Genomic DNA, 56,102 nt, shown 5'->3' on the forward strand with positions numbered 1-56,102 from the left:
ACTTAGAGCAGACTGACTCCTGTGGTGAGAGTAGCAGGAGGCCTGAAATTCATTAAGGGCTAACCTTGTGGTGAGAGAGATTTGATTCATCGTAACACTTGTAACACATAGCTCGGAGATGAGCAGCTCAGAGTCGAGCAGGGGTATTCACCACAAGTGCGAGCGTCCGCTGAATCCGACTAAGTTATACGTATCCGGATGAGTCGAGTCGAGTCGTAGTGTATTGAATGAAGAGTCATAACATGTCTGGTTGCTATGTGGATATGAGATGATGAAAATATATTTGATTGCATGATGAATATGTTGTTGGCTCTAGCTTACCCGTTTCGTTGCATGGTTGTGTTGTATGTGGCTGTTTTCCTTGCGATGATCATCAACTTGGTTGATGGGAGCAGATGGGCGAGGCTCATGGTCAACAAGCGAATGGTGATTTCGCTGCTTAGCCATCTGGGCTGGAGTTTTCCTTGTGTTTTATTTAGGGCTATGGCCCATGTATCTCTTTCTGTATTTCTACGCTATACTCTATGTTGTATTCGTATTCAGCTTTCCTTTGGCTTCGTGGTGTGCCTGAGTTTTGTCGGGGTGGTGTTAAAGACCCCAGGACTACGCTACTGTACTTATATTGTGTGACGTCTTCCTTTAATTTCGCTTAATAATTAAATGGGACGTTACAATTTTGACATGAGATAACATTTGAGATAATGTTGTATATTACAAACTTTAATCTTATCTCTAAGCATTTAAATCTTTACATAGAAATCTACAACAAAATCAATTTTTGACGTGATTTCAAGATCTGCGATCAAAGTAGTACTTTGGATCTTCAATGTGGTTGTTGGAGCAACTAATGTCCATCTAGAACTACTATAAAAGGTGAGCTCCACTACAACTTCCATCATTCTAGAATTACATCATCCATTCACCACCACACCACTTCATCTCTTGGGTGGTCTTCCACTTGGAAGACTAATCCTTCTTGATTGATTCTCTTGTAATTTTATGTTCAATTTTGAGGTTGTGTGCAATAAATGCTTTGCTTTTTTTCTTCTAATTCTAATAAAGCCTATTTTATCTATTATTTAAGTTCTAATTCTTGTTTTTAGGATTCTTGTTAGTTTGTTTAATTTTTTAAAATCTTTATATGTAAGTAAAAAAGTAAATCTTATTTGTATACACTTGAAACAAGTGAAGTGTTAATAGCTTGTCATTTGTACATGCTTAGAGCAAGTGAGAAAGTAGATGGATTCATCTATGTTTGATTATTTAATTCAAACTTGTGATATGTTTGCTTAATCAAAAGATAAAATAATATATTATTACATTAATATATACAAATGTATATATTAATGTAATAAACTTGAAATGAATGAGAGTCTTAACGAGTTATTGAAGCTTATTTAGTTAATTTGAGGTCTCTAGTTATAAACTAAATGAATGATAATCATTTGATAGCTAATTAAGAATTCAACAATGAAAAAGCTAAATAATCAACCTGACATTTTGTATTTATTTTTATTCTTTATTGTTTTAAACTCCATTAGTTGATTCAATATGTGCAACAATGCATTAAAGGTTCGACATTTAATTGATATTGTGACATTTATTTGATATCATTGATGCCAATTATCATTCATGTGATAACGAAAAATGATACATAAATATTTTAAATATGAGCACAATCTCATTTTATTCAAACATTTTGATCATGAACTAAAGAACACTTACAAATAATGAAAATTTCAAAGGATTAAATATGATTTTAATTCTATGACTTTCAGTTATAATTGTAATTAGTCCAATTTTGAAAGTTTGACCCAATTTAGTCCTCAAACTTTAGAAATTCGTGAATTTAGTTATTTTAACCAATTTTTGTAATTTATTTAACGTTCCAAACGTGTTTCATGATAATATTTGAATTGTTTATACCATTTGACACATTTCTGTTCAATGTTAGTTGAAAAATGTATTTGAAACATCAAGTATATTTAACAAAAATTAATTAAAATAATTAAATCCACGTATTTCTAAAAGATTGAAAACTAAATTGGTTCAAAATTTTAAAGATAGACTAATTCCAATTTTCACTTAAAGTTAACGAATCAAAAACATATTTAATCTTTTAAATTTTCATTATTTCCACGTATTTTTGAGTTCATGATCAAAATGCTTGAATAGAATGAGATTATTTAAAAAACATATTTTACCCTATTTTTAACACAAATATAGTAAATCGAAATAAAAACAAAGACACCACTTACGATGACTCAAGATGAATGAAAAAAAAAATCACCACTTTTTCTCAAAATAAGATTTACAAGAGCTAAGACCGTATTCTTGTAGACCAAATTCTCAAGAAAAAATTTTCACAATTCTCCAGAAGAATTTCTAATCCATTCATTGTTGTGAAACAAAGACACTGAGACTCCCTTTTTGTTGGCTAATGCACGTCCAAGAGTGCTAAACTTGAAAAAACCTAGAATTTTCATACATTTGTCTCCTATTTTGAACTCCAAATGAATAAAAATTAAAATTCATCACCAAGTTGGATTTTCCGTTTCTAATTCTTTTATTAAGTCCTAATCCATTTGCCATATTTTCCTCTAGTGTATTTGATCCTTACCTTCCCTTCCCTTGAGCAGGGTACTTAAAGGGTCTTGTCCTATTTAATACAAATTACAACAAAAAACTATTCTAAAATTACAATGAAGCAACCCTAGTCTGTATTACAACCAAATAAAGTTTTTGTAAACAACATCAGGCTTAAAAATTACAAAAATAACAAACACCTATAATTTTATTACAAACACAGAAATTTATTCTCTAATAAACATAAACTAATCTTTTGAAAAAGATTCTCCATTTCCATGCATTCGTCAATATGGAACCTTGGTATGCAATGACTTCATGATAAAAGAATTAAATTTATGTGTAAGCAAGCACACTTAACAACTACAGAAAGCATTGAAGCCAAATCATGTATATCGGTGTTGTTATGTATTTCAGCTGTGATCACATCGCAACTGTAATTGGATGCAGTTGCAGCATTGTAACAGGGGATACGCCTACGATGTAACAGATAGTGTAATAAAATTTGGATTTGCAAGTGTTGCTGCTAAGCATAGCTCTTACTTTCTTCACTTGGTATAGAGCCTATAATAAGCATCATTTGATTTCTTAATTCAGCAACAAAAAACATACACTGGTGGAAGTGTAACGAAATTACAATTCCTTGTTGCTAAATGAACATAGTTTGCTGGTTTGGGGAAAGAACAAGGTTGCTTTTCACATTCATTGAATCACTAATGCCTGACCAAAATAATTCCCATTGAGACTACCATTTTCTCACTGTTGTACATGTAAATTGACTCTATCTGTACGGTTGAGATGGTCTTAGGCTTATATGAGAAGTAAAAAAACATTTCACATCAGCATGTACAGAGAAAAACAATTGTGTATGTTGAAACAATGCCATGTCCTTCACTTCGTGAAGATTAGGAAAAGAAAACTCAAAAGAACTACAAAAGAGATAGGCGATCTACAACAAACTCAAAAACAATTTACATAGGCAAAAGGGCATTACTCACATAATTTTATGAAAGATACTATGGATGGATCAAAGATGAAAGATCAAAACTCAAAAACAAGTTTCTCACAGGGCAGTGGCTAATGCTATAAGATCAATCCGTCCTTCACAATTTGCTCCAACCAAGATGCAATATCTGACATAGGTGGTCGTTCACTTGGATTCTTTCTCACTGCAAGTTCTGCTATATCAGCAAGCTTAAGCAAAGGTTCAACATTTCTTGGAAGAGCCACGTACCTATCAATTGTAGCAGCAGCCTTCCCTTGTTTGATCAAAGGCACTGCCCACTCAACCATGTTGGGTGGAGTGTAATCCCTGTCATAAGCCTTTCTTCCACTCAGAATCTCTAACATCACAATCCCAAAATCGTAAACATCGCTTTCTAAGTCTCCATTCAGATCTTTGTCACTCGAAGCAAGAAGTCCAAAGTCCGAAATCCTTGCCCCCCACTCCGAATCCAAAAGAATGTTCGAACTTTTTAGATCCTTATGCACAATTGGAGGCACAAGTTCCTTGTGAAGATACTCAAGCCCCTTCGCAGCTTGCATCGCTATCTTCAACCTCAGGCTCCAATTAAGCGGAGAAAGACCGCCATGGAGGTGATCATAAAGCGTTCCATGAGGCATATACTCGTAAACAAGCAACCTCTCCCCCATCTCCGCGCAGTACCCCAACAGATTAACGATATTACAATGGCGAATTTTGCAGAGAATTTCTAGTTCCATTTCAAAATTACGATTATTGGTGTGGATTATGGTAGCAGCATTTGCTCTTTTAACAGCAACCACTCTCCCATCTCCCAACATGGCTTTGTACACAAACCCATAACTTCCTCTCCCAAGTTCATTAAACTCCTTAAACCCATTGGTAGCATCCTTCAGTTCAGAAAGCCTGAAAACCTGAGGCGCCCCGGGACAAGAATTAACAGAAGGTGTTGATTGAAGAGCAACATTGACATGGTCATCCTCTTGCTCTGGTTTCCCCATGCCTGACTTGGATTGTTTCTTTGTCCTCTTTCTGACCGAAAAAAGACACCCACAAAGCAAAATTGTCAAAACCCCCAACACGGAGCACCCAACTATAACCATCCATTTACGCAAATGATGCCAGTGCCAGTGCATATGCAGACCCGTTGGGGAGTGAAGTCCACAGACACTAAAACAAGAGCTGTTCTGACAAAGAGAACACGAAGTGCAGACCCTATCAGCATTTTTAGTACATGAACTTGACAAGAAGAACCCTTTAGAACAATTTGAGCCACAAGGCGAACAAATCCTCAAATCTTCTCTAACACAGAGGCTAGTCAAAGCTAGCTCGTTAAGCATACTCGCATTAAAAGCAAACTCACCGACCCCACAAGAACTAGCCCTGCACAGTCCAGGGCTCGAAAGCTCCAAAGGAGGATCAAAATCGGGTTTCAAAGCATTCACCATCCAACAATCCAGAAGAAGATCATCTTCCCTGATCCCACACGTGGTGAAATCCGAAGAAGCAATTGCCATGAAACCGTTCCCTCGAGGAATCACCGAAGAGTTCAAATCACCCCAACACTCCACTTCATGGTTATCCATTCTAATGCCGCAGAAATGGTTAGCCCCAGCAGTAAGAGACACCAGCCGAATCGAATCCAATGGAGGATCCGAATACGAACCCGGGTCGCCCCAGCATTTTAACTCGCCGGAAACGTTGAAAACACCACACACGGCCCTCCGACCCGCCGCTAAAACCGCGAAACTGTCGGAAACATTGGAAACTATTATCCCTCCAGAGTTAGGTCCCCAACATATGAGTCCACCGTCTCTGACCTCACCACAGGTGAACCCTTCCCCGGAAACAACCCTCTTCACCTCCAGATTCATCACGGCTTGGTTGAAATACAAATCACTCTGTTTCGCTGTCAACGTTTTGTTTGCGGTCGTCGTGATTTCCCAGCAATCCACGGAGCCCGAATCGTGATCGGCGTAGTAGGATCCTCGAACGGCGCAAACGTGACTCTTGCCAGCCGCGATGTGGGAATAAGCCGTGTTCCGGTACGCCGGCGGCACGAGGACGAGATCTGCGCTGGGTTTAGTCACAGCACCCCAGCAGAAGGCTTGCGAGGTGTTCGCTAAAATGCCGCATAGAAAGCCTTCCCCGCCGGAGAGTGCTGACATGGAAGGAACGGCGTTTGTAACGGAGGACAGAGACGGTGACGTGGCGTTGTTCCCCCAGCAAATGACGTCTTGCTTCCCGCTAGCATCAATGGCGCAGAAAACCTCATCTTTTGCGAATGAAGCAGATATTGGCCCCATGGCGCCGAACCCATGTGCAGTGGCACAGAAGAACAAGAAAATGAGAGAAAGGGTAGGGAGATTTTGCATGGTTGGGTTGGGTTGGGAAGAGTGTCATGGACTCTGCGATGAGTTGTTGTTGTTGTTGTTGTTTGAGATCATGACGATAAAGATGGTGATGCAGTTTGTGTTTGCTATTCTTGGTGAAGTAAGAACCTTGAGAGTGAGAGTGTGATGGGCGATGACGATGAAACAACGTGGGTGTCGCCATTTTTACAGCTCCCATTGTTTAGTTACTTTCATCTTTCTTCCACTGTTTTTTATTGCTCCTTTTTTTTTCCATCAAATTAAAAACCATTTTTTTATTCTCATATTAATGACAACGTTACAAGAACAAGAATTAGCCCACCACTAAAGCAATGCATCTGAAGTTTAAAATTAAAGGCCTTCTTAAAAGGTATGTTTGACTTTAAGTAAAATTGTGTAAACTTCACAGTTGACTTAGATTTATTTTCTTTATTTTTAATTAAGAATTACTTTTAATAAATGTTTCTACATGTTGACTATTTCGGATAAATAGATTGAATTAGATTTTATTGTGTGTGGGTGAAATCCAGCCTAACATAATTTTAGCGGTGAAAGTTGGTCAGAATCTGTGCATCAACTCGGTCTACTACGGGTTTGAGTTGGGTTAAAATTTTTTTACAAATTTCAATACAGGTCAATTTTTGACTCGGTTCATCCGGATTGAACTCGTGATGGGCCGGGTTGGCCCACTAACCCGCATGGTGACACACATTATGTTGGACTTTGCAAGGTTGGGTTGTTTTTTTAACCAAACACATTGGTGGGTTGGCGGATAGAGACCTAGCTTCAACTAATAAAAGTATAATTATTAGAAAAAGTATAATTAGTTTGCTGAAAAAAGTATTGCATTCAATAAAAGATTGGGTAAATCACAAGAATGCTTTGATCTTAGATAGTAATTTGTATTTTTATTTATTTATTTTGGTTTGTATTAGAGTTTAACATCATTTTGGATTATATTGAGATTATATTCAAGTTTATTTAAATTTTAATCTGAAATATAATTTCTGACTTAAGAAAAAAATTATATTTTTTTAATTAAGTGGGCTAGTGAGCCAACCCATTTAACCCACCAACCCATAGTGGACCGGACCGGATTCAAATTTTTTCGGCTTGCTAATAAGTGAGCCGAGTTGGATTGGTCCACTAAGTGACCACACCGTGGTGGACCGGGTTGAACCGGGCCGGGTGACCCCATTTTGACAGCTCTGCATAATTTAACAGAATTTCCTATTTAGCTGAGTTGGTTAAATTCTTAAATAGTAATATTAACATTACCTTAATTACTGCCAAATCTATCTTATTATTCCATTAATTAAAGAATTGAGTAAAACTATTATATAACAAATAAACCAGTCCAATTATCTCAACATGCTAAACAGTATCTTTTAACTATCACTATTGGTTTATAAAATTACTACACTTTAAACTTAAATTAGAAGAACTTTAAAAATACATAGACAGAGAGAGCATAAATAAAGAATCAAAGTTTATTATTATAGTTAAAAAATAAATAATGTAGTAATTATGGAGAATCATGTTGGTGGTTTGTGTTTACAAACATGAACTTCCTAAGAAAAGGTTAATGATAAAATATAGATTTTGTCCCAATGAGGTGGGTTTGGGTGGGTCTACAATCTAAAAGAGATTTTATTTGTAGGCACAAGATGGGTCACTGTGTGTGCCCACTTGGAATCAACAAAAACAAAACAGTCACCTTCCAAATTCATCACTACTCATCTACAAAGAAATTCAACATTTAATACCTCCTAATCAAATCCCTTTATATTATTTTTTCTTTTAATGTTGTTGTTGTCGTCATAATAAGCATAAAAAGACACATTTTTTATGCTAATTATGAATATAACCAATTTTTGTTATTCATTTTCTTATTTTTTAAGTAAACTTTCTATATTCAAAATTAACATAAAATATGAATTTTCAATATCAATTTTAGAATCTATCACAAAAAATAAAATTTTTTAAATTGACTAATATTAGAATCGACTTAAAAAATATATATATTAACCTACTATACATTGGTGTATTCTATTTATATCGGTGTACTATACTTACATTTATGTTTAAAATATAATCATCACATTGGAGATAATAGTAAGTTGTTGTTACGTAACTCAACTCAATTATATCCCCAAATTTTTACGTAATTCTGCACTTCAATGCGTTTGGGACAATCAACATAAAACATAAAAGATGATACCAATAACTTCACTAACGGCGTATAATCAAGTTTCAAGTGCTACTTTTTTTATGTCTTTCAATAAAATACTCAAAAGTAGGTTTTTTCTTCATTTAATTATGTTTTAGATTTTATCTTATTTTTGCTGAAAATATGTTTCAGTAGAAAAGGTACTTGTGATTAATAGCATTGGAAAGCAAAATTATTATAATAATAACAACAAACAAATAAATAAATAAAGGATGGGAGATTCTTAATGCTTTTCGAAACCTGCGTGTAAAGTTGAAACAGTGGCATCGTGCAAACTCATCTCATTTGGTTTTAGCGAATTGTGATCAGATGAAAAGCACCGTGCATCATATCATAGCCTTCTCAATTGGGTTTCTTTCTGTCACTCTTTTCTTCTTTCTCATGTGAATTTCTAAAGTATTTTGTCTTCTACGAAATTAGTTGGATAAACCATTATTTAATTAAATTTGTCTCATCCTAGAACTTTATACGAATGTGAACACCAATGTAAAAATTACCATGTTCGAAGTAGTAACTGTATATCAGAAGTATAACTTTTTTTTTCCTGTGTTGAAAGTATGTGGCTGATATATATATATATATATATATATATATATATATATATATATATATATATATATATATATATATATATATATTCTCTTTATACCTAGGAAGTGTAATCTCTCTCTTACTAAGTACACCAATTTTAATATAAGATTCATCAAATCACCAGAAAACCTTCCTAAGAAACAAATTTATGTATCAGAATACTTATATCATGTTTATATATATATCACCATGTTGGAGAGAAAAGAAATACATTGCACACACTTGAACTGAGAATATATACAAACACTGATATAATAAAAAGATAAATCAGTAAGATTATGTCTGCATATTTATCTTTAAATTGATGCAATATGAATCTTATAAAGAAGAGAGAGTTGTATAAACAGATCTAGAGGAAGAGATTTTGGGGGTGGTGGTGCAGCTGTAAGAATGACCTAGAACTTCTAAACCGCTGATTGGATCACGTGGATGACCAATCTGAGCTGTATAGTGTCCTTTGATTGTTGCTTGAAGAATAAAAAAATCATATAAAAACGAAGAAAATAATAATAGCATGAGGTCAAATAGACATGTTTTAACTTGAAACTTGGATGGTCCCTTGGTGGCTGTGGGGTACACCCACCCTCCCCAATTGGGGTGCTGGTCTGCTACAACTGCAACTGCATGTGCACTATGCCATTCACTTTCTGTGCTCCATCTTCATCTTGGTCAAACCCAAATAAGAAGGGTCCCTGTCCCTTGTGTACCCACAAACCACTCCAATTGGTTCCAATGCTTCATATTTTTTGTGGGCCCCTACCAAGATCTTCGACAGCAGCCAGCCAGCATTGTACCAACCTCATTTTTTCTATGCATGATTAATACTTATTTATGTTTCTCACTCAATTACCAGATTTTAAAGATTCATGCGTTGTAAAATTGTTTTATGTCATGACAAGACCTGCAGCAACTTGATATATTTGTTTGTTTTGATCTCAACTTCTGATGTTTTTTTCCACTTAATCCTAAGGTTTTGTTTACATAAAGTTCACAAAATGTGATGGAGATGGTGATGGGATAAGGATATATCAGATATGAGACGCATCATCCCATCTTTTTGTTCTTTGTCTCTATCTTTTGCCCTAGCTGAAATGAGATCATCATGCATGCACTGTCACCGACTTGCTTGTCATTCATGTCATGCAATGAGTCACCCTTCAACTACTACCATTTTTTTAAGTCCCAAAAGCTTAAGCTAGTTGGTCTCAGAGGTTCATTATATAATACAATACACTTTGAAGGTAGATAAGAGAAATACAGAGATTATTCAGCAGCAAAAAAACTGTAATGAATATGTAATGATGGTATAATTAATGTAGTGTAATTGGTTGAGTTGGTAAGGAGAAAGGAGGGTCCATTTTTGGTATATGTTAGTTTTGTGGGAAATGATGAAGGATTGGAAAGTTAGAAAGTAAAGTAGCACATGTGTTGTCTATGGGGTAAGGGGCTAAATTGAAGTTATTACCTTAGATTTTTTCTCTCAGTTTTTCTCTTTCACATTATCTGTCATTCTATTGTTTTTTTAGGAGTGTGGCAGTGAGAGTAAGCAAGTGTTGGGGACATGTAGGGCAGGATTCAACTGCAAAAGAGAGTGTCTCATTACAAAGAAAACCACATTTCCTTCATTGAAACCTTCAGGAGGACAATTCCGTAGGTCAAAGTACTAATAACACTTTACAAATTCATTTATTTTTCTTTCCCTTTTCCACACACTGCAATTTCAGTACTTAAAACAAAAAGTTTACTGCATTTTGAGAATGAATTCTTTAACGTAATATTAGAGTTGTACGATTAATATTTAGAAATATTCATAAACATGATTTTTTTTTTATAGAAAAAGGATAAATTTACACTATCATACTAAAGAGTTCACCAAATCTATAATATGTCACAAAAAAAAATATATATATATATATATATAATATTAATTTCAAGTCGATGTATCCAAGAAAATATAATGTTAAATTCCATGAAAATTACTATATAATGGAGATCCTCTTATACAATTGGCATACTTTCTTCATTCTATGAAAAAATTATATGTGTTATCTACAAATAAATTATACTATGAAAAAGTTATATTGTTATCTATGATAACAATATAGAGAATATATTAAATGATATTCAAATTGTCTCTAAATCTCATTTCGTGTTACACTTGCTCTAACATTTTGTACTAAACCGTACTTTGTCATCGATTTCATTTACCTTTAAAGTTCTTTTTCTATCACCTACTCTTTTTTAGCCAATGTTTGAACCACAACTTCCTTGCTTCTTTTTGAATCGCAACTCCACATGGAGCTTCTTGGTTAGCTAACACAAGTTTTTTTTTCCTATTGTGTTGGGGTTTCTTTTTGCATTTGGGTTTCATTTTCCTATTGTGATTTAATACTCTTGAAATTGCTTCAATTTACAATTGCATAAGGAGCTGCAAAAATGGAGTAGCGGAAATGTAAGTTTCTCCCCAATTTTTTGCATCTTAATGCTTTTAAACAGTTTTCATTTTGATGCTACAAATATGGAGTAGCGGAAATGTAAGTTTCTCCCCAATTTTTTGCATCTTAATGCTTTTAAACAGTTTTCATTTTGATGCTACAAATATGCTTTTGGTCTGTGTTGGTAAGTTTTTTGTGATTGTGGAATATGGAGTGTGTGTGTGTGCGCGCGCTTCAATGGGAATGTGTAGTTTGTGATGCAATGTGTGTGTGCGTGTCAGGGGGAGTGTTGACAATGAAGAGGTTTTAATGGATTAGGAGATGCAATGAAACAATGGAAAATGAGGCAGGGAAGAAAAGGAAGGATGTGATGAAAGATCAAAGGAAAAAGAAAAAAGGTATATGGGATTTCTCTGAATATTTAACTTTGATTTTTCGCGTTAGGAACGTCAATAGCAAGTCCTTCAGTTTATCCCTTGCTTACCATACATATAACAAACAAGTATTAATTAATTTTTCTTTTGAGCAACACAAGGAACATATATGCCAACAAAAATAGTATATGAAACTTATTTTGCAACACATCCAGTTGAAGAATCTTATGTCAGGCCCTTCTGATCCTCCTAGTAATGGAGATGATGTAGTAGACTATTCTAGTGATGGTAGTCCACATGAACATTAGTTAGGTTTAATTATATGATGACTTTAAAGCTTGCATATGTATTTATAATTAATATCATTTTGGTTTTATGCGGGTCCATTGGTCATATAACATCAGAGTACGTCTCTTTTGCGTCTGGCATACCTTGGGCCTCAATCTCTTACGTTCAGCATCTAGCATTAGACTGTCTTGTTGTAGCACAATCATTAGGGTTCTTTCTTTCCTTCATAGGCACCCAACGTATTAGCTGTTAGAGTTTCTTCAAAGGGTTGCCTTTCTTCTTTAGGGTTTCCCGTTAGATTCAGATCAACAATCCGTCTAAGGCATTGCTCACGTTCCCTATCTAGATGTACATGAAAGGCCTTTTCAGAGGGGTTTCCCTTCTTCTTTAGGGTTTCACCTTTTATAAAAGGTAGGCCACTCTTTGTAACCATTAAATTTGATATTAATGCATGAGTGATTCGCTTTATCATTTTCCTTTATTATTAGAGTTCAACCTATGACTAAGGTTTCACCTAAGGTTGTGATTAGTGAGAGTTTTTGAGTTCCATTAATGGAACTTGGATTACGTACTCGTTCTTCGTTGCGAGTGTCGGATCTTCATCTTCTGCTGCATGGATTTACGACTTGAGGCTCAGCGTGGAGATTTCATTTGTCAAGAGTTCGACTATGAAGTCTTCGTCCATCATTACTTCTAATCCTAACAATCTCGTGGAAGTCATTCCTACTCAAGGATATGCAAATGTGATTTTAGGGAATGGACAAGGTTTGCTTATACAGTTCTCTAGTTTTTCTACCTTTTCCTCATGTACTAATCCACATATCAATTTCTATCTAAAAATATTTACATGTTCCCTCTATAAATAAAGACCTTGTAAGTGTTAACAAATATGCACATGATAACCATGTTTATTTTGAATTTCACTCATTTATTTATTTTTTCAAGTCATAGGTTAATCGTTCTATTCTACTCACAGGATACCTTGTTCCAGATGGTTTATACCAATTTCTTTATCTTTTGCTGCATACACCATCTAGATTTTGTCACTTTCATCTATCATAACACTCATTCGTTGTCCATTCCAGTACGTTCCAGTACTCTCCAGTCACCATCATCATCCTCTACATCGACTGACTTTATTCTATACTATCTTTAGCACCATAGACTAGGACATCCTTCTGCTACTATTCTACAAAATGTTCTTAAACACTATAATATATCTTTGGTTAATGAAAAGCCAGTTGACTTTTATTAGCATGTTGTATGGAAAAATCTCATCAACTTAACTTTCAACCTTAACTACTCACGCTCATCCTTTCCAACTAATTTTTTGTGATCTTTGGGGACCATCCCATTTTCAATTGTTCCTGGGATACAATTATTTAATTTCATTTGTTGGTGTTTACAATAGATATACCTGGATTCATTTTCTCAAGCATGTTAGTCAAAAATTATTTTTCCATCTACTGGGTCATATATTATATCACCTCAACCTATACAATGTCTTGACATTCCCTCCATTGCATTATTGACTATTCACCTAATAAAAAAGTTACCTCATCTTCCTTCCACAAATGAACCTTATGCTCCTATTGTTCCTTCCACTTCTCAGTCAAGTTGTAACATACTAGGCGGATATTACTAATTTAAATAAAAGTATGTAATAATTCAAATAACTTGTCATTTAAATCTTTTTCCCAAAACGCGAGAGATTTAAAACTTTATTTAACACGCTAAAATAAAATTCGTAATCCGCAATTAACACGTTACAAGTTTCAAGTTCCACAATCATAATAAATTGAATAAAAAACATGAAGAACAATCTTTAAAGAAATTCTCAAACTAGCCCATTCTTCGACTCTATGCATCCACAACATCACCTAAAATATCATTTGCTCCCCTGTAACAAGTTATACGATCATCACCAAACACAAACAAATAGAGTGAGCTCAAATAATTAACATGAATAAAACATCATAATCATCGCCAAACACATGTTGCCACGACGAGCCTACCACTCTGGTCCAACCTCTATAAGCATGCCACTCGTAGACCAACATGCGTGGAAATATCAAGTGGAGCTAACCAATACAAACCACCATTTGTATTCTCACACAGGACTCCCAACATCATCGGCCTACCACTCGTAAGTGACAATAAAGTGGAGCTAGCCAATACGAGTCACCCACCCGTATACTCCTACAAGATTTCCCACATCACCAGCCTACCACCTGTGAGCCCCACATGTTTATAATCCATTATGAGCCATCACTCGTCAATGGGCTTCAGCATGTCTCATACCCAAAGTCATCATCCAAAGTCGTGTAAACCACGCAAAACATCTACATAACATCCCTTGTCCCTACGCTATCGCCTGGTGCAGCTTAAGTACCGCTAGGTGATATGTCACTGCAGGCCACCTAGTGGGTACCAATCGTCGTTAGGCGCCATGCGTTACAGAGGCCAATGTTTTTGAAAGCTATTGTCTAGCGGTCCAATCCTCACTACTAGACGCCACGTGCTTCAAGGGCCTCCTTGTTCTGTAGTTATCGCCTGACGGTCCAAGCAGTACCGCCAGGCGCTAGAGAAGTAAAGTGGATTCTTTACTAGTTTAACAATGCAAAACCAATTTTTAACACATCAAAGCAGCACATGCGCAATTACAAAATTCCAAGTCGAATACTTTCTCAATGTAACAGGCCTCAACATTGCATCATCGCATCTCATATTCATCATTCGCATATAAGTAAACATATCTTCCTAAATGAACACCAACCAACACTTAAAGTGAACAAAAAAAAATAAGATATGCTAATAGGGTTATAACATAGCAACCAATTTAGGCATATATTTACTCCAACTCCAGAACTTTTAACAAAGTACCTACACATGTCCCGGTTTTTAGCTCAATCTGCATACCACATTCCACACATTAGGCTCACAACAGAAACAACAAGTCCATTTTTCATCACCAATATGCATTCAAGGAAATTCCAACAATAACCCAATTCACACCTTACCTAGTCAGCCCCTAAAAGACTATTGGTCAACGGTTGTCGCCTGGCGGCAACCTGAGTATCGTCAAGCGGTGCATCCAATTCTGGAAAAATCCCAAATTTTTTCTACACTTGTGTGAACCCTAAAACCCCAATCTTCTTCATTCATGTTCATGCAATTTCACTGGAAAATTATGCAATGGTGGTTCTAGCTTTCATATAGGTTCAATTAAATCAAACAACACATCATTACCACAATTTATAACATAAAATCATGCTCTCCAATCATTCTCGAGTCCCAAATTTAACCCCATGCCTATTCACTCAACAATTCATCCAAATTCAGTCATCATAGAATCATACCACCCAATTAATATATCCAAACATTTACCAACAGTACAGAAACCCCAATGAGCCCCTAAAAACAAAACAAAGAAAATGGACCAAGTCCACGCGCGACGCCAGACAAACGTTCATCGCCGCTAGGCAGTTCTTAGCAAAAACCCAAAAACTAGGTTTATTCATCATGCATCGCTTGGCAAACCTTCAATGTCACCTGGCAAACCTTCAATGTCGTCAAGCAGTTTCTGGAAAAATTCCAAAAACGCAAAAAAATCCAAAATTTTGTAGAGAAAAAGAAACACTCATTCATTCCATACATCACGTAATTACTTGAAATAAAATAAAAATCACATTGTAGCTCCCCTAACCTGGATTTTCTTCCTCCAAAAGCCCTTTTAAGATTTCACTTGCCTAAGGTTTTGGTCTACTCTTAACCTCTAGCAATGACAACCTTCTTCCTATTTTCACTCTCCTTATAGGTCCAAAATGGTGCTTTGGAAACTTTCTCTCTCTCTCTCTCTCTCTCTCTCTCTCTCTCTCTCTCTCTCTCTCCCCTTCTCTCTCTCAACCACTTGAGCTAGTACTGTTCCTTGTCATAACTCTTCACATTAATTTTATTTTTGTGAACTTTTTATTTTATTTTTACATGGCAACACCCTTCTTTCCCAACCTCCACCCTCTTTGGCTATTTCTACCCCTCCCTTACCCTTCCTAGTTGCTCCTCCCCTCACCCCACCTTTCATGGTCACTCATCCCCTCCCCTTACCCTCACCCCCGTCCACCTCTCCCCCACCCTCCTTAGGGTCATGAAACAGGTGCAGTATAACAGTGTCCACCTACTTAATCCTCAATTTTACCTTACTTTTGTAAATAAATACATTTTGGGTTACATTGATCTAAATATACCACTAATCCTAATTTTTGTGTCTATTTATAGATTGGAAGCTTTGTTCCAAAAATCCAGACAAATGAGTGACCCAGAATAGCAAAGAGAAGAGCCAGGCGCAAGAGGTGGCGATGAGAGGTTTTTGCCAGGCGCCAGTTTTCGCTGATGTGTCAAGTTGGCCCTTTTTCTTCTGTTTTCGTGAAGGGAAACTCGTCTTGGACGTTTTGGAGCTCGAGTGATGCGTTTTGGAGCACTTGGAGGTTTTCTAGGGCTAGTGGGAACTACCCTTTCTTCCTCTTTATATTTCTTCCCTCTTCCACTTCCATTTTTATAAGCTTGGGCTCTCCATGACAATGGAGAGCTAAACCCATTTTTGTTGGAGTTAGATGTAGCCACTGAACTTTCATGTATTTGTGGATGATTTGAATATATATATATATATATATATATATATATATATATATATATATATATATATATATATATATATATATATATATATATATATATATACTTCTTCCATTGCTAGTATCCTTGTTTATTTACTTAAAGCTTACTTTGTTTTAACCATTCATTGCATGATATTTGGGTCATTAGGTATTGGAAAATATCTCTTGAAACCTAGAATTGGAACAAGATACCTAATGGAACTTATATCTAGGAATGGAACTTGACCCATTAGTTGTCTTGAACCCTAATTTGTAAAGCGGGTTTGCTTATTTAACAATTCAAGGAATTGGCTCTTAATAAGGAAACCTAGGCTCATTCAACTAAGGGATTAGGGTTTGAGTATACTTGTGGATTGACATTAGTAATTAATGGAGAAGAGTTTTATTGTTTTATATACATGAGAGTGAAGTAGGTGAAGTCTAACCCCAACAATATTAGTCCATTGGATTTCTAGTCTTTTCCATCTTCGAGAGTTTTCAAATATCCAAGTTCACATTTTACTTGTTTATGTAATATTTACTTTCTTACACACAAAAACCCAAATTATGGATTTATTCTTTAGTTTAAATTAGTCACTAATTACGCAATTATTTAGTATACACGAGTCTCTTGGGAAACGATATCCCGGTCTTACCGGTTACTACTTGTGCGACTTGGTAGACTTGCCAAAGTCTTAACAATAATTATAACATGTCTGCCACAAAACTCATCATTTTGTTGCATAGTTTTTGCTTGATCTAATGTTTAGGGTGGAACCAACAACAAAATGGTGAGCATTTGAAACTTAGCCAACACTCTGCCATTGTAGATTTGATCGAAGCCTTCGACCTTGTGGTTATACTTATTCTATGTGTACTCTCTCTTGTTCTGTCACTAAGGATGTCGACCCCAAACCCCCATTCATAAACTTAATTCGTACTTCTAAAATTGTGACCAGACCTTGAACTTGTGGACGAGTCCCTCACCTTCAAAGGCAAAGGCCTTTGCAAGTTCATCAAAACTGGCTTTATTGACTTATGTGTATACGATCGGTTTTAATCACATTTGGGTTAAAATAGACAAAATATACATGTAAAAACGGTTTGTAATGGTCGGTTTCAAACATTAAATTAAAAATTCATGAATAACCAAATTGATTGATATTTATATTATAATAGTATAATTTCTAAATATGAAAGCTTAATAGAGAAATTTAAGAAGAAGAAAGAGAGGTTTCTAGATGGAAAATAAAATGAGAAGATATGTAGTGAGTCACACAATAAGAAGAAACTAACTATTGAGTTTCCTTCTTCAAGTGCCTTTGGATACTACTTATCATAGATTTGCAGGTGTTCATTTTCAAAATAGGGGAAGACCAAGAGAACAAGGTGAAAACAAAGGTATAAACTTTTTATTGAAAACTCACTTCTGAATCTTACATTCAAATAAAGAGATAGAATAAACTTAAATAGGAAAATAGAAAAACCTTAAATGAAAGGGTTATTGTGTTTAACACAGTAATCGTATATGACTAGAGCTCAACATTTACCCTTATCCAAGCATTTTCTAATCGCTCAACCAGTGTTTTATGAGCTTAGGGAAAGGTAGGAATGTGTTTATTTGTCACATGGTCCAACTTAATGTATGGCTTTTTCAACCCCTACGAGATGGAGACGTTCTTTGTCAACCTACCTCCAACCGAATAACCCGTCCATAATTAATCGAAATCAGAATAAACTAAAACGAATTAACCTGAAACATCTCATGGTTGGATATGGATTTTAAATTTATGAATTTAGATTGTATTGGTTCGATTAAGTTAACCTCGAACCCTACCTAAACTAACCCTTGCTCACCCCTAGTTTGCGCCTTTCTCGAAGAACACTTCATTGGTTGTGTCACATGCAAAAAGGGAAATTATGTTGAGGTAGGTACCTCTTGTCTTCTCTTTTAATTCTATTCTTTTTCGATTTAATTAACAAAACACAAGTAACTAAGGTGAAGTCATATCTACTCCCAACGACATTGTGGATGCTCCTTGTGTTTTTCCTCCACATTGTGGAGTTTGCAAGATACAAACTTGTTTCTTAGTCTCTCTTTTTCCTGCATCTAGAAATTGTAATCGCTTAATATTTCTCCCAATTAAAGCAATACTCCTCCAAAGGAGGGGGGTAGTAACCAGAAAGTGTGAGGGAGGAATATAAATGGTGAAAGATGGTGGGGAAGGGAAAGAGAAGGCCACACGTGACAACACCATTTGCCACCTAAAAAAGACTAACGTCGTTAAGTAATTATTGTTAAAGCATTAAGTCAAGTAGTTATGTCTGTTATGTTAGTTTTACTGGTTTATTCTGTTATTAAATCAGTAGCACCTACTATTTCTCTGTATAAATACTCTTCCTTTCACATATCAATACAGTATGCTTTCACAGTATTCATTATTAGTCTTTCTTCTAGATTTTAACAGTTTCTAACAGGTGGTATCCAGAGCCAGGTTCGTCTAGGATCGGCTTGAGTTTGTGTGTTTCAGAGATCACATTTCTAGGTGCATTCGAGTGAAAAGTGTGTCTGCATCTTGGCTTCTTAGTGCGTGGAAGGCAGAGAGTGATTGAAACAGAAGAAGGCTTTTTGCAGCAGAAGTGTTTGTGATAATTGTTGTGAAAGGAAGCTGTGAGTAGAATCAGGGAAAGAAAAGAATATTGTGAAAGAAAGTCGTTCTTGGATCAAGAAATAATGGCTGGGAGTGACAGTCATATTCCGTCAATGAGCCTACCCGTTCTTACAGAGAAGAATTGGGACCGTTGGAGCACACAAATGAAAGTGTTGTTTCGATATCAAGAAGTGAGTGACGTGATAGAGAATGGGAGTTCTGCTGGAGCGGGAACCACAGATGCATTGAAAGCAGCTACCAAGAAGAAAGATAATAAAGCTTTGTTCTTGCTTCATCAATGCGTAGATGATGCATTTCGAGAAGATTCAAAACACAAATACAGCCAAAGAAGCGTGGGATATACTAACTCGCTGTCATGTAGGTTGTGAAAAAATAAAATAAAAAGTGTGGCTTCAGACGTTGAGGAAGCAGTACGAAATGCTGCAAATGTAAGAAAGTGATCGAATTTGTGAGTATTTCACCAAAATACTCACAATTACGAATCAAATGAAGAGTTGTGGAGAAACCATCACGGAGTTGATGATTGTAGAGAAGATCATGCACTCCTTGCCGAGGAAATTTGACTATATTGCAGTGGCAATAGAGGAATCGCATGACTTGGCAGCAATGAAAGTTGAAGAATTGCAAAGTTCCCTTGAAGCGCATGAAATGAGGTTGGTCAACAGAAGTCCGATCAAGAATTCTGAGCAAGCGTTGAAAGCACACCATCTCAAGTATGATGAAGAAAGAAACAAGGCAGATGGAAAGGAAAACGAACACAAAATACGTAGAAGAATCGTAGAGATGAGCACGATTCTGATCAACCCGATGCCTCTGAGAAAAAAGGTGGATCATGGAAATGCCACAAGAAGAAAGGGTATGATAAAAGAAATATTGAATGCTTCAATTGCCACAAGAAAGGACATTATGCCAATGAGTGTTATGCTGACAGATGAAAACAAAAAAAACATCAAGATAAGGAAGTGCATGTGGTGTAAGAAGAATCTGATTCAGATCCACTAACTCTAATGGTTACAAATTTTGCAGAAGAAACACACACAAAGTCATGGTTTCTTGATGCGAGATGTTCGAATCACATGACAGGTCACAAAGAATGGCTCGTAAACTTTGATTCATCAAAGAAGAGTAAGGTGAAATTTGCTGATGATAGCACATTAAGAGTGGAGGGAGTGAGTGACGTTGTGATCGTGAGGCAAAATGGCTCAAAAGACATAATCTCCAACGTGTTATTTGTTCCAGAGATGAAATGCAATTTGCTCAGCACAGGACAGTTGATTCAGAAGGGTTTTACTGCGGTTATGGGAAATGATCAGATTGAGGTGTTTGATGCTGATAAAAGACTCATTCTGAAAAGCAAACTTGCCAAGAATAGAACATTCCAAGTTAATTTTACGGCTGCTGAAGTCCAATGTATGTCTACAACAGAAACAAAAGATGAAGACTGGCTGTGGCATTCAAGGTATGGTCACTTGAATTTTAAAAGCTTGCATCAACTTGGATCAAAATGTATGGTCTCTAGAATTCCCATTATTGCAGTGCCAAGAAAGATTTGGGAAGTCTGTGTAGCAGGGAAACAAACTAGAAATTCTTTTCAGTCACAATTAAGCACAAGATCAAAAGATGTCCTAGAAGTGGTGCACTCAGATGTATGTGGGCCTTTTAAAAGCCTTTCGTTGGCTGGAAACAGGTATTTCATTACTTTTGTTGATGAGTTCAGTCGAATGATTTGGCTGTATGTGATAAAACTAAAGGGTGAAGTGTTTGAGATATTTCAAATCTTTAAAGCCTCTGTCGAAAGAGAAAGTGGAAAGCGTATGAAAATCCTACGAACAAATGATGAGGGTGAATTTACCTCCAATGATTTCGAAAACTACTGTCAGAAGAATGGAATCCAACACGAAGTAACCGCTCCCTATATACCCCAACACAATGGTCTTGCCGAACGAAGAAACAGGATAATCCTTAATATGGCCAGAAGCTTGATTAAAGAGAAAGATTTGCCACAGAGATTTTGGGGTGAAGCGGTGGCAACCTCTGTGTACATTTTGAACAGGTGTCCCACAAGGAGATTAGAAGGGAAAGTTCCACTAGAGATATGGACTGGAGAAAAGCCAGTTGTTGGGCATTTGAAAGTGTTCGGTTCACTTGTCTTTATACATGTTCCTGATCGGAAAAGGACAAAGCTGCAAGATAAAAGCAAAGCAATGATCTTTGTTGTATATCATCCAACTGGGGCCTATAAACTCTATGATCCGATCAATGAGAAAATGTTGTTAAGTAGGGATGTTCTTGTGCTGGAACATGAGAGTTGGGACTGGAAGTAGATGAAGACCAGTCTGAGGAGAAACATACCAAAAATTGTTGGTGATGATGCTACAGAGGAAGCAATTGATAAAAGCATAGAAGGGCCTTCATTCCAAAGGTCGCAGAGACAAAGATCGATGCCCATCAGGTTTGGTGATTATGAAGTGCACTCTGATAGTCAAATTAATAATGAAGGGGATGTGATTCATTTTGCATTAATGGCTGTAGCGGAACCTATTAACGAAGTGGAAGCATTGCAGCATACAGTCTGGAAAGATGTAATGATCGAAGAACTCAAATCTATTGAAAAAAACAAGACCTGGAATTTGGTTGATCTTCCATCAGGAAAACACCAAATTGGAGTGAAATGGGTGTTCAAGAAGAAGTTGAATCCAGATGCGTCAGTTTCCAAACATAAGGCAAGACTTGTGGCGAAAGGGTTTCTCCAGAAGCAAGGGTTGGACTACTCTTAAGTATTTGCCCCTGTTGCTCGAACTAAGACCATACGTCTCGTGGTGGCAATGGCTTGTGCTAGGAATTGGTCATTATTCCAACTAGATGTGAAGTCAGCGTTCCTTCATGGCCCGTTGGAAGAAGAGGTCTATGTTCAACAACCTCCTGGGTTTATTGTGAAAGGAAGAGAGCAGCAAGTCTACAGGTTAAGGAAGGCGTTGTACGGGCTAAAGCAAGCCCCAAAAGCTTGGAATAGAAGAATCGACTCTTTCTTGCACAAACTAAGTTTCACAAAGTGTACTGTTGAGCATGGAGTATATGTAAGGGAGAGTGAACATGAAGGTCTACTCATCGTATGCCTATACGTTAATGATCTTTTGGTAACTGGATCAAATTTGAAAGAAATTGAAGTTTTCAAGAAGGTAATGGAGGCAGAGTTTGAAATGACTGACTTGGGAAAACTAAGTTATTTCCTTGGTATGGAATTTACCTATACCCCTGCTGGGTTAATAATGCATCAGAAAAAGTATGTTAGAGAATTACTAAAGAGGTTCAACATGGGCTCTTGCAATTTTGTAACCAGTCTGATTGATGTCAATATTAAATTGACAAAAGATGAAGAAGGTGAGGTAGTTGATGAAACACTTTTTAAGCAAATTGTTGGTTCGTTGAGATACGTATGCAATAGTAGGCTAGACTTATGCTTTGGAGTTGGACTTATTAGTAGGTTCATGAGCAGTCCGAGAAAAGTTCATCTGTTAGCAGCCAAAAGATTGTTACAATATCTTGCGGGAACAGCTGATCATGGAATTTTGTTTCCATTTGGAAGGAAGAAATCAGAATTAGAACTGATTGGGTTTGTTGATTCTGATTATGGTGGTGATCTGATAGAGAGGAAAAGTACTTCTGGATACTTGTTCCTAATAAATAATGCTCCCATTGCTTGGTGCTCGAAAAAACAACCAGTCATTGCACTATCCAGTTGTGAAGCCGAGTATATCTCTGGGAGTTATGCAGCATGCCAGGCAGTATGGTTGGAGGAATTGTTGAAAGAAATAAAGATCGGAGTGAAGACGCCACTGCAGCTAAAAATAGACAATGTTTCTGCTATTAATCTAGCCAAAAATCCAGTAAGCCATGGTAGAAGCAAACACATAGAAGTGAGGTTCCATTTCCTTAGAGATTTGGTGAACAAAGAAAGAATTGAAGTGGTATACTGCAATACAGAACTGCAGCTGGCAGATATACTGACCAAGGCCCTAAAGAATGAAAGATTTGAAGACTTGAGAAGACAAATTGGAGTTGTATCTCTTAAGTACTTGACTTAAGGGAGAGTGTTAAAGCATTAAGTCAAGTAGTTATGTCCGTTATGTTAGTTTTACTGGTTTATTCTGTTATTAAATCAGTAGCACCTACCATTTCTCTGTATAAATACTCTTCCTTTCACATATCATACAATATGCTTTCACAGTATTCATTATTAGTCTTTCTTCTAGATTTTAACGGTTTCTAACAATTATAACTATATCTATTCATTTATAAAATATAAGAACCAAATATTATCGAAGTTTTGAAAAAAAAAAAAAACAAAACCATGTTATAATCTAAAGACTAAAAATATAACCCTTAAAGAAAATAACTATGAAAACGAGATAAAATATTCTTACTTTGATTTCAATTAAAAAATATATATAATCCAATAGTTTAAAAAACAATTTTATACTTCATAGATGTACTTAAAGATAGATGACTCGATAATATTTGAGTGTCAAAACTTAGTACATGTTTGAGGACATCTCCATCACTGTGAAACCATGGACCACGTTGTAACAAATGATAATTAAAAACGAGAATAAAAGGTTTATTAAAATTTGTTAATATACGTATATTTATATATTGGTTCCCATAATTTTTGAAGTGTAATTAAAACTGTTTTACGTAGATGAGAAGGTAACCACAGGGGACCAACAACATAGAGAAGAAAGGAACCTCAGAAGATTACGTAAGTTGGTATAAGTAGAAAAACCATTAAATTCTTCAACCAAATAATTGTGAAGAAATGCATGATGAGTATGTGTTATTTTCTTTCAATTTCCACATTGCATGTAAGATTGTAATGAGATTAACTTCTTTTCGTGTTAGGAACTTTCTTCCACCATTTCTCATCATTACTTATTACGTTGATAGAAGAAAGATAAGAACAGAATATAATAGCATCATCACATCTCTGAAAAGTGAATCACAAAGACACGTAAGTTCAAAAATATTGGAGATATCAAATTCATTTTGAAATTATTAATGTTTTCAAATTTATGTTTCTTTATTTTCTCTTTCTTTGGTTCAAACTTGATTGGTTTTACTAAAACTGAAATATTACTAAGATGGATTACTCTTCGGTTAATATAAGTTAATATTTATATGGTTAAATCATTCCAAAGGTTTCTATTTTTGTAGCTAAATCTCAAGTAGGTCTCCTCATTTTCATTTGACTCAATTGAATTTCTATTTTTGAAAATTCATTGCAATCAATTCCTTTCCGTTAGTTGTATACTAACGATGTTAATTATGTGTCACGTGTCAGCACGTGGTTTTTTTTATTTTTTCTATTTTTTTTTAATTTTTAATTTTTTTTTATAATTTTTTTAAAAAATCAAAATTGCAAATGTGATGTGGTAGTGACAGTATCACGTGTCACTATTGGATGTGAAAAGTCTTAATGTAGTTCCTCTATTTGTTATTTTGTCTCAATTTGGTCCCAAATTTTTTAAAATTGGATCAATTTCATCCCTGTATCAAATTTAATTTTTATATAAATTTTACAATGATATTTTTATTATAGTTGATATTTTTAACAAAATTGAGTTTATTTAAATGTATATTTTGCACTGATATTTATTTAAATATTATTTCAAATATTTATATATCAATAATTTATAGACAAATGTTAGAATTGCTTTAAAAATAAAAACTTTATAAATTCAAATATAAAATTTTAAATATAAATTCTAACATTTGTCTATAAATTATTGATATATAAATATTTGAAACAATAGTTAAATAAAGTTCAATGCAAAATATACATTTAAATAAACTTAATTTTGTTAAAAATATCAATTATAATAAAAATACCATTGTAAAATTTATATAAAAATTAAATTTGATATAGTGATGAAATTGATTTAGTTTTAAAAAAATTGGGACCAAATTGAGAAAAAATAACAAATACAGGGACTACATTGAGACTTTTCACATCCAATAGTGACACGTGGCACTGTCACTGCCACATCACATTGTCTTTGCCACATGACACAATGTCAGATTGATACGTGACAATTTTAATTTTTTAAAAAAAAAATTATAAAAAAACACGTGTTGACACATGGCACATAATTAACATTGTTACTTTACAACTAACGGAAAGGAACTGATTGCAACAAATTTTAAAAGATAGGAACTCAATTGAGTCAAATGAAAATAGCGGGACCTACTTAAGATTTTGCTATAAAAATGGGGACATCTAAAATGATTTAACCTATTTTTATCGATATTGATAGAAATTAATGTTGATTATACTGCTATTTTATTGACTATGTCAATTAGATTACTAATAAATGCTATTTTTTATTAATAGTTTGTTATGACTTTTTTCTAATATTGAATATTTTTAATAAACATTAATTACAACCTTTTTTTTTTTACTTATGTTAATTGAGAAATTTTTTTAAATTGATATTTATGAAAAAAATAACACAAAGAACTTATCAACCATAAAAATTATAAAAGTATCTTTAATCAGTATAAATAGTTATGATCCAAATTAAATTAGCATTATTCAAGTTTTTGTAAATCTTACTTAAAAAAAAAAGTTGAAAATTAATAAAATAGTCACTATTATAAACTAGTGTAAACACAGGCGCTATCGCGCCTGTGTGTACGCATTTTTTGAATTATATTAAGAATTGATGATATTGTAATGTTATTAATTTAATAAACAAAATAAAAGTATATTTATAAAAATAAAATAAAATGTACGAAGAAAATAAGAGAAAAATAACTATTGATGAATAGTAAGAGAAAAAAAGAAAAAAGAGATAAGTAAATAATTTTATAAAAACTTATAAAAATAACCGTTAATTTTTAAAAATTTAATAAATAATTAAATTATAAAGGGTAAAGTTGGAATTATGAAATGTGGACACAAAAGAGGGAATCCCCTTTATATATAGTTATAGATAAAATATTATAATTAGTTATTAAATTGGACATTAATTAATTAAAAACCAATTTAGAAACTAAGCCATTTTAGTAGTCAAAACTTAAGTAACTAACTTTTAGGGACCATTTTCCTTTAGTAACTAAAACTATGGTAACTAATTTTAAAGACAAATTTAGTGATAAATTATATTTTTTTATTCATAATAGTGACTATTTGAGTAATCAATAATTTTTCTTTATGAATTGGTATCAAAATTGACTTTTCGTCACTAAAATTGATTACTAATGAAACATTTTCTTGTAGAACTATTAACAATTATTTACTATTTAAATAAAACTAAAAATTAATCCCTTTTATAAAGTAATAACATGAAAAGAAAAAATTATAATATTCTTTTTTAGTTCATCTCTCAAACAATAAAATAAAAGGTATGAAAAGAAAGAGATTTAGGATAAATTCTTTAAAAAACACTAAGTTCCATTATAACGTGAAAACTAATAAATTCCAAAGTTAAGTTTCCACCGATATGAAATTTATTTTCTAACATTTGGCTCTCGGGAACCTTCTCTTACATTATTTATAGTTTATATTATGTGGTTGAGGTCCTCAATTATCTAGTTTTCATATTTGTTTTTCTTTTCTGGTTGCCTATATTTTTGTGATATTTGGTTTAACTTTTCTCTGACACACTATAGTTTATAGTGTTTTTTCTTTTATGTTAATGTAGTGCATGTGACACTTTGGAAGGATATGATATCTTAATAACTGCAACAAGACTCTAATTTGAGAAGAAAAGTCGAAAAAAAAAATATATTAGAGGAAGAAGATGTTGGATGTATGGTGTATCTATTATCTTAAGATTTTAATAAGATTAAATTGTAGATAGAAGAGCTATCTATGTAAGAAGAACCACTTTTCGCAAAACTTGGTTCACATGGACCACAAATAAGAGGAGTATTTTTTTGGTTTTTTAACTTTTGTATGCTTTGAATCCTTCTTCGGACTTCTTTTGTAAAAGGTTCGAAACATTTCAAGTGTTTTTACTTTATAATTTTTTTTTTAAATCATTTCGGAAATTCCCATTTTTGTAGCGAAATATCAAGTAAGTCCTCTCATTTTTATTTGACTCAATTGAGTCCTTATTTCTGAAAATTCGTTGCAATCGGTTTTTTTTCGTTAGTTGTCCAGTAACGGTGCTAATTATGTGTTATGTGTCAGTAAGTGATTTTTTGATTTTTTGATTTTTTGTTTTTTTTAATTTTTTAATTTTTATTTTTTTTTTATAATTTTTTTAAAAAATAAAATAAAATTGCCACGTGTCAATCTGACATTGTGCCACGTGACAAAGACGGTGTGATGTGGTAGTGACAATGCCACGTGTCACTATTGAATGTCAAAAGTCTCAATGTAGTCTATTTTGTCTCAATTTGGTCCCAATTTTTTAAAAACTGAATTAATTTCATCCCTATATCAAATTTAATTTTTATATAAATTTACAATGGTACTTTTATTATAATTGATATTTTTTCAAAAATTAAGTTTATTTAAATGTATATTTTGCATTGAACTTTATTTAAATATTGTTTCAAATATTTATATATCAATAATTTATAGACAAATGTTAGAATTGTTATAATTTTTTTTGAAAAATTTTATATTTCAATTTATAAAGTTTTTATTTTTAAAGCCACTCTAACATTTATCTATAAATTATGGATATATAAATATTTAAAATAAAATTTAAATAAATATCAGTGCAAAATATACATTTAAATAAATTTAATTTTGTTAAAAATATCAACTATAATAAAAATACCATTGTAAAATTTATATAAAATTTAAATTTGATACAGGATGAAATTGATTCAGTTTTAACAAAATTAGGACCAAATTGAGACAAAATAACAAATATAGAGACTACATTGAGACTTTTCACATCCAATAGTGACACGTGGCACTGTCACTACCACATCACACCGTCTCTGCCAATCTCTGCCACGTGACACAATGTCAGATTGACACGTGGCAATTTAAATTTTTTTTAAAAAAAATTATAAAAAAATTAAAAAAATTAAAACAAAATCAAAAAAACCATGTGCTGACACGTGGCACATAATTAGCACAGTTAATGGACAACTATCGGAAAGGAACCGATGGCAACGAATTTTCAAAAATAGGGACTCTATTGAGTCAAATAAAAATGGGAGATACTTGAGATTTTGCTACAAAAATGGGGACCTTGGCAATAATTTAATCTTTTTTTTTCGATAAAAAAAAAGTAATATTAAAATTATTTCTATATATTTTTAATCACTTAAAAAATCATGTATGAAATGTGAAAATAGTGGAAGTTATTTTTAACCCGAGAAAATATTTTGAATTTATGAGTAATATTGAATAAATATAATATAAAAATTTAACAATAATTTTTTATTATTTTAAAATCATATAAATATATAATTAATAAAAATACTTAAAAACTTAAAAATTAAAATTAGTTATTGCTAATATTTAGTTTAAACTTTTTAGTATTACTAAATGTATTATAAGATATAATTGTGATTAATAATAATAATTAATAATTATTTTAACATTATGTTAACGTAAAAATATAAAATTAATAGTAATAATTAATTATAAATTAAAAATAATTTAAATATAAAACATTAATATTAAATTTAAATTTAATAACTTAAATTGTTAATAAAAATTAGTAAGTTTAGTATTATTGTATATTAAAATAGTAACTAAATATTAATTGGAAGAAAAAAAACATTGACTGATATTATTAATTTAATTTTATTATGGTTAGCAATCTCAGTATTAACTAGAAAAAAGTATTTAAAAAATATCAAAAACTATATTACAATGATAAAACCATTATTTTAGTGGATACAATATCTCATAGTAATTTATACGCTGAAAATTAAATTAAACTATTTTTTTATTTTTCATATCTATTCTTTTAAATTTTAATTTCAATTTCAAAAAATTAATTTTATTTTATAACTATTTCAAGAAAAATCTTCTTGACTCGATTATATCAAATGACGATCCTGTTATCTTTGTTAGTATATTTTACTTTTCTAATTGAATGTTATTTTCGATATTTTGAACATTTTATAATAAAATATCACATTGTTAAAATAGTTTCTGTAACATTACAAATTTATTTACCATAAATATAAAATATTTCTTATATATTCTAAAATATTTATTTGTTACTATGCTTAATTATTATTTAATTTATACAAGCTTAAAATAATTTCCTTATTATAAGTTTAACTATAAAAAATAAATAGGTATCTCGTGTATTACACAACGTAAAACACTAGTTGATATTATCGTTTTATTATTTTCTTTTCGGAACTGGGCCAACAATCGTATTCAGATTTTTCTTCCTGCACCATATTATTACTAATTGCACCTCGTATTAATACAAAATGACTAAAATACTGTCCTCCATGCACATATGAAATCTTTGGTTGGAAGAAGAGGGAGAGAGAGAGAGAGAGAGAGAGAGAGAGAGAGAGAGAGAGAGAGCTCGTTCTAAAAAATTTATTCCATAAACTAACATAAAAAGCTTATAGTAACAAATATCCTCTAACCCACTTCCAAAAAATAAATACTATTCATATACTGAATTCCTACACAATATATTTATCCCAACCCCAACAATGTCAATATCCATTGATGTCATACCAGCCAAAATATTTTCCGCACACCTTATAGCCAAAATGTTAGGTATCCATTGCCAAAATAAGTGGTTCTGGATCATAACTTCATTGAAATTAGAAACCAAATCTTTGACTCTTATACTGTCAATGTTGTAAATATAATTTCCTGCACTAACTCAACCCATCGGTGTCAAATTGCTTTCCTTTAAATACACATTTTCTCCAAATGCTTCCTATAATAACACAGCATTAAACTTGCCAACTCTCATACAAATGATAAAAGGGCATTCGTAGTTAATGTGCCTTCGGTTCTTTTGCCAATACTGTAGTTACCTGTAGGAAATTTTTTTTTCTTGAGATTATGCTTCATTGAGAGTACGACTAGAAGCCCTCCAAATGAAATCAACTGTGTTAGGAATGTTTTCAATTCTCAAAATGCACCCATATTTTAAATGAACAACTATTGTTGTATAGTGTTCAAATGTATCATACATTTAGCAAAGCAATCTTTACCAATTCACATATCTTCAAAAATCTTGTTTTTATCATCTCCTACATCTCACACCATATTCTAAAATTACCTGGAAGTTCTATCTTTCTCACACCTTCCTCATCATACTTATTAAACTCTAACACATCAACCCATGAAAATAACATATATCCATTAACAATTCATGCAACATTAAAAGTATAAATACCATTAATTCTTAATCTAGCATGATTCCTATTGCAACACCACCCATGCAATTTTATGGTTCCTCTACAATTCCCACAAAAAATTCTCAATGTATCTTAATGATTTCATTGTTAATCCATCCATTAAGGCATATTGTAGAAAGACGAGAAAAATAATGGAAAAGAAGCAAAAACTAATTTGATTAAACACACCCTTCCGACAAACAACTAGTGTTTCCTTAAAGCCAGCTTCTAAGAAAACTTTTCAACAAGGGAACCCATTTACTTCTTTTCCTTGAATTTGCTCCAATAAAAACCTCCAAGTACAAAAGGGGATTTCAAGCATCCTACGGTTCAGAAAGTTTGCATATAATTGTCATCTACTTCAAGCCACACACCACTAAACTGAATATACCCTTAAAAAAATTCAGAGTCGCAATGTCAATTCAAAACATCTTCAAAATCCATTTAGTGACCATCATATTTCAAACCGTCTCTTCCATAAAAACAGAATCATGTGCGTATTGTAGAAGATTACCTTCAACCTTGTATTTTCCAACTAAATATCCCAAAAACATCTTGACAATAGTTCGTCTCATCATTCATCTACCACTGTAAAGAGAAATGCAGTTTATGGATCGATCTCCTTTGTAGCATAAATTCGGCAGTAGGACTGCTATTGACAACAAAAGTCACATAACTAGAAACAATCATCCTCTTATCCATTAATGTACCTTTTGCAAAAGCCCAACCTTTGATAGACGTCCCATTGTATTGCTTGTACAGCATTTGAATATTGGAATTTTGCCATACAATTTGACCCAACATTCATAAACAGGGGAGGAACCAGTTAAAACGGCAACACAAATATACACGTCATTTAATCCTGAACTGTTTATTTTAACAAATTTCAAGTTATTTCTTTGAACACAGCGCAGCAAGGTACTAAGCATTATAACCAAAACAAGAATCTTATCCTCACCACAATAGCTAGAGTAAAAAATAACCTCAGGATAATAATAATCATAATTTAGGGGTCCTCCGCACCAATGTATATCAAAGGGTCCTAATTTTTCACACTTGTAACGTACGTACGAAGCATGGCGACAACATCATCCGAAATTTTTGCAGCCTCCGTTTTCAGGTTCTGAATTTTTGCTTCAGTTTCTTGCTCAAGCCGCTTGACATTAGCTCCAGAATCACCAGTACTCTGTATTATTAAATGTAATGTAAGACATCACAAATTAGAATACTGTAATGGACCAGTATAACATAATCAAATATAATCGTATAGACTTACGTCTGAAACTTTCTTTTGAAACTCACGCTCCAGTTGAGCTCGGTATTCTGCAATCTCTTTTTCAGCCTCTTCCTTGGCTTGTTTCAACCTGGCCAATTTTTCTAAGAGTAGACATGCAAAGGCCAGCATTGATAAGGTTACAAAAAAAAAAAAAAAACTTGTGATAAAATACATAATTAAGAATAATACGAAAAAACTACAGTTGTGGCTGAAAGTTGGCTGTTTGGCACTATCATGTCATAGCAGAAGTTTTCAAAGAGAATTTGTTCTAGAATACAATTAGAATGCCTTAACAATGTAAATGTGGTTTGCACAATCATCCAATCAAAGATTATTAGCATGGTAAGTTCATTAATATTTTAGAACTTCATTACAATGAAGTCTAGGTGTAAATATTTTCATGTTGTCATCCAATTACATACAACCGCTATATAACTTTGCTACTTTCACTATAACTACTTCAGAATTACACTTAGGATTATTTCAGATTAATTGACCGTTTAAAAATATTTATCTTGACCAAGCATGAAAATTAAACTAATTATTTTAAAAGTAAAATTTAGCGTGATTTCTAATTAGTATAAAAATCTTTATTCTGACCAAGCATGAATTATTTTAAAAGTAAAACCTAAAGTGATTTCTAATTAGTTAACCAAGTAAAAGTCAATATATAATAAAAATCTTTGTTTTATCACATGTATGAAGAGGCAAATAAACTCATTCCCATCAATAAACCAAGAATACATCCTTCCGGGTAAAAGAGAAAAGGCATGTATAAAATGAATAGAGAATAAAACAGGTCTCTCTAGACACATATAATTGAGTCAGACATAATTTCTTTAAGGAAAACACGTAACCAGGGCAAAAATTAGACGAAATCAGGGCAAAAAATGGGAAGATATGAAAGATAAGGAAGATAGGAAATACCAGCTTTTGCAGCATTCACAATCCGTTGTGCCTCTTGTTCTGCAGCCAACAACTGTTGAATTCCGCCTTGACCCCTGTTGGATGCCATTCTGTGATGAACACAGTCAGAAACTATTTACAAATGGTGAATTGGTTAAATTGAACCTACAAGAAAGCAAACACCAAGCAACTCTCCTCCGGCAACAGATGTTAATAATTAGGCAAAAAAACCCGCCTTCACTCTACCTAGGAATTCGGAAAAGTGCAAGGAGTGCAACAGCAACAAAGTATAACTGATTCTACCATCAAACTTGAAATTTTGAACTAAAGAAATTACATAACCAACCAAATACTCTCCTCCCTCCAAACAAAGGGTAACAAAAATCATTAGACGAATTAATTATAGCATCATCATACAGACGGAAGCATGCAACTATACATAGATCGTAGTTAGCTTGATTTGCAAAGACCAAAACACTTGCAAACTACGTCTGCAACCACAAACATTAGGTTTTTTAGGTGTCAAGTTTTTTAAATTGCAGTTTCAAGGATTCAATTTTAAACTGTAGTCATGGCTAAGATTCGGGCGCAATTCACGATCTTGCAAAAAAATGCAACCAAATACCGAGCAGTGAACTTAAAAATGAAATTAACGGCAAGCAGGAATCATCGAATTACAGAATCACAAATTTTACACAGTTAAATTGGATCTGACTTCTCTGGAGTGAAAAATTCAATTTCAACACAAACGTGAAAATACATAGAGGCATAGATGTGTTGGAATATCAATTAATCAACTATTCATTTTTCTTATTTAGTCAGTAAGATTAATTACTTCGCCCGAAAAACTTCTCCAAATCGATATTATTATTGTTAGTTGTTTTTACATCAAAAACCTAGAAAAGCTAAGCAGAAATTCGGTTGATACAATAATTTAAGAAGCAAAGATCCAAATCTAGTTAAGGTGCAGTATTTAATTTATATTTTTGCATAACGAAGAGATAAGGAAGAGAAAAGAGGCAGAAGAAACGGCGTGGAATTGGAGAGGGAAAGCAATGGAATCGCGTAGATCTGAAAGAGAAGAAGAGAGGAGCGTACCTGTGAATGAAAGGTGTTTGTTAATAGATTCAGAAGAAGTAGGAGAGACGGAGAGATCGCCAGAAATTTCTGTGTGGTGTCAAACAAAAACTGTCCTGGCTATTGCCAACTGTTCTGCTTCTTAACCCAATGATCTCTGCACGCCTATTTTTCCTACTACTCATTTTTTTTTTTACTTTTACTTCACTCAGTCATTTATATAAATATATATATATATATATATATATATATATATATATATATATATATATATATAGAATATTCTTTGGGCACACAAATTATTCCTTTACTTAACCTTTCGAACAAAAATTTTCCCGAGATCAGTGTGCCAATATAATTTACCAAAATAAATAAATTTACTATTTAAATTGAGAACTCAGTTTTTATTTGCAACTTGAAATAATACTATTGATATTGAAATTTCGGATTTTGATCTTTGAAAAGTGTGATTCTAGTGAAGTTTTCCAATTTCTCTGATAAAAATTATTGAAAAGAAAAATATTATAAGAAAAAAATACCAGAACTCTACTCTTTCAAAAAGTAATCAAAAGATAAATATTATGGAAAACTACCAGAATACAACTTTTTAAAAATTAAATTCTAATGAATTTTCCAGCACTGACTAAACTATTTCAAATTCCAATTTCAGCTTGTTAGGGATTAAACTCTCTACTTAAACAATTAACGGTTTATCTATACCAGGGAATTTATTTTATGGTATCATATTTATTTTCTAATTTTATTTTTAAATTAAATTTGTTTAAATTAAAATAGTATCATACTTAATTTTTTTTTGTGGTGTGTCTTTTTGGACTATTGACACTATTACTATATGTATGAGAGTCTCTCCATGAAATAAGAGAAGAGAATTATCCAACATCTCTTATCTTTGTTTTTCTGTTTGAGGAAGCCTAACTTGTAATATAGTAGACATTGCATTTGGTGCTTTTGTTGAGAGACCATGCTTGCATCAAAAAGCAATGAAAAATGAACTTCATTCTTCAACTATTTGAAAGTCAAAAAGGTTTCAAATAAACAATAAATATTTGTATGATCAATTTTGAAGCTCAAGTAATGATCCATAATGAATTTGAAGATTTTGTAGTGAATGACTCTACCTATCAACCTTTTATCAAAGGATAATGATATACTCACACATTTTTTGACCTCATTTTTACCTGTCTACATGGCATCCCTTATTTTATTTTTTTAAAAGTGTTAATGTGATTTGAGGCTGATTGCAAACTTAGTTTGTGTGGTGTGCACGCGTGTGAAAGATAGAGAACATTTTCAAAAAATTAACTGACGTCCTGTCGTAAAAGAAGAACAGTTTGCATAAACGTTTTCCCTCATTCTTCTTCTTCCACGAAGGTTCTTCTTCCACAAAGTTTCTTCTTCCACAAAGTTTCTTCATCCGCAAAGGTTGTTGTCGTTGATATTTGGTGTGGGTAGCAATCGGAGCAGAGAGCGGAGTTGCGAGAGTGGATTGGGTTGTTGGACGTTGTTGGTTCGCCGAAAATTGGTGGCTACCATTGAGCACATTGGTTGGTCGTAGTCTTCGTCGCCTTGTTCTTGGTTCATTGAAGGCCATTCATTCACACAACGAATTGTTGCCCGGTAGATTTTCGTCAGAAACCCATGTTTGAAGGTTGTTAGTCCTAAAATGCTTAGTCGTTGAAGGTAGTTAAAGGTAAGCTTTTTATTCCATAGTTGAACGAGTTTTCTGCATTTGAATTGATTTTTTTTATTTTTGACAGTAATGTGCGGATGAATGGCCCTGAAATTGGAGTTGAAGTTGTGTTGATTGTCATCTAATAGGGCTTTCATAATAGAATCAGGAAATTTTTTTCACTTCGTTGCTAGTACGTTCTTCATTTACGGTTAAACATGGTGTGTTTCGTTGTTGTTTAGGCATAAGTATTTGTGGTCTTTGTTTTACATTTGGGATTGTATTTAATTAGTGAGGTTTTATAATGGAGTATTTTGTCATTCCTTAATTTGTGAAGTGATTTTTTTCTTGAATGGAGTTCGTTGTGATTCCTTATTGTATTATTATTATATTTTTATAGGTTGTTGATGAAGCATGGATGAAAGAGTAGAAAAGAGAAAGTCGTAGAAGAGGAACGAGTGAGTGTGTTGAATTGATGTTTTGCATGCAAAATTTCAAATTCTGATATGAATAGTTAATAATGTAGTGTCTTTTCTTGTTTTCATTGAAAAGTACGATTAATTAATTTTGTGGACACAAAATATATTGTTCAAATGAATAATTTGTTGACGGATGCACATCGTTCATGGATTGGAGTGACACCTTTCAAATGGTGTTTGGAGTTTGAGAGATCTTTATATATATGTACTCCTTTAATACAGCAAATGGTTCGTCGATGGAATTCATGTGAACAATGTTTTCGTATCTAGCAGCGTCTTGTCCCCTTTGGTGTAGTTGATGTATGTATGAGCTTGGGTTTGAGTGTAGTTGGTGAGGAGGTTGAGTTTGATGCTTATGGTTGTGGTTGTGTTGGTTCCCTTTTTTGTGGTGAAAGTATAACAATCAAAGGTATTATTAAACTGATTAGTTGTACAATAGGCCTTGAGCAAGATGATGTTGATAGTGTTTGTCGATTGTATATATTGCTGTGTTTTGTTGTCCTGTACTTTCCAAGAAATTCAAAATGTGTGTATAAACATGTCATTTAGGATATTAGACAATCTGATACTTTGATGAACTATAATTGAAGTGGGGCAGTTCACACATTTTTGGTTAATGGACTAAGTTGTGAACATTTGGTGGATTGCAAGCAAAAAAATCAACAGAACATAACCTTACCTGGATGTGTTGTGGTCCTACAAGTAATATGTTTTTATGTATTGTTTATTTATGAGGTTTAGTAATTGTTGTTGTGTTTAGATTTCATTCATTTATGTGTTATGTTGTAGATTTGGGCGTTTGAGCGACTTGGATTAGGCGGGCTCAATATGGAAATTGTTTTCCCAAGAATTTTGCGATGACCAAGTTTGAAGTTGAGGACAACTAGCATTGAAAGGCTATTGATTAAACCAAAGGTAATGAATTTTGTCATTTAAAATTATTTATTTGGTTATATTCATTATTTTGACATCATTGATTATGTTGTTATTGTTTTTTTAAACTCTTTTGTAGATTATTTGGGATTGGGCATTAACGGTTGAATGTAGATCAAATCCAATTATTCAGGCTGCACTGAATATTGACGGTGAAGCAATCAATGAAGATGATGACAGTAGTGTTGAATCTAATTTTGAAGATGCTTGCATGAAGAAAGTGAAAATGAATGAAATGGAATTAAGTGCCATGAAGAAAGAGCTGAAAATGGTGCAGGATGAAGTATTATTACGTGGTAAATGGTCGTCCCAAGAAGAGCCTAATGTTGGAGATGATAAGGCTGATATTTTTGAAGGAAGTTGACAAAAGTCTTCTTGTTTTGATGATGCGACAAAAGTTAGTGGAGATAAAGTTCATGATCATGTTGACAACAGTAAGGTTTCTAAAGGCTATGGACAGAAGAGTGTTAAAAAGGCAAAAGTTAAACGAGAATATACTTCATTTAAAGTAGTAACTGTTAACCTTGATGGATATCGTTACGAGAGTACTGAGTTTGTTCCAACACCAGTAACAAGTGAACCCATTAAAGCAGCAACAAGTGAACCCATTCCAACAACAAGAAATGAACCCATTCAAGTTTATTGTAATTCATTGGGTGTGGATGCGATGAAGTTGTACATGACATTGAGTCGTGTTGATTGTCCTTATCGGTATGCCATTTCTTTTACTGTTATAAGCTTCATTTACTTGATTTAAATTATTAATAGTCATTAATTTAATTTTGTAGTGTTGTTTGTAATATAAATGGTCAAATATTGATGACCCACGACTGTATGAGTTTTCGACCAATGGGTCACATATGCAACATGGTAAAAATCTAAATTATGTGTTGATGTTAGTAATTAAGTTATAATGTACAATAATTTAATTGTAGACTATTGTGTTGTTGTAGGCTGTATTGTTTGCAACAAATATTATGATGCATAATGAAAGGAAGTTGCATCAACGGCTGCACAGAATCATAATGAATCCCATGTACACGGTATTATTATCATATTTAGTTGAACTTGATAATTTGATAAAAATTCTTTGAAATTGACAAAGTGCTTTGTGGAATGCAGAATTTTGTTTTACATGACAACAATAAAAGAGTTGCGAACAAACGTGTTTGGAAATTAAGCGACTACAATACGTTTTTTATTTAACTTTTTGGTTGCCATGCAAGATATCCTTAGTGCTGATTTTGTATAAATTTTATTACTCTTGTACGTTCTTTTTTTTGTTGCCATGGAAGTTGGTCCATTATGTTATTTATGTCTAACAAACAAATAAATTTTGTATGTTTTTTTTAGTTGTTTGCTCCAATTGTCCATGATGATCATTGGTGGTGTTATTGTGTAAACTGTAAGACAATGAAATTTTTTGTGTTTGATTCCCTTGAACGTAGTAGAAATAATCGCACAAGGACAAACAACTATATTGTAAGTAGAAATTATATATGTTTATTACATTTTTAATTTGCTATACTATTATGTCCAACTTATATTGTAGGCCCGTAATATGGAATTGTTTTTCTCTATGTTATTAAATTGTGATTCGGACAACAAGTCATGTTTTGAAGTGCAATCTGTGGACACTCCAATTCAACCTAACGGGTTACTTTTTACATTTTGTTTGTTTAATTAGTGAAATTTAGCATACCTTAAGGAAGTCTGAATATACTGTTGTATGTGTTATATATGTTTGTTTTGATTATTTGATTTTGCAGTCATGATTGTGGGGTCCTTGTATTGAAATTTATAAAGATGTGGGACGGTGTAAGCAAATTTGATGGCAAAGTTATGCCTAACTACAGTACTGTAAGTTTACTTATATAATAAGTGTTTTTGTTTAAAGTGTTTATCTTTGAACATCAGATTTGGTAACGTTATCATGTTGTTCTTTTTAGGAAGAACTGCAATTAATGAGGCAGAAATTCGTTTGTGATTGGGTTTTACATGAAGCTAATGTTAACCGGGATGACGTTATTCAGCACTATGATCTGCTTATCAAGAAATAACTGTTGTAAATGTAGAAGGTTGTGGTTTTGCATAAAACATAATTCTGTGGCTGTACTGTTTTGGAGACTAAGGTTATGAATGTGGGCATATCCTTGATGGAATGCAAGAACACGATTTTTGAGAAATGGGATGCACAGAATTGTAGATATGTATAGTTAGAATGAAGTAGACGCAGGAAATGAATGTACTTATTGTATATTTTGTTTGCAAACCTTGGATGAAATAGACACTGATACTTGCACAGTAATATATATGTCTCTTTCCTCTTTCTTTGGTTCCACCAAAGACACACTTTTTCCTCTTTCTTTTGTCACACTCACCATCACCTTTTGATAAAGCTTCTTTCACAACTAACACACCTAGTTCTTCCTTCGAAAGACAAACATCATGCAGAATCTGAAATTTCATTTCAAAGAAACAACTTCATTAAATTGCTAAACTACTCACACAAAAAGCATTGGACGAAAAAATAATATAAAGTACCACATTATTTTTGAAAATTTGGATTGAATATTTGGACACATCTCCAACTTTGTAATCAATCCAACGTAGCAACCTTGAAAATTTGGATTGAATAACTACACTCTTTTTCTTCACAAACAGGAAGTGATCAAAAGCCCATAGCTACAACATACAATAATACAATTAATTTAAAACAAAGTTATTGATTCATAACAAAAACCAAAATGCTACAACATGAAATTCATGAAAAACTAACTTACTTACCTGCAATAAATATACACATCCGACAACATGGAAGTGTTTTCGATGTAATTACTTTTTCAAAACAACTGACGCACTACACAAACTACCAACCAAGTACTCATATACCACATCACCCCAGTTATATTTAACTAGACTAGTCAAATCATCTACAGTTTTAAAAAGTGAAACAAACACTGTTCCATTTCTATTAGGCAAAAGAAACTCAGATATGCCTAAGAAAATGTACAGCCGGCAAAAATCTTTTACATCAAGACACTCACACTCAATCAAGAGATAATTATATAGTATAATAACTCTTACCTTTTTTTCAAAAAAATTCTTCCTACAAACACTATCAATTTTATCTCCATAAACCCTCAACCCCAAGCCTACACATACGTCTAATAACTTAAACGCTACAAATTTGGAGTTAAGCATGAAACCTCCTCTGCTCTCCACCCACACATTACTTAACTCACATAAAAGTTTTTGACTAATCTTAACTTTTTCATGCAACAAACAAACCACAAAAACGGTGTTCCTTCAATACATTGTTTTTGCTCCACACTTAACTTCTTGTTCAACAAACCAATATATTGTGTTCTACAAGAATGTCTGAAATTAATGTGCAAATATTCATATTACAAACCATACGTTAAAGTTATTTTACTAAAATATAAATTAAATTAGAAAGGAACAAAAACTAAAATACCTGACTTATATCACTAAACTCTCCAACTTCACAACCTTCACCACCTTCGGAACCTTCACTACCGTCCCTAATGTCAACTGAACTGAAATTATCAAACACATTAATCAAATTTAATTTACAGAAATTCGGCACAAATCAATAAAATTACACACAACATAGTAAAAACCAACAAACTCGCTTTCGAACATCCAATAACACAAATCCACTTCACTTTTGGTACCCACCCAAGCCTTCCGCAGAAACGCTTTTTCTTCAAAACCCTTCGCACATTCAAACCATTTTTGCTTACAAAAACCCGTTAACTTTTTTTTCAAAATCATTTTGAATCTCTAACAAATTGGATTGTGGGTCTACCTCTTCCATTCTTCTTCAATTACTTTGTTTTAGGTCTAAAACCTAAAATATGAAGAGAGGTGCAAGCTTTCTAACCGATCTCGCTGTCACAAGCCATATGCTTGGAAAAATTGCAAAAGAAAATTTTTTTAGAAGTTTCAACCACAAATGGTTATGCTTTGTCATTTTCTTTCTTCTTACAAGTTTCTTTTGTTCGTTAATATAATCTCATCAATATTAGGTAAATAAATTATACCAAAATAAATGTTATGTGTAATTCATTATATTAGTTAAAAAAATATGCTAAAAAATAGTCTTATATACATATATTAAGTTTTTCTTATTTTCTTATGATTTTCTTTTTTCTTTTAATTTTTTTATTATCATGATATTTTATGCTATATGTTGTTTCTTGTATGACAAATATTGATATTTCACTAGGTTTTATCTTTGTATTTTTTGTTGTGGAAGTAAATATATATCTCAAGTCGCATTAGTATTATAAATTGGCCATGAGGAGATATTTCAAACTCATGAAGCTCTTAAAGATTGAATGTAATTAGTAAGTTGAACAAATAGCATATAATAAATTAGTTAAATCATATATGATTTAAAATTATATTATTACTTAATCCTATTTTAAAATTAGTAATTGTATTTATTATAAATAATATATGGAAAGTTTGAATAATTTATTTTTGAATTTGTTATAAAACCTAAAAAAAAAAAAGTAGATTGCTTCTTCCTCCACCCTATTTTCTCCTTCCTGCACCCAATAAAATTTAAGATTTTCGTTTTACCCTTATCCTAAAACCCCTAAAATGTAAAACCCTCACCCAACCAAGTCATTGCACCTTCCTTACTCGTTCGCTCTTCATTCTCTTCATATGTGTGTTTCTTCACCTCCAATTCTTTTCCATTACATCCCATTTCCTAAACCTTTAATCCCTCTCCACTCCATCTCATCTTTACCTAAGTGTAAACAAAAAGAACTTTATTTGAAGAGTTGATAATTTGTGTACCTTAGCAACACAAACCATAAACAATATCACCAACAATACAAGCTTCTGTAATGCTACTACAACATAAATTGTTTCTGCAAATGCTATAATGGTTGGATTCAATTGTTAGTGATTAGCTCTACATATGGCGGCATAACCCTCTTCTGAAGCGCCACTAGGGAGAGCCCTTGTACTTGGGGTGGCGTCCAATGAGAGCGTTTCCAATCTACACCAATTCTCATTTTCCCAAATCCAAACTTCCCATAAGCCAATAAAAGCTTTGTAGATTTGCATTACAGACTCACAACTCTTAATGTAAATTTGCATTACAAGTTGTACAATCTAGATTCTAATTTGCATTCCGAATTGTCTTTTAAATTTGCATTACGAATTATAAGAATATAATTTGTATTTTAAATTGTCTTCCAAATTTCCATTACAAATTATACAATCCAAAATGTAAATTTACGTTACGGATTATACAATTCAAAATGTATTTTATATGTCGGATTATATTTTTAATTTGCATTAAGGATTATTTAATTCGGAATAAAAATTTGCATTATATAATTTAGAATGCAAATCTACATTCTGAAATATGTAAAATAGTACTTTTGATTTCAAATTGTATAACCCGGAATATCTATGAATTGAATTACAGTAGACACTAATGCATTTTAGAGTTTTTACATCGTACTATATGCCTCGGTTCTTGTGTACCTGCTGCATATCAATACGCGGTGGTATTTTTGTAATTAAAGTCACCTATTGTCTATAGTATTATAGTATAGTCAATTTCTTTATTTTCTCAATTACTTATAATTGTGCATTCATTGTAGTGTAATTTACAAATCGGCTCATATGAGTTTGGTTACTATGTAATGCAATGGATATCAACCATTGTACGTGCTCGAATCACAAGTGGTTGGGAAACGGTAATAGTTTCACTATATGAAATACTTATTTGCAATTTTGTCTTAGCTTATATATTAATTTAAATTATTCTCTTGTGTGCAGAGATTCAGTACCACTACATCAATCCCCGCCAAGTCCATCAATATTTAAGGATAGCTTGTGCAAAGTACATTATGCAAATGTACAATAGTACTTAATATATTTGTTTATGGTAGCATATGAGATTTGTGTCCTACATTAATATGAATAGTATTTAAGTATTTTGCCACATTTTCTATTTGAATAGCATTTGGCTTTTGTTTCTGGCTAATTTTGGTTTTCTGGTTGAAAATTTGCAGGTTAAACGTGGTGATTATGAATAAAACTGTTGACATGAGAAGCCAAGGTGGTTTGCTTCTTGAAGATTTGATGAAAATTGAATGAAGCTCTTTTGAACTATCTTGAAGCCTACATTGATGAAGAAAGGAGATTTGATGATATCCATGGTGATCAAGGCTGGAATGTGTGCTCTCCATGTACTTACATCATTAAGAAAGTGTGCTTGTAGTTTGTAATTCATGTTGTAGACCTTAAAGCATTAATTAGATGTAGTTTGGTCTTTTGTGTGTTTTTAATCTGTTGAATGGTTTTTCAACCGGTTAAAATGTCTCTTTTAATCTGTTGAATGGCTTTTTAACAGGTTAAAAGGTTGGCTGCAGTTGTCTTAAACTGCAACAAATTCAATCAGTTGATTTAGTTTTTAATCGACTGATTTCACTTAAGTCAAGTGAAATCAACCGATTGATTTGAAAATCAACTTGTTGAATTTCGTAACAGTTTGACTATAAAAGCTGTGATTTTCGAAAGAGAGGTTTGTTGATCATTTTATAGCACGAATTGGTTCTAGAAACTTGTGGAAACTCTCTCCTTCGTGATCATAGGTGTTGCAGCTATTGAAGATTGATCTTGGATCAATTCTTGAAGCTTTAGGCTTGGTTTGAAGCTTGGAGAAAGTGGTTTGTGGTAGGCAAGGCTGTGCTACCACTAAGCTTTGATCTTTCTCAAGCTTTGTGTGTGTGCCTGGTAGTTTTCCCGGTCTGCAAGAGGGTTCTTGTTGTGCTGGTGTGACTCTTGTGTGATTCAAGAGTCTTTTGTGGTGTTTTTGCATATTTTGGAAGTGTAAGTGTGGATTCTTTGTAAAACTTTTGAAATAGTGCAAAGTCAAGCTCAGGTTGCCTTGACAAACTGGATGTAGCTCAGGTTTGAGTGAACCAGTATAAAAATACGTGGTGTCCTCTCTTCTCTAACCTTTCTCTCTTGCATTTTTATTTTAAAGTTTCAAGAACTTGTGTTTTAATCATCTTTTTCATGTTCTTGCATGTTTTCATAGCATCTGAAGCATTGACCATGTTTGTATAATCATTTGGAACTGATCTTGATCATTCTTGAGCATTATTTCTGGTTTAAAATTTAAATTCACATTTCTGCATTTTTCCTAGTATTTCAGTCGACTGTTTTTCAGTTTCAATCGATTGATTATACCAGAACAGAATCTGTTTAGTAAAATCAATCTGTTAACTCTGTTTTTGATCGATTGAAAATGTATAGTTCAGTACTGTTTGCATCCTGACTTGGTGATCTATTTGATTCAATTAAAGGAGGTCTTTAGTTTGCAAAAATAGCCTAAAGTTTTAACTAGCCAATTCAACCCCCCTTCTTGGCTTTTCAACCATTTCAAAACTAACAATTGGTATCTAGAGCAAGGTACTTGAAATTTGATCAAGTAAGGTCCTAAATCTGTTTTGAACTACTTGAAATGGCTGAAAAGAAGTTACCCTTTGGTGAAGGTGCCTCAATTCATAGACCCCCTATGTTTAGTGGCATTAATTACCAATTTTGGAAAATTAGGATGAAAATCTTTATTGAGTCAATAGATCAAGGGATATGGGATGCAATCATAAATGGACCATATACTCCTAAACATATTGTTGATGATGTGCAGGTTAATAAGCCATGGACTCAATGGAATGAGGAAGAAAGGAGGAGAGCCCAATATGATTGTAATGCAAAGAATATCCTCACTTCATCTCTCAACATGGATGAGTTTTTTCGTGTTTCACAATGCAAGAGTGTCAAGGAAATGTGGGAGGTTCTTGAAGTGACTCATGAAGGAACCAATGATGTTAAGAGAGCTAGAAAGCATGCCTTGATTCAAGAATATGAGTTATTCAAGATGAAACAAGGAGAATCCATAGCGGATGTGCAAAAGAGATTCACTCACATAGTCAACCATCTCATAGGCTTGGGTAAGGAATTTGACAAGGAAGAGTTAAACATCAAGGTGCTAAAGTGTCTTGATAGATCTTGGCAACCAAAGGTCACGGCTATCTCATAAACAAGAGATCTATCCACTTTGACTACAACCGCATTGTTTGGTAAGCTTAGGGAGCATGAGATTGAGATGCAAAGGCTTAATGAGCTTGAGTCAAGTGAGAAAAAGGTCAAGAACATAGCCTTGAAGACTAGCACCAAGAAAAATGAGGAAATTGAGGATGAGGTGGCTGAATCAAGTGAAAGTGAGAACTTGAATCTCCTTGTCAAGAGGTTTGGTAAGTATCTCAAAAGGAAAGGTATCAAAGGTAATCCCAAGAGGTATACTTCCAAACACAATGAATCAAACTCTTCTAATTTTACATGTTATAACTGTGGAAAACAAGGACATATCAAGATTGAATGTCCAAATGCTAACAAAGAAAAGGAGAAGAGTGTTGATAGGAAAAAGGAGAAGAAGACAAAGGAGAAACGTGCATACATTGCATGGGAGGACAATGATGATTCAACAACAAGTAGCTCCTCACAAGATGAGAGTGAAGAAGCCAACTTGTGTCACATGGCTGGTTATGAGTCATCTTCCTCAAGCCAAGTAAGTTCTATAGACTTAAATGACTATAATCAATTGTTGCATGATTTTGAAGAGTTGCATAATGAAGCAAACAAGATTTCTGCATTAAACAATCGGTTGAAAGGCTTAAACAATTGGCTGGAAAACAAAGTCAGACAACTAGAAAAAGAAACAGCTGATTTAAAAACTGATTTTGAACATTTGGAAATTATTTACAGTAATTCAACCGACTGTTTTAGAAATCAGTCAGCTAAAAGATACTGTGAAAACTACACAGTTTTGAAAAATCAAGTGAAATACCTTATAAAAACCTATGCAAGGTTCACAAGAGGAGAAGCAAACTTAGAGGCTGTTATTGGTTCACAAAATTGTGTGTTTGGCAAAGCTGGACTTGGTTTCAATCCTTCTTTTCAAAAGAAAACCAAGAAGTTCTCTAGTTTCTTTTCTAAAAGCATGCCAAGTGACATGTCATTCATTTCATGCAACTATTGTATGCAAAAAGGTCATGCTATTAAGAACTGTCATGCTAGAAAATATGATGTTCCTAAAGGGATTATGAAATGGATCCCAAAAGGATCTAGAAAGGCATAACCATGATGGACCCAACCTATCAAAGGGTACCAAATAATCCAAATATGTTTTGCAGGTCATGAAAGGTGATAAGAAAGATTTGTGGTACCTTGATAGTGGTTGTTCAAGACATATGACAGGAGATAAAACCAAATTTGCAAAGTTGGAGTTGAAGGAGGAAGGGTTTGTAACCTATGGAGACAACAACAAAGGAAGAATCCTTGGAAATGGAGTCATAGGCAATGGATTCTCTTTCAACATCAAGAATGTGTTGCTGGTTAAAGGACTCAAACACAATTTGATAAGTATAAGTCAATTATGTGATAAAGGCTTTAAAGTCATGTTTGAACCAAATAGTTGTTTGATATATGATGCACATGGTAGTATTGTTTTGATAGGCAAGAGAGTCAATAATATATATCTACTTGACTTGCATCATGCATCATTTAGCATCCATTGTTTGCTTACAAAAGAGGATGATACTTGGTTATGGCATTGAAGACTTTGTCACATACACATGCAGCATTTCAATCGACTGAATAGAAAACAGTTGGTTGAAGGACTACCAAAACTCAAGTTTGAGAAGAATAGAGTATGTGAAGCATGTCAAAAAGGAAAACAAACTAAGGTCTCTTTTAAACCCAAAAATGTTGTTTCAACTGAAAGACCTTTAGAGATGCTTCACATGGGTCTATTTGGTCCATCTCGAACCATGAGTCTTGGTGGCAATCTTTATGCATTAGTCATTGTTGATGATTTCTCTAGGTACACATGGACTTTGTTCTTAGCTGCCAAAAATGACACTTTTCATGCTTTCAAAAGACTTGCCAAGATGCTTGAAAATGAAAAGAGTTCCAAGATAGTGTCTATTCGAAGTGATCATGGTGGGGAATTTCAAAATGAAAAGTTTGAACACTTTTGTGAAAAGCATTGTATCAACCATAATTTTTCTGCACCAAGAACACCACAACAAAATGGTGTTGTTGAGAGGAAAAATAGATCACTTGAGGAGCTAGCTAGAACTATGTTGAATGAAAACTCACTACCTAAATACTTTTGCGCTGATGCAGTCAACACTGCTTGCTATGTCTTAAATAGAGTGTTGATTAGGCCAATTTTGAAGAAAACCCCTTATGAACTTTTCAAAGGAAGAAGGCCTGTTTTAAGTCACCTAAAAGTATTTGGATGTAAGTGCTTCATCTTAAATAATGGCAAAGAAAGTCTTGGCAAATTTGATGCAAAAGCGGATGAAGGTGTGTTTTTCTAGGCTATGCTACACAAAGTCATGCATATAGAGTCTATAATAAGATATTGATGACTGTTGAAGAGTCTATGCATGTTGTATTTGATGAAACTAACCCAAAATTGCAAGATTAAGTGTCAAAGAATGCAGATGAGGAAGATATACTGCAGAAGCATATTTCTGCTGCAGAAAAGTCCACTACTGCAGGAAATCAGTTGGCTGAAAAGGAAAAATAGTCGACTGAAAAGGAAAAACAGTCGACTGAAAAAGCTGCAGACAGCAAATTGCCCAAGGATTGGATCCAACCTAGAGGTTTATCAAAGGACAACATCATAGGTGATATCAAACAGGGAGTATCTACTAGACGTAGGATTGTATTTTGTGAACATGTTGCATTTGTATCTCAAATTGAACCTAAGAATGTGAATGATGCTTTGAATGATAGTAATTGGATTGTGGCTATGCAAGATGAACTCAATCAATTCACAAGAAATGATGTGTGGTTTCTAGTGCCTAAAACTGATGATATGAATATAATTGGAACCAAATGGGTTTTTAGAAACAAAATGGATGAAGATGGTAATATAGTAAGAAACAAAGCTAGACTAGTTGCTAAAGGTTATAATCAAGAAGAAGGCATTGATTTTGATGAAATTTATGCACCTGTAGCTAGGCTAGAAGCTGTGAGATTACTCTTAGCATATGCTTGCATGTGTAACTTTAAATTGCATCAAATGGATGTGAAAAGTGCATTCTTGAATGGTTTTCTAAATGAAGAAGTGTATGTATCACAACCTCCTGGATTTGAGGATCATCTCTATCCTAACCATGTTTTCAAATTGAAAAATGCCTTATATGGTTTAAAACAAGCACCAAGGCAATGGTATGAAAGGCTAAGCAATTTTCTCTTATCAAAAGGTTATGCTAGAGGTGCAGTGGATAAAACACTCTTCATTAGAAAACATGATAATGATGTTATACTTGTTCAAGTGTATGTTGATGATATCATCTTTGGTTCAAATAATAACACATTGTGTGAAGAGTTTGTTGCAGCAATGCAGGGAGAGTTTGAGATGTCCATGATGGGTGAGCTTGCCTACTTTCTAGGGTTGCAAGTCAAGCAACTCAAGCATTGAACATTTTTAAATCAATCAAAATATTGTTTTGACTTATTGAAAAAGTTCAAAATGGAGGATTGCAAAGAAGCTGCCACTCCAATTGCAACAAATTGTCTTATGGATGCAGATGAGGCTGGCCAACCAGTAGATTCAACCAAATATAGAGGGTTGATTGGGTTTTTGCTCTATCTTACAACAAGTAGGCTAAACATTCAGTTTGGAGTATGCTTATGTGCTAGATTTCAAGCAAATCCTAAGGAATCACACCTTAAGGCTGCAAAAAGGATTCTAAAGTACCTCAAAGAAACAACCAATGTTGGTTTATGGTATCTATGTGATTCTAACATATCTCTTAGTGGTTTTTCAGATTCAGACTATGCAGGATGCAAATTGGATAGGAAAAGCACAAGTGGTACTTGCCATTTGCTTGGATCAAGTATAATCTCATGGAATAGCAAAAAGCAAGCTTGTGTGGCACTTTCCACAGCTGAAGCTGAATATATTGCTGCTGGACATGGTTGTGCACAAATCATATGGTTGAAACATCAACTTTTGGACTATGGTGTAAGCCTAAGTAAGGTACCTTTGTAATGTGATAATACTAGTGCAATCAACTTAACCAAGAATCCAATACAACATTCTAAAACCAAGCATATAGAGATTAGGCATCATTTCATTCGTGATCATGTTCAAAAGGGAGATTGTGAAATCAAATTTGCTAAAACTGAAAATCAATTAGCGGATTTGTTTACAAAACCATTGGCTAGAGATAGGTTTAACAAGCTAAGAACTGAACTAGGTATTTTAGACCTCAAGAATGTGGTCTGATGTGTTTGTAGCATGTTAATCTTATGTACTCATGCTTTGGTTTCATAAAAATCTGTTGCAGTATGCAAAAATTAAAAACTATCATAGTCAACCTGTTGATTTTGCATTTCAATGTGTTGATTTCACTTAAATCTGCCTCTGTTTGCAAAATTCATGATCTGTCAACCTGTTGTTTTTGTATTTCAACATGTTTATTTCACTTAAACTGCCACTGGATGATGAAAAACTGATCTGCTATGATTTTTGATCTACTATTTTCATAATTTAGTATGTTGATTTCATTAAAACTGAATCTGGAAAAATAAAGTTCAATTTCACGATTTTCAATCAATTGATTTTCAAAATCAGTCAGCTGATTTCACTTAACCAGATTATGTTTTTTAATCTATGATACTCTGATGCTATTTTAGTCGACTGATTCTATTTTCAACCTGTTGATTTCACTTAAACTATGCTTTTACTCACGAATTGAATTGTTAAGCTGACTCAGTCAAAGCAAGCATCTTTTTGTCAGGTACTATCTGCTCTTAACTGCCCATTTCATCAGCCATGTGTTACTTTTACTGAATTGTTTGACCAAAAAGCATTTTTGTGTACAATTCCAATGTGCATGCAGCTCACATGATCTGAACTGATTGATTCTCTCATAAAAACACATTAAAAACATCATGAATGCACGAGATATTGTTTTGGACTGCATTAAATTGATTTGGGTAACATAAAACGAACTAATTAGAAAAATCTGCATCATTTAATCAACTGTTTCTGAAAATCAATTTGTTGAATTATAAATATTGCACTTGTGTTGCTGCATTTGCATCATACATCTCTTAGAAACAGCAACACCAACACTCATCATGCCTCGTCGTTCCCAAAGAGCATCCCAATCTGATGATGAGCACTCCACTCCTCACACTCCAAGGTCTCCAAATCATGAAAGCCATGGAAGAATTGAAGCATGGTTTGAGGATCATGAGGACAACATTCGAGTGTTCCTCATTGAAATGAACAAGAAGCAGATCAGCATTCCTAAGGTGTTGCGGTTCTCATGGCTAAGGGCTGAAGGCTTTGAGAGCCTATTCCAACAACTAAAGCATCAAAAGTTGAAGTCCTTCCTTGAACTTTCAGGGAAAATATATCCAGACTTGGTGAAGGTGTTTTTCACCAACTTGGAGTTCAAAAATGATGTCCTACTGTCCAGCATCAAGGGTGTTCAAATGGAGATCAACAAGAGAGCTTGGAAAGATGTGGTTGGACTCAAACCAAAGGGTGTGCAAGTGAAAAAAGGTGAAACCGGGGCTGTTCCAGAATTCAACAAGATGCAATATTATGGCCAATGCTTGAGAAATCCTATTACTGAAATCAAACACTTCCATGTTGGTGGTCTCAAGGTGGATCAAAGGCTACTTGGTATGATTGTCACAAAAATCCTTGTTCCACGTGGTAGCAACCATTCAACATTGAATGAGGGAGATTTGATACTCATGTACTGCATTCAACACAACATTCAAGTGGATTGGATCTATGTGTTTCGTGATCACATGCTCAAGGCCAAGAGGCTCACGAATTTTAGACTTCCATATGTGGTTTTGGTGTCTAAATTCATTGAATACTTTGGTATTGATGTAGAAGTTGAGCTAGAGGAGTCAACTGGACTATTGAACCATACCTCCAACCAAAATCTGCACAAAATGGGCTTTATCAAGGTGGGAAATGGATGGACAACTGCTGGAGCTGTTGTTGGTGGTGCACATGACCATGAAGTTGGTCCAAGTGGTACAAATCAAGAGAAAGAACCAACCGCTGCACCTATGGACTTGATTCCCTACAATCCTCCAGAGGATAGAGGTCCTGTGTACTCACATTTTGAGAGGATGGTGTTGAACCAGCTGCATGAGCTCAATGTGTCTCAACATGAACATCACAATTATTGCAATGAGAGGTTCAATGCATTGGATGGCCAAATCCATGATATCCATGATATGCTCCACTCATTCCAGACCAGAAATGACCCTCAAGATGACTGAGTGTGGTGGTTGTTTAGGATCATGCATTGCATTCTTGTGTTTGTGATTTTTCAGTTTGAGTTCTGTCAGTTTCAGTTGGTTGTTTTTTTATTTCAGTCGGCTGATTGTATCAGCTTTATGCATTTGTTTTCTGTTTTCAGTTTCTGTTGGCTGTATTTCCTTCCAATATTAATCAAATGATATGCAATGCTTGTTATCTTTATGCATTTGTTCTGTTTGATGAATCCAAAGAGGGAGAAAAATTGGACAATTGGAAAATGGATAATTGATCACATTAAACTAAGCATTAAAAATTGGAATCAATAATCAAATCTGAATTTGAACCCATATTACTGATAGGGGGAGCATGATCACAGTTGTATACTTGCTAGCTTGTGTGTATTGCTACTATAAAATGTGTTTCAGGTTCACAAGCTTCAAGCTAAGGTGTTACTTCATCAATTGGTTTCCAATAAATGGAAGAAGCATTTTGCAATGGAAGATAGAAGAATATAGATGGAATAGAGGTTGGCTTCATCAAATCAGGGGGAGATTGTTGACATGAGAAGCCAAGGTGGTTTGCTTCTTGAAGATTTGATGAAGATTGAATGAAGCTCTTTTGAACTATCTTGAAGCCTAAATTGATGAAGAAAGGAGATTTGATGATATCCATGGTGATCAAGGCTGGAATGTGTGCTCTCCATGTACTTACATCACTAAGAAAGTGTGCTTGTAGTTTGTAATTCATGTTGTAGACCTTAAAGCATTAATTAGATGTAGTTTGGTCTTTTGTGTGTTTTTAATCTGTTGAATGGTTTTTCAACAGGTTAAAATGTCTCTTTTAATCTGTTGAATGGCTTTTTAACAGGTTAAAAGGTTGGCTGCAGTTGTCTTAAACTGCAACAAATTCAATCAGTTGATTTAGTTTTTAATCGACTGATTTCACTTAAGTCAAGTGAAATCAACCGATTGATTTGAAAATCAACTTGTTGAATTTCGTAACAGTTTGACTATAAAAGCTGTGATTTTCGAAAGAGAGGTTTGTTGATCATTTTATAGCACGAATTGGTTCTGGAAACTTGTGGAAACTCTCTCCTTCGTGATCATAGGTGTTGCAGCTGTTGAAGATTGATCTTGGATCAATTCTTGAAGCTTTAGGCTTGGTTTGAAGCTTGGAGAAAGTGGTTTGTGGTAGGCAAGGCTGTGCTACCACTAAGCTTTGATCTTTCTCAAGCTTTGTGTGTGTGCCTGGTAGTTTTCCAGGTCTGCAAGAGGGTTCTTACTGTGCTGGTGTGACTCTTGTGTGATTCAAGAGTCTTTTGTGGTGTTTTTGCATATTTTGGAAGTGTAAGTGTGGATTCTTTGTAAAACTTTTGAAATAGTGCAAAGTCAAGCTCAGGTTGCCTTGACAAACTGGATGTAGCTCAGGTTTGAGTGAACCAGTATAAAAATTCGTGGTGTCCTCTCTTCTCTAACCTTTCTCTCTTGCATTTTCATTTTAAAGTTTCAAGAACTTGTGTTTTAATCATCTTTTTCATGTTCTTGCATGTTTTCATAGCATCTGAAGCATTGACCATGTTTGTATAATCATTTGGAACTGATCTTGATCATTCTTGAGCATTATTTCTGGTTTAAAATTTAAATTCACATTTCTGCATTTTTCCTAGTATTTCAGTCGACTGTTTTTCAGTTTCAATCGATTGATTATATCAGAACAGAATCTGTTTAGTAAAATCAATCTGTTAACTCTGTTTTTGATCGATTGAAAATGTATAGTTCAATACTGTTTGTTTCGGAATTAATTGATTAATTAATCTGGAGTTGACGCTTTCCATAAACTATATAGTTGTTTTTTTTAACATGGACAAGATATGATTCAACCAAATTCAATTAATTAATAGCGATACAATTTACAAACATAGCTACGCAAATCACACACAAAAACTTAATTATCACAAATCGAGAACAAAAACTTTCAATCGATTGTGAAACTTCAGGACTCTACACAACAAACTGAATCGAACAAGAAATATATGTTGACAAGCAACTCTTGGTCGCATTCTTCAGCCTCTTCGAGAATGGTTTCTAAAACAGGGGCATGCGAAACCTTTCTCACAGGAATCACTGGAGCGGGTGCAAACTCGGTATACGATGCCAACAACTTCATTTCCTTTGCCATGCCACCAAGAATGTTCGGTTCTTTGATGAACTTTGGAAAAAACCCAGAATGTTCAGTTCTTTGATGAACTTGGAAAATATGATTCAGTTCTCTCCACTACAAAGGTTGTGTGCTCTGAGAGGGAATGCCACTGAGGTTGCTCTTTTATAAGGGTTATGAAGTGACAACATTATTGTATGAGTACGACCCATTACCGATTTCTCATGGCCCAACAAATTATGCACGGGGAAAATATGGTTTCTGTTTCATAGCAAACATTGCTTAGGACAAAGGAAAGCTCACACAAACTTGGATATTTTTAAAATAATCAAATCAGTGTTCAAGCAAAAAAATCTTCACCAGCCAAAATCATATCTCTTGTTCTTTTCCAAGTGTCGGTATTTAAGATTTTTATATTCAACCTAATAACTATACTAACTCTTTCTTTTTTTATGAATCGTACAAGCTTAATTAAAAACAATTATAATATTCAAAACAATTGAATCACTAAATTTAATGATAAAATTAATTTAATGATAAATTAGTTGGACAAAATAAATATATAGTTAATCTGAAAAGAAATTGTTAGAAGTAATATATTTGATGTTGATATTTCAATTAAATGTAATCAAAATATTTTTATACTTCCAAATTCTTTCTATTTTAATCCTCGTAAAAAATTTCAAATTTTAAAGATGATTATGTCATTGGGTAAGTTATTTGAGTGCAATAACTATTTGTATGATATTTGAAAGATGATGAATGATGTATGCCACTTTTCTAACACGTGTTCATAAAAGTAACCCTGATAAATAAATTAAAAATAATAAAATGTTACGCTTACTGTATTTTTGTTTGAAATGGGTGGATGACATGAATAGTAACCGACACGGAAAGGAAGATATAGATCACAAATATAGCAAATACGAAGTTGTGGTTATGTAACATAATTTTTGTCAATGCTAAACGTGCTTCCCGTGGTAGGTGGAGTTAATAAGCAAATGTGTGGTGGAAACTGAAACAAGAGTACAAATATAGTGCACCAAATAATGTCTAATGGGTGCTTAGGACGTAAGCACTCTTGCCATCGCAGTCGGGGAAGCTGGATCCACCATTAGTCTTATAACCTAATTCAGCATCATAAGTGCTTTACCTAACCTAATACATTTTTTTTATTATAAGAATGATTAAATTGTGTTTTAAAATTTCCATACTTTTTGTATGTATTATCTAATGATGTAAACTATACCATTTAATATAACATGTTAGAGAAAAGAAAAAATATTCAGTATAATATTGCCTCGTCTCGTCTGATTATACATATACTATATTTATTTCATCATCAATTAGTTCTATTAAATTTTATTAAGCAAGCTAATGTTGAGAAATGCAACCAAGTATTATTTAGATTTTTATATCAATTGTGACTAATCCCATTTAAATATTTTTTTAATAAGTTGTAGGTTGAACTTTTTTCGTTAACAAAAACTAACCACAAATATTTATCGATGTAAAAAAAAACTTTTGATAAATTACTTTTGGCTTAATTAAAGCTTTTTTTTTTAACTTCTACCCTATTTTTACTATTTCTATAAGTTACCTTTTTTTTTTAAACTAAGTATTTTTTTAACAACTCACTTATGTTTCACGATATATATAAAGTTTAAGTGATCAAAATATTACAATTTTTGTTTACCATAGAGGATAATGTCTTTTGCTGTGTACAAAGATTAAACTTTCTACTACTTTATTGATATGAGCGTAAACAATGTTTTTATAAAGTTTTTTAAGGTAAGAGAAAAATTCAACAAAAGTATGAGCACTTGCAAAGGTAGCTCTTCTTTTTGTCTACTTCAAAAAACACCTTTAGGGTTATGAAGAAGTGGTCGGTGCAAATTTGTTTATGTTTGTTTAATAATTATGGACTCACTTGAATGTCTTTTTCTTCTTTCTAATATCGTCTATCAAACTTTGACACAAAACATTAAATGTGATTTATGCAACATTAAATTTTTTTTTCTTTTCTTAAGTAACTTTTTTTTTTATAATTGACAATATGTATCTTTTTAGATGGCATAACTTTTTACTTCTAAGAGTGATAAAGGCATATATCATATTAGATATAGCTAGATAAAAGTTGACATAGAAAATTTTCAATTTTAGCTTGAGTCCAAATAAATATTTGAATGAAACTTGAACTTAGCACAAATCTTTTGACAACAGAGAGTGAAGACATTTTGTGCATCACATACTTAAACTTTAAAATAGGAGCTATAAAGTTAGTTTAGTGGTAAAAGTTGGAAGAGAGGTTATGGGTTCAACTCTCACCACTAACATTTGGGAGTTATAAGCTTGGTTTAAAGTGGTTGGAAGGAACGTTAAGAAAGATTATGGATTCAAGTACCACAATTAACAAAATGCTAACAACTAACATATGTCAATAAAAAAAACTTTAAAATACTTTTTATTAGATTGTACTTATTACAGTAAACATTCGCTTAACTCTGCATCCCGCCTAAATTCGCATTTGGAAAGGAAAAATTCTTGAATCAATAATTTTGTGACTTTATTTTCAAAAAAAAAAAATCACGTAAAGTCATTTGGCAACTATTTTTAATTTGTTCACATGTGGTTTGACCATTGTGTAAGATGCGACGAAGGATGAAGAACACACCCTTA

General features: G+C 33.3%; 2 protein-coding genes and 1 long non-coding RNA gene across 5 annotated transcripts; 1 reads left to right on the forward strand and 2 right to left on the reverse strand.

Annotated features, from left to right (window-relative positions):
- Positions 1-3,351: 3,351 nt before the first annotated feature.
- Positions 3,352-6,142, reverse strand: LOC114191625 (serine/threonine-protein kinase-like protein CCR1). Its single transcript, XM_028080922.1, has one exon. The coding sequence runs from the start codon at positions 5,941-5,943 to the stop codon at positions 3,670-3,672; it is 2,274 nt and encodes a 757-aa protein (XP_027936723.1). The 5' UTR covers positions 5,944-6,142; the 3' UTR covers positions 3,352-3,669.
- A 3,882-nt stretch (positions 6,143-10,024) lies between these two features.
- LOC114190890 lies at positions 10,025-16,492 on the forward strand. Of its 3 annotated transcripts, none has more exons than XR_003605874.1 (4): positions 10,025-10,200; positions 10,288-10,421; positions 11,478-11,594; positions 16,134-16,492. It is a non-coding gene; the product is annotated as an uncharacterized LOC114190890 (long non-coding RNA). The 3 variants fall into 3 exon arrangements; XR_003605873.1 differs by having other exon boundaries at positions 10,288-10,411; XR_003605872.1 differs by lacking the exons at positions 11,478-11,594; positions 16,134-16,492 and having other exon boundaries at positions 10,288-10,450.
- Positions 16,493-31,309: 14,817 nt separating this feature from the next.
- Positions 31,310-33,975, reverse strand: LOC114192202 (V-type proton ATPase subunit G-like). The gene is made up of 4 exons (XM_028081845.1): positions 33,812-33,975; positions 32,735-32,823; positions 31,808-31,908; positions 31,310-31,717 (listed from the first exon to the last, which is right to left on the reverse strand). The coding sequence occupies exons 2-4, from the start codon at positions 32,820-32,822 to the stop codon at positions 31,574-31,576; spliced, it is 333 nt and encodes a 110-aa protein (XP_027937646.1). The 5' UTR covers position 32,823; positions 33,812-33,975; the 3' UTR covers positions 31,310-31,573.
- Positions 33,976-56,102: the final 22,127 nt, after the last annotated feature.

Source organism: Vigna unguiculata, chromosome 7, assembly GCF_004118075.2.
Source record: "Vigna unguiculata cultivar IT97K-499-35 chromosome 7, ASM411807v1, whole genome shotgun sequence".
Taxonomy (NCBI): domain Eukaryota; kingdom Viridiplantae; phylum Streptophyta; class Magnoliopsida; order Fabales; family Fabaceae; genus Vigna; species Vigna unguiculata.

Coding starts and splice junctions, on each gene's coding strand:
- LOC114191625 (XM_028080922.1), bottom strand. CDS start 5,943: ATGCAAAATCTCCCTACCCTTTCTCTCATTTTCTTGTTCTTCTGTGCC.
- LOC114192202 (XM_028081845.1), bottom strand. CDS start 32,822: ATGGCATCCAACAGGGGTCAAGGCGGAATTCAACAGTTGTTGGCTGCA. Junction 31,909..32,734: donor TGTGAATGCTGCAAAAGCTG/GTATTTCCTATC, acceptor GTCTACTCTTAG/AAAAATTGGCCAGGTTGAAA. Junction 31,718..31,807: donor TTCAAAAGAAAGTTTCAGAC/GTAAGTCTATAC, acceptor TTAATAATACAG/AGTACTGGTGATTCTGGAGC.